This window comes from Anser brachyrhynchus (assembly GCF_964034855.1).
Source record: "Anser brachyrhynchus genome assembly, chromosome: 1".
In the NCBI taxonomy this organism is placed as follows: Eukaryota; Metazoa; Chordata; class Aves; order Anseriformes; family Anatidae; genus Anser; species Anser brachyrhynchus.
This window is the reverse complement of record NC_137694.1, coordinates 50,306,228-50,378,316: the sequence shown is the minus strand read 5'-3', so window position 1 is coordinate 50,378,316 and position 72,089 is coordinate 50,306,228. Positions and strand designations below refer to the sequence as shown.

Below are 72,089 nucleotides of genomic sequence, written 5' to 3'. Positions count from 1 at the left end.
TAATATTAAAAAGGTGAATAGACAAGGAAGGGGAGTTCAATACCTTAAACAATTCTCCATATTAGCCACTTTTGTGTAGCATTACATATGCTTATTAAAGCTGGGGAAAACAGCTAAGCTGACTGAAACTTTACTTTTTGTTTTTTTTTGATCATTTCTGCTTTTTCAACCTCCTATTATAGTCTTCAGCGTCTTTAGCTTTGTTCTTGCACAACCCCATTATCAGTGGCAGATCTACAGCAATGGAGAAGGGTGGAAGGAGGAGTTGGGCCTACAAATTTTCATTGGCACCATGAGACACACCCATTTTAATGCATATATTTTAGAATATCTGTTAGTATTGCTCTAAAAATGATTATTTGGATATATGAATTAAATATGGAATATATATCATATAGTCTTCTACACACCAATGTTCTGCATATGGAGTAGTTTTCATAAATTACCTAATTTCTGTACGGCATAATTTAAAAAAAAAAATCATTTTGGGTATTAATATTTTTAACCTATTGCTTCAACACTAACATTATTTTTTGTATCACTTACTGTAAGTATGCAGAGAATGTCAAGGGAACAGTACAGAACCCTGTCCTAGGACAAAAGGTAGTTCTGGTTTACCCACCAGTGAAGAACAGTAGTGAAGAAAAGGCACTGCACACTAATATAAGTAAATATGTCTTTTGTGCTCTAATGATTATCAAGCTGGAGCCTCCTGACCTGTCAAAATGAGTTAGTTTCAGCAAGAAAATATACTACTTGAGAGGTCAGGTCATAGACAATTCAGATGGAGAATAAGTAACAAGTGAACCTAAACAGCCATCAGATCCCAGCAAGTTGTCAGGGTAAAGGTTATCAGTCAAAGCACGAAAATACACCATTGGCTTAGAATGAAACTTTAACAAATGACTTTTCCATTCTAAATGTTTTCTTAATTGTGCAGCAGTAATTACTCAGGGGGATGTTAAGACTGGAAAATATGACAACAGCAATTGAAAAGTATATGGAAGAATGAGAGAAGGGCATAAAAAACTTTTTCAAAGAGACATTCTTTCCTTCCTTACCAGCAAAGTAGAGCAAGGATTCATATTTAACTCCTTAAATGAATACACCAAATTTGGCAAGAGAAATAGCTATGAGCATTAACTCATTTCTAAGCCTGAAAGGAGGTAGAGATATTCATTTCAGTGTTGACAGAGTTCTTTCTATGAATTTTTAGCCACGTGTTTTAGATTATGTGAGGAATTTAAGTGATTTCAATAATAAACTCTCCATTGGCTCAGTGGAGAGCTAAGGTTTAGATCCAGCTCAGCTCAAGTCAGGCAATGGAATTACCTGTAAGTAGTCATGCACCTGAGAGTGCAGTCACTGTGTGTGTTCAGGAATCAATCAAGAATGAGTGATCCTGCAAGGTATATCTTCCACTACAACATTGCCTTAGCCTCTCTCTCTCTCTCTCTCTCCCTCTCTCTCCCTCTCTCTCTCTCTCTCTCTCTCTCTCTGTCTCTCTCTCTCTTTCTTTCTTTCTTTCTCTGATTCTAAGGACTGTAGGAGGCAACCTGGACTCCTACCATAGGCATCTGAATTAGGAGGAGAAAGTATTTACTTAGGCCTCCAGTTTTGGTGCCTGAATTGGACTGGTGAGACGAAGTAGCATAAATCAGTACATATGAGTATCCTGCACTTTCTCTAAGTTATGTAGGATTTGTCCTTTTAAATGCTAAATACTTAGGCAAAATATTAATGGTATACCCACATTGCAGGGGAGGAACTCATTCAAAAAAATTGAGGGGCTGATCAGAGACTGAGGAGAATTTCTCCCCTCTTCTTCTGAGGATTCCAAAGATTTTCTTGCCCTTGTCAATCAAATCCATAGATCAGAAGGAGAAGTCTGAAGCACAAACCTGTGACTTTCCCACCTTGTTCGTGAAGCAAAACATCAAACTTTAAACTGGTGAGGGCACGGCAGAAATTCTGCAATATCAACTTTCTTACAGTGCTGGTAACTTTATATTTTCTATTTGCAGTGGAGTATTTTAATCATAGTGCAAGGACTATGGCCATAATTCTTCCTATTATAATCTGTTAAACAAAAGATATTGTTGTTGCTGATGTGAGTGAAAAGCAGTTACTATGAAAAGCTATTACTTCATCATCAATAATGTAAAAGTAATTCTATCTTCAATATTTATATGAACATAATTGAAGTAAATTACTGATCATGCTTAATTGAAAATTGCTTGATTTATAATGCTGATTTATATTTATATGCATATAAAAGGAACTAAACTTCCACCTATAATTGTTTTTATTTGTCAGTAAAGGATTAATCTGCATTAATTTTATATCCAAGAAATAACCAAGAGAACTGGGCTTCATTCTGGGGGATGTTTCCAGTAGCATTAAAGTTTATGAGAACAATAATTTTCAAGTAGGCCCCCTATCAGGATAATATTATATTTTATTTTCTCTTGAGAACAATCTATTTGTACAAACCATCTTTTTATAGAGGCGCATGATACGTCCAGTTCCTCTAGCTGTAGGTCACTGTCTTGAAGGGAAAAAAAAAAAAAGAAAAAAAAAAGTGAGTAATGTAACTCCAGTAGGAACAGAGAAAACATACCTTCCCAACTAGTTGTAAGACTTGAGAAGTATAGTCTGACCACATTTGGATGTCCAAACTGCAACCATAGTTTTATTTTTCTTGAAGAGGGAGACACAAAAAATACAAGGAAAGTGGCCTTGCCTTTAGTTCAGGATTTTTTTATTTTTTTTTTTCCATTAAGCAATGAGTAATATACCAGCCAGATATACCAGCAGGATTAAGTTAATGTTTCATTTCAGACTAAAAGCTGTTAAGAATCCCGTATCTACATGGTGTTGTTAGGGCTCATTTGTATATCCTGAGAACTGGGCTGTATTAGCTGGCACTTCAGACTGCTTCATGTTAGAGTTGTGTGAACTGCAATTCTTGTTTCCTCATTGATGGTGTGGAAGCTACTGCTCCCTGTTTGCAATGTTCATACCTGCTGTAATCACACTAATGACAGTTCTGCTGTGCCTGACTTTGGTTGGAACAAACCATGTTGCATCTTCCCAAAAAAATGTTTATTTACAGATTCCTTGGTTACTGGAGTGTGTAACATCAAGTTCCTGTTTAAGATTTCTGAAAGAAAGACAGCCTTAAAATGTAATTCTAGTAAAAACCTTCAATCTCCTTTTGTTACAGTGGTTAATTTTTTGAGCAATCATTGTGGGTATTTATTTATTTGTATATTTATTATTTATTTATCATATGTGGAAGAGCAAATTCTGCCTCTTCTTTAGGTGAAAGAAGAGATTTACTGCAGTTTTATCAATAGGCAGATTTTCTATCCATATTCATCTCAGTATGAACTACTGAGAGCAAACTAAAATTTCTGGACTACAGTATCTGAAATGTTAAAAAGTGTTTTATTTGTTGTTCCTGGAACACAACCTATCTACTCTCAATGCCTGTAGAATCAATTTCCTTTTAAAGAATATGTAATCACTGAGTCCAAAAGTCCAGATACCCTTCCAGCTATGCAGGACTTTGAATACGAGGAAGTCCTAAATCCCAAGGAGAATATGCTAAATGATCATTGCATAACATCATTGTGTGTTAACCCCGAAGTATAAAATTAGAGGTAGAGCTAGGTCTGCAAAAGGACCTGGGTCGTCTTCTGCTTTTAAGCACAGAATATTTATCCACAAAAGCCCAATTTGTTGCTGGCTGAACCATGGAAGCAGTCACATTCTGCAGGCACATGTTTCTACTAGTGTTTTTCTGGAGTGCTTATGTTCTCAAAAGAGCCTTGAATATCACAGTACAGACTGTTTCTAAGTCTTAATAACTGGTTATCTAATGGATTTACATCATCCACGTTAGGCACCTGCTTTCCTTGCATAGTGTGTGAGTCAAGTTGCAGAGCAGAGGATGTCTAAACTACTCCCATACAAAAGATGCTTTGCTCACCACGGGATTTAGGGGCCTCATGTAAGTAAGATTTAGTGGTTAAATAGAATTTATCAATTTATCAATACAGATACACGGAATTCAGATATCATTTCAGACTTTTGCACAAAGCATTGCCTACAGCAGGGGCTAGAAACTAGGTATTGCTTTTTCCCAGCAAGTGTCCTAACACAGGTGTTTGCTTTCATTCTTGTATCTGATAAAAACATTATTTCATTCAAACTAGTAAACCATCAAGGGAAGGAATGCACTCCATGACACTGCATAGCCTGTTGTTTGGACTGTCCTCTAAGGTAAAAATATGTTCATATCACTGCAAGAAATGATTGAACTGGTTCTCCCCCCAGGGAAGGTATGTTGATTAGTTAGCAGTTGACTAAAAGGAGGTGTTTTTTTTTTTTTTCTTTTTTCTGCATTTTAAGCCATTTCTTGACAGAAAAGATAAGAGAGAATTTAGGAGCAAGAATCCTGATTAGGGAGAGGTATATTCCTTATATTCCTTTAGCCCGTCAAACAAACAGAGAAAAATGAAGTTTTCTTGCTATTCTTCATGCTTGCTGTTGGACAGATAAGGTGATACCCTACCTGGCTTGTTGCCTTCTTACATATAAGCATCTTCTCTTTGTTCTAGGGGCAATCCACGGCCACACTAAGTAGTGTGGGAGCTAGTGGGGTGCAGATGCTGTGGGTGATCCAGGGGTGCTTCAGTGCTCTCCCTGGGGACACCATTGATCTTTCACAGCTTCCTTCACCTTAAATCAAGTTCACTGGCCTCAGAAAAAAATGCCATGGCTGAGTGAGGGTGTGCAACTGTCCCTTGAAATTAACAACACTCAACAGTAAGCCTTCTTCCCCCCACCCCCATTTCCCCGCCCCCCTTCATTCTCTGCCAGATAAAATATTTCTGTGCAGCATGCTTTTCCTGAGTTCACAAATTTCTTATACTGTCTCCACTTTCTGATGGGCAAAGGCAGCAGGGACCTCTCCATGGAGCTCTCTAACCCTGGCATAGCCTTCTGAACTGTGTCATGACTGGGATATGCCTGAGGCTTTCTCTTTTGCTTTGTGAATAGTACCAGTCTTTGTTGCCCTATTGGCTTGTGCTTGAATGAATCTTTTGGGTGAATGACGTATTCTGTGACATTATCATTGTTGCCTCCACAGAGAAGGATATTAAAATGACCTAGCCATATTATCCATGTGATAGTTACTGATAAAACCCCTGTATTTACTAAATCCTATCAGACTATGATACATGACAGCCCACATTTATTACAAGATATCTGTTGGATTTTAGAAAATGCTTTCCCTTTCAAATAGCAGAGATTTACAGGGAATACACAAATTTGTCTTTGCAGTTCTAACAGCCAAAACTGGATAGAACAAAAAAGCAAAGGGTAGTTAACACAGGAATGGAGTATTGTTGGAAAGACAAAGTCTAGCTAGAAAGAAGCATAAATAAACTGTCTTTTGCACATCTTAATGTTTAAAATCAAATTACTTGTGTATTATAAATTATCACACACACTAAAATGCTACTTTCCTCCGATAACTAGTAGTTTGTGTCATAAGGAATAAACAGTAGACTGTTTAACTGGCATGGTATTGATGCATCTGGCATTTCTTACTCAATCTTAATAGTCAGTAAAGGTATTATTTTAATGTAATAATTTACATAATTTACATGATTTAATGTAATAATGTAATAATTTTAGGAAGAATAATTTTAGGAATAGGAAGTTGCATAACTTCCTATTTTTATAAAAGGGAAAACTGAAGAAATCACAAATATTGTCTTATTGATAATGGGATGGTTCAGCAGGAGATTTGTAATCAGTACATCTTACATAAATATTTTGCCATTTGGGCAAAGCAGTACTACAATGTACTTATGATTACTTACGCTCTCTCATATCATAGAATCATAGAATCATTCAGCTAGGAAAAGACCTCTAAGGTCATCTAGTCCAACCATTAACCTAGTACTAAGTCCACCACTAAACCATGCTACTAAGTTTTACATCTACATGTTTCTTGAAGACCTCCAGGGATTGTGTCAACCACTTCCCTGGGCAACCTGTTTCAATGCTGCACAACTCTTTCAGTGAAGAAATTTCACCTAAAATACAACCTAAACCTCCACTGGAGCAACTTGAGGCCATTACCCCTTGAGTTAGCACAGGATGCTTAGGAGAAGAGACCAAACTCCACCTCGCTACAACCTCCTTTAAGGTAATTGTAAAATACCATAAAGTCTCCCCTGAACATTCTTTTCTCTAGGCTAAACAATCCCAGCTCCCTGAGCTGCTCCTCATAAGACTTGTTTCTAGATCCTTCACCAGCTTCATTGCATTTCTTTGGACATGCTCCAGCACCTTGATGTCCTTCATACAGCACTATATTTAATGAAGAGATAGTTCTTTAGACAAATCTGTGTCTAGTAGAATACATTCATATAAACCCCTTCTGTGACAGAGCTACAGCATTGGTGGATAAGTGAAGAGCAACTGATGTCGTCTACTTGGACTTGTGCAAAGCATTTAACATTGTCCTGCACTCCCGCACCACACCTTTGTCTCATGGATCAGTGGATAAGGAATTGGCTGCATTGTCTCACTCAAAGAGCTGCAGTCAATAGCTCAATATCTAGCTGGAAACCAATGAGGAGCAGCGTTCATCAGGGGTTAGTACTGCGACTGGCGCTGTTTAATGTCTTTGTTGGTGATTTTGACAATGAGATTGAGTGCACCCTCAGCAAGTTTGTCAACAACACCAAGCTGTGTTGTGGTCAACACGTTGGAGGGAAGGGATGCCATCCAAAGGGACCTGGACAGGCGTGAGAAGTGGGCTTGTGTCAATCTCATAATGACAAACAAGGCCTAGAGCAAGGTCCTGCACCTGGAGCAGGGCAATCCCAAGCACAAATACAAGCTGGGCAGAGAAAGGTTTGAGAGCAGCCCTGAGGAAAAGGACCTGGGGGTGTTTGTTGATGAGAAACTCATGTGCGTTTGCAGCCCAGAAAGCCAACTGTATCCTGGGCTGCATCAAAAGAAGTGTGGCCAGCAGGGCAAGGGAGGTGATTCTTTCCCTCTACTCTGCTTTCATAAGACCCAACCTGGAGTACTGTGTTCAGCTCTGGGGCCCCTGGCACAAGAGGGATATGGATGTATTAGAATGAGTCCAGGGGAGGGACATGAGGATGATCAAAGGGCTGGAGCACCTCTCTTATGAAGACAGTCGGGTTGAGTTGGGGTTTTTCAGCCTAGAGAAGGCTCCAGGGTGACCTTAGCAGTCTTTCAGTGCTTATATGGGGCCAACAGCAAAGATGGGCAGGTATTCTTTATCAGGAAGTGTAATGATAAGACAAGCAGTAATGACTTAAAACTAAAAGATATTTAGATCCCATTTAGGTTAGATATGAGGAAGAAATTCTATGCTATGAGGGAGGTGAGGCACTGGAACAGATTGCCCAGAGCAACCCATCCCTGCAAGGGTTCAAGGCCAGACTGGATGGGGCTTTGGGCAACCTTGTCTAGTGGATGTTGTCCCTAAGATCCCTTCCTACCCAAACCATTCCATGATTCTATGATTCTATGATACAGAAAGCAAAGTGCCCCTGGCAGACATGACCTTTCTCATAGAAGTCAAAAGGAAAGTGTAGAGTTTTCAGTATGAATAGGATATGTGTGTTCTAGTTCTTTTACCTGCCTTTGAGAAATGCCAGACTATGTGGCTTCCTTTTAAGAGGGAGAAGATAAGAACATTCTGAGGGAAATTATTTCTCATAATGAACTGAAAGTCTGGGTCCATATCATAATTTTAGTCATTACCAACAATCAATTTATCTATAAAATTCATGTTATAACTCTAGATTAACTGCAGAATTATGTAACCAGAGTACTATAATGTAGTGGCACAGACATATATTCTGAAGTTTAAAACAAATAATTCATGATAAAGCTTTCCTAAGATATTTTTCTTACTACATTCAGGCAAAAATGAACCGATCTGCTAGTGAATATTTAGGTATGTAAATAATGTTATGCAAGGAGGTATTACGGAAACAGTGTGACTCCTAGGAATGGCCATCCACTTAAATACTAATGCTTATTTTAAGGTTAAAAAAAAAAAAAAAGTCAACATTATGCCCCGTGACATAAGCAGAAGTATAGAGCCGTGAGCTCAGTTAGAAGCTGATATGCAGGCCTGATATTTCTTTATAACCTCTTTGTTTTTATTTACAATGGCAACTTATTGACCTACCAGTAAAGCCCAGCTGAGTTATCTGAACAATCTTCTAATCATTTAAAATAATTATTTAATAACAGTGTAAATTTATCCAGGATGTCAATTTCCTAACTAACTAACCCAATAATCAGATGGTAGCACAATACAACGACACTTAAGTTATAGACTTCATCTGCTATCTCCAGAAAAAGAAAGGATTTGTGAAAATTATAGCAAAAAAAGTGACTTATCTGAAAACTGAGAGAAACCGAAATGGCTCAATCTGTTTAGCTTTTAAATACTATTAAACAGTGATTTGTTTTTAGAATTTAAATGTCCTAGCTGTGAGAAAAAATAGAATGGAAAAGATTTTTTATCCTAACAGATAGATAAACACTCATGAAAAGAAGTTAAATAGAAGTGAATTTATTATGGAAGCTGACTTTGGTTTTAATAGTGATTAGACATTTTCTGTCATTTCCCATCTTAGACTCAAGAGTGGATTACTTTTGGGGCATTTGAGATGCAGTGGTAGCTTCAGTTTTAATTCATACAAATTTATACATGGGTTCTCTATGCAGACATTGCTAATGATGTTATGAGGCTGATATTTTGCTTGTGGATCTCACTGATATTTTCTGACAGCGGGACTGACTCTGTAAGGTAAGGCTCTGCTGAAGATTATGGAACAGGTTAAGTTTTAATTAGCACTGACTCTTATAATTGTTGACTTTGATTCTTTCCCTCTTCAGTGCATCCCTTTCCCCATCCATTCCTTACAACATGTTTTGTCTCAGTCTCTGTTCTTCAGCTATTTCAGTTCTGTCAGTCATCTTGCTGAGCTGACCTTCACCTCACTATCCAGCATATCTGGTCCACTTTTCTACTTCTATCCTCTTCATCTCAGCTTTCTAAAGCAACTTGTCCAGTGACCCTCCCACATCCCAGCTCTTTGATGAGCTTATCTCTCCACTCTTTACCCCACGTGTTTTCCAAGCAGTGGTTTCTAATTTTATGTTAATAAGCAACCAAGTGTATCTATTTCTCTCTCTCCTATTTGTTCAGCCAGAACCATTGACTTTCATTTCCTCTACTGCATTCCAGGCCCAGATGCAGTTCTCAATCTCAACACTCTTTGTATTTTATTTCTTCTTCTGTCTGTGAAAAAAAAGATTTTTCAGTCCTCATAGGATAGTTTCTGTCTATTTGCCATGGCATCAGTGGCTTAAGCTTCCTGCTGTCAGCTCCTGTGCTTGTCTCCATCCTCTGCACCTCTCAGCCATGGGTTGTGTACATTTGGTCATTCTGGAGAGATGGCGCAAATGCAGACTTGTCACATGCAAGCCCCAAGGTGGTGAAATATGATAAACTGCTCTTTGATGATGGAACATGAACTTTCTGACCAGCATTAGCAACATCAGAGGAATGGGAATGTGCCTTATAAGTATGGAGATCTTATCTTTTAAAATTAAGGTCTCTACCGACATTATGCAAACTCAAGGTCTTTTAGCTCAATAAAATTTGGGAGACCAAGGAAAAGAACCATAGCTTTAGAAAGCTTTTGAAGGTGGGGAATGAAGTCACAGCTGCCTCTCCATTTTTCTAATGAGTGCAAATTACAGGTGAGACTTTCAGGCAACATGAAATTATGCCAAATGCTAAAAGCTCCTAATGGGCCACTTGGATAGAGTCTGAATATAATGTAGTTCAATCACGTTCACTTTCATAGTCAGGCCATATGAAAATGGGCACAAGGTTTTGAGAGGTCTTTTCCTGCTGGGTGTATTATCAGTTTTGAGGAAATCCCTCTCTGTTTAACTCTTTTACAGAATGCAAATAGGTAACAGACTGTCCCAATATTGCAAGATCATTTTCAGCTAAATATTAACACAATCATTTTTTCCCTTTTGTTTTATGACTTTTTTTTTTTTTTTTAATTCATCCCTGTGTACAAGCTATTTCCTTCTCTAACTTGGCACCACACCAAAACCACTTTCTTCGTGGTTGATTCTTCTAAACATCTTAATGGCTGTGTCAGCTTCCTGTAATTGTTCCACCAGTATAGGATTTCCTTTATCCCCTCCTACTAGCTCAGGCAATGTTGTTCTGGTTTATGCTTTAAAATGCTTGGACATTAGACACAGACAAAAAGAAGAGTTCAGTACATATTAAATGCAAATAGTCTGAAAAACAAATAGGAAAAGCAGAGACCTGAGCTGTTCTTGTACTTACCAGGCTTGCTCAGGATCTGTGAGCAATCTGTTGCCTTTAAACAGTTGTCTTATAATGACGTCTCAGGAAAAGGAAAAGGAAGCATGAGGACATTGATGAGTAACTACACATAAGATAGCGATGTAAAGAATAACAAGACTAATTAGACTATAGCTACTTTCATTATTATCATTTAGGCAGCTTTTTTTCAAACATTAATTGACTTACAACCTTCAAAACAACTCTCACGGTGAGAAACAAAATCTTCATTATATAGTGGAGGAAATATAAAAACTAATGAATGTCTGTCATCTTAGTTCCAATCATGTCAACAACTTTGACTCAAAAACTAAAAGTGCTTGGTTAAAGCACTACAAAGTGTATACAGCAAAGTAGAAATTCTTCAGATCCCAGCCTATATTCTGATCTCTGTGTCCACCTTTCTTGAGGATTTCACAGCAGATTTACATTTTGTTTTGTGAAAGAAACTGGTCCTCAGGAGGGATATAGATCATACAAAAACATTGCAACACCCTGGAAAAGTGATGAATGCAGAAAATTAAAAAAAAAAAGTGAAAGTGAAAAAAAAAAAAAGTGAAGAACATCTAAGTGAATTACATTTCCCCAGTATACAGGCTTTCAAAACAGTTACACAAATGATTAGTTCAACAGGAAAGAGCTAGCAACTCACACAGTGGCCTTCATGTGCTAAGTGGGGAGCCATATTTTACAGACCGATCCCATCTCTTTGCCCAGGAATACTACTTGCTGACTGGTCTCCTTTGCTGATGATGACTTTCGTTGTTCATAGAGGGAGGGGAAAAAAAATAAGAAACTACCTTCCAGCACATTCACATATCCCAGCAATTCGCTAGGACTCAGTACTCATATAAATGTCACTCTGTTGTGTGTACAGGTGCTTAAGAGAAACACTTCCAATTCCAAAACCTCTACTAAAATGACCTCTGGATCTGAAAACTCCCAAAGCATAAAGTGCTTAAACTTTCCTCAGTAAATTCCCTGCACATTGAAAGTATTTTTTGACAATTGGTTTGTTGACAATGATAGACAGTAGGTATCTGAGCTTTTCTGAGCCCCATGAATTACATTTTTTTCAATGTACCCACCTATCTGCCCAAATAATGTGCATTTTCTCTAAAAAGGACTCTCTGGACAGGCCTCACACAAGCACTGGAAAGAACAGTGAGGTTGCATGCTCCCTGCCTCCTCATCGAGTAACCAGGTGATTAGAAAGCTCCCCTTGTGGGAGGCTTGAAATCACCTCCTTCGTCTGCCTGAGGGAATGTAAATGTACAAGTTCAACCAGTAAGACCAGTGTTCCAGCCACCTGGCCAGGATGTCCTAGAAAGCAGGACAAGGGCTTATGCAATGTCCTTCAGTAAAGTTTTTCTGTCTCACAGTGAATAAATGGAATAAGAGAGAGCAATTAGAGGTAAAGGTGCAACTGACAATGGTCTCTATGGATCTTAACTGGTTTGTCTAAGTACTTTATTCCTATGTTTTGTTTTGTTTTGTTTTTCTACCAGTGCTTTTCTTCTATGAATATAAGCACATCTTCACACACACAAATTCTAATGTCAGGTGAGTCAGGTCTCACTTGCATGCATGGAAACAAAAGAATGAATATCAGTTGTGTGAATTTGTCTAACTACAGAGTACAGCAAAAAGTGAAGTAATTAAAAAGACAAACTAGTTGATTTCACGTTTAAAAGCACATGATAAGTTAATACATGAAGTTGTTGAATGATAACTCCTGAGTTTACTTTACAGAGAAAAAAATGATACAACATGAGCCTCACGTTATATGTTTTATTCTTATGATTTTAGCTCTGAATGGAAGACAGAAATTGCTGATGGATCATGATCTGGTGATCTTCTGTTGACCACACAGATATAACGTTTAGAGGAGAAGGAAACAGCCTACTTAAGAACATAAGTGGTGAAACAAACTCATAAACAGAGAATTTTACCTGAAAATGTATAAGTGAAATCTGCCTGGAGGATGAGAAATTCAGGTGTGAAATGGGTGCGGCTACAGTTGCAAATTTAATAAGACATGAATTTGTTTTTTCCTTCAGTGTGTAGTATTGACATGCCTGTGGCTGCAGGCATATAAGAGAATTAATGTAATTGATGTACTGGCATCAGACAGAAAATTGTACTATATTAAATATTTCTTTGTAATTAATACACCTGATTATACTTTTTTTTTTTTTTTTCATTACAAATACTTCCCATGCCATCAGCAAACTCAGCACCTTCAGTAGTGTAACATGGAATGTGACACACTCTGTCAGACACAGATTGTCTTCTCCTGGATAGGGGAAGAATTCTGTTTTCCATGCAGTGTTTAGTTTTTGATGGTTTGGTCTGTTGTTTCCTTGGTCTGTTTTTAAAAATATGCAATGGTCTGAAATTCACTTGTAAGTATGACCCACTATCATGATTTATGCTCAACAGGTCAGCTGAAGTTGTAGATGGTACCTAATACTGTTCATCAGTAAGGCTTTTAGCTGTGCTAGCACAAACTGTCTGAGTGCCTTGCATAGAAGGACTTGAGGTTAGGTCTACAAAAGGATGGAGATATCTAAACCTGAAATCTGAAATTCCTACTCCGCTGTCAGCTAATACAGGAGACAGAAATATACTGTCACGTTGAGAAGTGACAACTGTGTTAAAAAGGGCAGATTTCATCCTCCACAATTGGCTTTCTGTTGACTGGGTGTTTCTTGTTGTATTTCTGTGAATTTTTATCAAAAATTCATCTGAATGAAAATCTCAGTTCCTGAATTGCCTAGGTAAAAATGAGCTATATATACAGCCTCAATTTTTTGTTATTCAGTGGGTGAGCCTTTCCCTTGATCTCTGGTCTTCCAGTTTGTATTTTTACCTTATTGTTTGTCAAGGGTAGGAACACACACTTTTTGTGTAACTGCTTTTATTAACATGTAAAAGGTCTGCCCCTCTATCACTCAAACATATTCAGGGATTCTACAAAGAATAGATAATGAAGCATTGGTCAGAAATCCCCTAAAACCCTGTGGACAGAACCTTTGGTAGTGCGTCAGAAAAGAGGTGTTCAAATCTCTATTCACGTACGTGACTACAGAGGGAAATCTCATTTGCAACACTGTGCTGAGGGGAGGCAAAGACCTGGCAGGCTTTGGCAGGGTATCTCAGGAGTCACAGCTGTGATTTTTTAAAAACAGAAATTTGCCTCTCTCCCCATGCCTTGGTGAGGGTGAGTACAAGAGTCTCTCTTGCACTTTTCCCACTAGCTCATTTTGACAATGCTTTGCTCAGTACACTTGGTTATCTTGATCCCCATTGACAGACATATAGCACTGAAAGAACTGGGAGTGTATGAGCTGCAGATGCTGGTTCTACACAGAAGAAATTCAGCAAGGTAGGTATTGCAATGAGGAGCTGGGCACCCTTGTTAAGAAAGCCTAAACATTGAACTTCAACTTTACTTAATAGTTCCAGGGAGGCTAGCACAGAGAGCAATACATCTTGTTTCTGTACCTTGTGTTTATATTGCTGCTGTATACACAGCCTTTATATAGTATTCACTACTGGCAATGGTCAGATCTAGGGTTTTTATGCACAGAAACTGTAATTGAAAATGTATTTTTATCAACTCTGTTATCAGGTAACTTCTGCACCAGTAAATTCAAGTAAGCATACTGAAGAGAACCACTGTGTACGGTGTTGCCTTGGACACTCACATCCCATGAGTATGCAAAATTAAACAGTCCTCCAAAAAGTCCTTTAAAAAAGACAAGTTGAGTTATTCTCAAGGAAGAAGAAATCACAACTTTCATTCATGGTCCATTTACCTTTCCTTTCACTCCTTTTGTGACTGAATACTTTCACAGAGTTCCTCTGAGGAAATGAGGTTTAAGAGCCCTTCTCCAATGTCATCTCTGTATAGTAGTAGATGGCTCATTAGCTTCTGTCCCAACCAGGAGACATGAACTCCACGATCCCATTTACTTCGATTTGCAGCCTCAGGTATTCTTTGAATAACCTGATCTCAAGACTCAAGGCTTGCTATTTGTAAGAAACTACTGACTTGAGAAGGGAGGAGAAAGAGACCGGAAAGGAGAACTGAGAACTCAAGTAGTGGGCAGATATTGGTGGCATCTCAGTAACCTTAATATAATGACAACAGATCCCACTATTCATACTTAGCAAATAAAATTCCCACCTTCTTGTCACTTCCGTATGATCTCTATATAAGAGCAAAAAGCATGCAAGTTCTTCAGGTAGTTGGTGATTTTGTAAGGACGGGAGGAAAAGGTTTCTATGAGTAATGTCAGAACTAAATCCATTTTGCTGGATGACAAAAGAAAGAACTTCTTTAATGAGAAGCACTGAAAAAGAGTCATTAATGAAACCATACTGTGCTCTTTATAACCCTTTATGAAGTATCTGATAGGAACAGGTGTCTTTAGTTCATTCTTCTTCCTGTCTTATATTCTCTGTCAAACTGAATGCATTTTTTTTTCAATTAGGCATGATTCTGTCCTATATGGAGGAAAGAGTAAATAGCGCAGATGATAGCAATGACATTAATCACCTACTTAGACTAGGTGTGTCAATCCTTGTTACTTAACTTGCGGTTGGAATCTTGAAAGCTTGTGACTGCAGGTTCTTCAAAGTAAGAAATATATTTTGCTATTTATTTATGTAGTAGAGGTATTTATGATATAATGGGTCCCAACTTCTTTTGGCACCTCTAATTACTATTGTAATATAAACCTTAATTGTAATTATGAACTTCTGGGACAGAAGCCGAAGGATTTCTTTGTGTGTGTCTGCACGTGCCCAAGTGTACTGGTCCCTAATTCTAACTGTGGTCTTTGAACTCTTTTGAGGTGCAGCTGAAAGTCAGAATAGCAAGAGTATTACTAATAATAGCAGTGCAAGTCCATAGCATGGTAGGATAGAGAGCACATAGAGGGCTGCATAGGTTTAGATCTCTGTTATGATAATGAAGCCTGGGTGCCAAGAGCTATGATTTTTACTCATATACCAAGTTTCAGCCAAGTCAGAGTTCTAGGGAAAATGAACTCTTGCTAGAAATTTCAAGTATTTTAGGTATCAGACCATACATAATGTGTTGTTGTTCATTTCTTTTTTATTTGTTAAAGAAGAAATTAGAATCTTTGGTCCATTATGGAAGTCTTTGGGGGAAATAAAATTAGGGCAGTGCAGGTGAGAAGTCTGGGGATGCACAACATTTGACAATATGGACATTCAGGAGCAGCATGTGTGGCATATTTTTAATATACTTGTTATTCATGTTTATTTTTGTTCTTTAGAAAATTACACCTCAGTCTAAGTTAAGGCCATCTCAATTTTAAGGTATTACAGTAGATATATAGAAACCATAGTGCTGGCAGGATCGCTAGAGGAACATGCTCATCTTCTGTTGCTTACTCCATCTGTTCAAACAGAAGTGAGAGAGCTGTCAGTGCACTGACCTGCACACGCTGCCTGCAGGTGTCTGTGGAGTAATGAAAAACAGCTCTGGCTTGTATCTTTTCCTTGAGCTTACCAGTATTTTGTAGATAAAATCACGGTGCTGCTATTGTGGCAAAAATGGAAGAGAATTCATTTTGCTATGTCTTCTTTTATGACAAAATTCAGCTCCAGTTTAGCATTTTTTTTAATTGTCAGAAGGCTATGTGGAACTGCTGAACTTTCTGCAGTGGTGCAAACTGTATGTGTCTGTTGATAAATGAAGATGTTAATAATTTTCTGACCTTGATAGAAAATGGACCAGCCCCGGTTACAATACATAGTGTTTGATCTCATCTAACCCTTGAAAGGTGTCCTTCCAGGGCTGAAAAATAATCACAAAACATACATGTATTTCCCCTCCCCCATCCCACCAGTACGAAGAACCTGCATTAACCGGGGAATTATGCTGGATTCTCATAAGAATGATGTTTTCATACATGAAGTGAAGGTTATGCATTGCTTGCTCTAGGGTAGATGTCAGAGAGACAAACTGGGGATAATGCTGGAAGACTGAGGCCGGCAGGAACAAAACCTGGTGCCATGGTATCTATGCTACCTATTAGAATTGATCCCCATATGGGCTATCCTTCTAGCCAGGCCTAGGCACCACTTCCCAGAAAACTGGCATAAGCAAAAGCAGCGTGGGAGCATGCTAGTAATTAAACTATGTGGATGATCACCAGGCTAGTGCTCAAGCTTGTTTCTTGTCCTTGTTTTATTTAGCTGCAAGGAAAAAGATGAAATATCCACACACCCTAGGATTAGGTTGCTAGGGGAACAGCAAACATTGGGCTTAATTGACTGGGACACTTGACAGTACATTGTTTTAATGTTATTAGGCAATACTGTTTTTCACTAAATCTAGGGGTCAGTCTTTGTATGTGGGGGTGGGTTAATATGAAGAGCTTGGAGGGCACATTGAAGCCATAAATATCCAGGTTTTTGGCTAAGTACAAGCAGACTTCCCTTTCAGTCGTTTGCTCAAATAAATGCCTTGCTCTTCTCAAGCAAGGTCACCTTATCTCTTTTACTCCCTTGATTCAGGAGCCAGCCTGTCTTTGGTGAAGCTTTATTGCTGTTTCTGTTAACTCTTTCAAACGGTAAAGCTTGCGCTTTTTTTTTTTTTTTTTTTTTTTAAGCAGTCAGGATGGGTAAAAAGAGAAAATCTTGGCTTGCTGCCATACTCTGTGTTTATGGAGGCTAATATGTTACAGAGCCTGGAAACTGTGGGACAAAGAGCTGTGATCTTATACTTGTCAAGTCTTGTCCTTGGCATTCTGTGCTGACCCTGCAGAATTACCAGTGTGGTCTCTCTTCAGTTTCTCAACATGTGAGGTACTTCTGTACCCCATGTGTTTTTTTTTCTGTCCTTTTTTTCCCTATCAAACTCCTAAGGGGTAACTGAGTGCAAAAGCATAAAAGGATTCTGACCTCAACTGATGCTTAAAATGTGTGCATATGCAGGAATTATGTACATGCCTTTCTGCCTACATGAGTCAAGTTGGCCTGTCCTTCCTGACTCTGCCCATATTTTCAGCATTCCTGTCTAAGTAAATTTAATTTTAAAATCTCTCTTAGCTGAGATCATGTGATCCTGCTGTACTTCTATGTGATTATCAGTTTCTGATCCTCTCCATACCTAACCTTTTATCCTGGTTTGGGGCAGAGGGAGTGGTTCAAATGGTTAATATGGCCTGAAGCACTTTTTCCTCATTCACATCCCTTCGAACCCTATGTATCTGTCATCCAAGTGTATTACAAAAGTAGAATAAATTTAGTAAATCTTTTTTTTTCTTTTTTTTAGAAACAAACTCTCCCAATTCCCAACAGTTTAAATTTAAACCAAAGATGTTTGCCCAATGTACAAAAACTTTATTTTGTTTTGTTATAGCTGTTTTTCTGTATTTATGAGTGGTATGAGCAATTTCAATTGAAGCACCTCTTCTTAGGAGGTGAATGAGACACATTTAACAGATGGATGGGGAAGAATATGATTGCTCATGCTTCTCAAGCTTTACAATAGAAGGATGGGAACATTTGGTATATGTGCCCTTCTATGCCCACATACTAGCAATGCAGCATGGGAATGCTGACAACATCTCTCTTTTTTTTTCTTTCTGCTGTTTTTAATGAACTTTAACCCACCTGGAACACTCTAAAGCACAAGAAGGAACCTCAGACTGAAGAATGGCAGAGGGAGAAATCAGCAAGTAAAGCTTGATCCTCCCTCTGGATGTATCTGTAACAAAATTTCAAAACCTTTGACAAGACCTACAATTTAGCTGCAGGATTTAATACTAGAAGATTGACGTGTTTACTGAAATGGCAGTAAATTGACTATCCAGAAAGAGCTGTATATCTTTGCAGCACAGAAAGTGTCTGTGTCTGAGGGAGATGGAGGCAAATTTTATCTAAATGCAGATAATCAAGCTAAAACGATTACACTAGAACCATAAGAAATAATTAGAGAAATAGATTGCAAAGAAAGAGAGAAGGAAATACAGACACTACTTTAGGCCTCTCCACTTTTGTTTATATTGACCTGAAATTGAGTCTAATTTTAGAAAACGACATTATTGTCTTGAGCTTGGAGAAGACTCCAAGAGAATGATTTTTCTTGCTACAGGCTTTTACTAAGTGGAAAAATCTGTTAGCAACAAGTAATGTGATTTGGGGGGGGGGGGGGGGGTGAAGAGTATCTCAGAAGCTTCTGCTACAAATTGCCTTTAATTTGAACTAGAAAATTCTGACAATTCGAGGGGTAACAATTCACACATCACTGAGTTTCTTTTCCATCTTTATCTGTAGACATCATGCAAGATGAGACAGTTACTGATTTTTACATGTGGTTATTGGCAATTCTTGTACAGATTTGTACATACATTGCAGATAGTGGCATTTGGGGAAATTTAGAAAACCAGATTGGGGGAAGAAAGGGGAGAGAGACTTCTGCTCCTCTTGTCCCTCTTTCCCCCCAATTATATGCAATACAGAAGCCTAGAGGAAGAGAATGGTGCATGAAACTTATGTTACTCAGTGCTCTTCTAAGGCATCTGCTATGTACATTCCTTGCTGTGTGATATTTTCAAAGCTGCTATGAAGAAAGCTGCTTGCCAAAGGGAGAATACCAGAAAGTGAAATATTTCTGCCTCTTGCGCAATCCCAAAGAAGTGACCTTGGACAGGAATTGGAATGAACTTTCTGTGGGCAGCACATGTGTGTGGTATTACCAAGCCACTCTGAACGCAGAAGTTATTCCTTATCTACTGGGGTCAGCTGTTCTGTCATTTCAAATGTCTTCTTTTCTCACTTGCGCAGTACTTTTAATTGTTTGGTAATTATGTCTTTGGGCATCAGTCTTTCTGCATTTCTCTGGTCCACACTCTTCTCCCTCTACGGCTTCCTCTGAGATTTTTTTATTTATTTTTAACTTCTCTAGGTACTATTCAGTGTCTTTAGCAGCTATGTTATAACTGATGTAACTTTACAAGCTTTGTAGAAGAAGAATCCTCTTCTGCTCTTCAGGTTAAGTTCTGTGTTGTAGATGCAGAATCCTATCACGCAGTTTTCAGTCTTTAATGATGAAGAAAGTGTTCATGTTTTTTTGTTCATGTTTTTTTGTTTGTTTTTCTACAGAACCTTCACCTTCTTGCTCCTGTCCTCCTTGTCCTTTTTACACAGTAAGACAAAGAAGGAAGTAGAGGATCTATTGAGAAGGTACACAATCAAAGAGAAGTCATTTCTTTCTGTCTTACATCCATCAATTACTTTGTCATGTTTCTGTAAGAATATTTCAGCAAAACCAAAATGATGGGACTGTAATAGTAACCATCACCCCATTTGATAGTAGGCTTCCCATAGACTCAACTGGCAGTTTGACAGTCCTCTGCCATAGTTACTACACCCTGCTGATTAAACTGCTGTTACCACAAATTGATCTTGACAAAAACAAATTCATTTCTATTCTGAATTTCAAATTTGACCTTGGTAGGTTTACAAGCTTAACCACCATACTGGATACAGAATATGTAGCAATAAAACCTTACATAATAATAATAGTAAAAAATCTCTTTTACTGTCTGTTTATTCTCTCTATTGCATGACAAACTTTTGTGGTATGGCTAAAAGTCAAATTGAAAATTTTTTTCTAAAACATACAAAAATTACCCACTACTGTTTATAAGAGGGATTTGCCTGGGCACAGAATCTCTGTCATTAGCCAACTTGTGACTGACACATCTTAGCCCCTATCAATAGTAGTATGAGAAACTGTCATTTTACTTGCATCATCTTCCAAGGTTTGGAATGATGAGGGGGAAAAACAGAGGAAAAAGGTAATAGATAAGTCTCACTATAAAATCCTGCCAAAACAGATTAATATACTGTAAACACTATGTAAATATACTGCATCAATGCAATTGTGAGCACAGGGCTGCACTGGGATTATTATATGAAAACCAACAGTTTTGATAAATTTTTCAGCATATCTGTAAGTTTTACTCAAATTTTGGGCTTGAGGAGAAAGACAGTGGAAATTATCTCCAGAAAACCTCATTTGGTGGCAACAACCTATTTCTTGGAATTAGCTATTATTAAGTATGTAGATTAAACATAGTATTGCAGAGAGGAACAAACAACTGGAAAAACTACTTCCCATGTTTGGGAAACTCCACTGCTATCTAAATTGTGTGGCAACAAAGTTATTCAATGTGGAGAGGTCCACACCTTCGACCCTTTCTGAAACTCCCATGATTGTAAAGCTAGGTCTGAAGAACACAGTACTTCTTCTTGTGGGCTTAGACCAGCAGGGTCTATTATTTGATTTTAGGACTTGATACTGAGAAGTAGGAAACATTAGCTTGAATTCCTCAAAAGACAGAATTAAACATGGGCCTCCCACATCGTGATTAGTCTTCTACTTTTTTTTTCTCTTTTTGCTTGAATTCTGAGAACACCTTGAGTATTTCAGAAGGAAGGGGCATATACCTCTCTATTTTGTGAGATCCTGACTGCTAAACATGTACTGAAAAACAGATTGCCTCTCTTAGAACTCACCATTGGGTTTAAGTACCAGTGAGGTGTTAATCTGCAGAGCTTCAAGTCTGAAAAAACGGAAAAAGCAACAAGTTAAGACATCCTCAACTTTCTGTGACAGCTGAGAAGTCTTCAACAGTACACTTTTGGACATAGATACTTATGTTCTCTGGTATAAAAAATTCTATAAGAGAATTAAATTTATTTCCTAATTCAGTCCTGATGCCAGGGCTGTGTTTACCTGCATATCTGGGATTTTTAGTTCACCTAAAATGTCTACTAAAGAGCCCTCAGTTTCGGGGCAGCAGAGCAATCAGAGAGCTGGAAGGCAGAGGCAGTGCCCGCTGGTAAGTGCAAGAATGGTGTTGTGGTTGCTGTTTTTTTGTTTGTTTGTTTTGTTATTGTTGTTTAATCCTAGGAGAAGAAATAATGGGAAGGAGGTTACAGTTTCCATCTAGAGACAGAAACTGGGTGGGCTATAGAAAACAGAAGAGAATACAAGTAGCAACACAGGCAGAATACAGAAGAAAAACAAAACACTTACTGAAAGGTGTCTGGGAGAGAATAAGAAGCATAGAATAACATGAGAGAAGTGGACAGGGAGAGTGTCTATTCTCAGTGGAGTTTCAGGTGATTCAGTGGACCTATAGGTGACGCAGGCAGGATAAAATGAAGGGAGACCCACATTTCTAGTGAACAGAAAAGAGAAGGGGCAGTGCCTGGAAGAAGGACCTTGAACATGGGGGACATTTCAAAAGAGATGCCAGTCCAGGAGGAGTCTCTCCAAGTGCTCAGGGGTTGTTTCCAAGTTGACTGAGCATGTGTCATTTCCCTTAGTACTGCTGGAAACCTTCCAAGCTCAAATTCATGATGTCAAAAGGAAAATCCCTGATTTACTTTGCAATAACAATATCCTCTCCAACTTTCAGTGTCGAGTATTAATGAACAATTCTGCAGGATCTGAGCTGTAGCAATATGATGGCACTCTAAACTATAAACTTTCTGCTTTTGTTCAAGTCCTGTCTGTTAGAGCTCTGTTTTGTCAGTTATTAAGGTGTGCTGTCCGGTGTATATATTGCATAGGTAACTGCAGAAGGCAAAATGATTAGTGGGGGACAGGTGGGGAGTCAAGCTCATTGTGGGTGGGTTTGTGTGTAAGAACATCTGTGATTTCTGAGGACTAGTCTGCAGCATTTATTTGTTGACTTATAGCTCAGGTGCTTAGGGTTCTGGAGCAGCTTTTTAATGTTTGTTCCAATTGAAGGGGGGAGGAAAAAAAAAAAAGAAATAAAAGAACCTCAGATAATTACGGTAATTCTGTTGAATGCAGAAATAAAGATGTTTGATTGCAATGTTGAGATTAAAATCATTTTGGCTGGATATATACAGGCAAAGTCAGAATCTTGACTTAATGTCCACATTAATAAGTTACTTTGCTCAGTCTGAGAATAAAGAATGTGTGAGGGTACACCACTGCCATTTTGTCACAACTTTAAGAAGGATGACATAAGTTTAAAAAATACTACAGATTTTTAGATCCAACAGTATTACTTGAGAAGATCAGAGTCACAGTCAGTTTAGGTTTCCTTTCTGACAATGGCTTATGTCACAGGATAAAGTATTTGTCATTTGCTGTGGGAAAGCCAAAAATAGAACTTTGGTAAGACTCGGGTCAGAAAAGGACTTTCTTCTTTAACTGTTCTGACTGTTCCGTCCTTTTTTCTCCTCCCTTGTGAGGGTTGAAATCATGGGTTATATTCTTAAAAATATTAATGGACCAGCAGAATTATCTGGTATGGTGGTGTGGTTTTTTTGTTGTTTTTTTATTCCTTTTTTTTAAAGAATGTTTACTTATACCTATTTGCATAAGAGTGTGAAGGAGGAGATTATATTATTATACTTGTATTTAGTTTAGGCATGTTTGTGATGCTCTTCATATTAGCATATATCTCATTCCATAAATCACCAACTACCTCAAAAAAGTGGTTTCATCATTCACTCTTCCTTTCAACTAGTTTCTTGCAGATAAAAGTGCTTCTAGTTCATTCCTTCTGTATCAGGGATCTCTTTGTGCAAATGCTTTGTTTAAACAGATGTTAAATAAGATTACAAACATATTGTATGTCTACAAACCAGTCCTGCCAGGTCATAAACACTGATCGTTCCCACTGAAGTGAGAGGATACTTGGGGAAACTTTGAAGACACCCATCAGATCCTCAAGAGCTTACCCATGTCCTTGGGCATCCTTTGCAACCTCCACTCATGCAGATAAATTTCACTGAGGTTACACTAATAACATACTTAAGGCTATAGCTTGAGCTGCGGTGTTCTCCTTTTTATCAGTATTGGTGCACAGTTTTCTTTGATCTGCACTTATGCATTGGCTTCCATCTCAAGATCTCAGAAAGCTTTTCAAATGTTAATGGATTCTACCCATTCTACCCTAGAGAAACTGAGGTGATGAGAAATTACAGGAGATACTTAGGTTCACAAACACAACCTACAACTAAGCTGAGAACAACCCACTGAGGTTACGTATTCCCATACCATACAGGTCATACAGGTATCTGTTGTTAGAATGTCCTTAGCCATCAAAATGCTTCCCTGGTGAACAGAGATGTCTGGTGCTGATGGGAGGGGAAATTTTGTGCTCCTGGTGCTTTCATGGAACATGGAGCCCATAACTACTGCGGAGAGGGGTTGGTAATCTTTCAAGAATGATGAGCCAGACCATAGTTTTAATTCTCAAATTAGTGGTTCAGTATGACAACTGAAATCCAGCAGGAGCTGTAGGGGGATGATCTTCACAGAAGCAGCTTCCAAAGACTTTGAAATTCAGGAAAGCTGGGAGTACCTGCCTCACATAGACACTGATTTGGGGGTACCTTGTCTTCCAGGGCCCAGATCTGCTCAAAAACCTGTTCAAGCTCTGGTGCCCACTCTATAAATATCCAACACTGGTATGGATAGCTCGAAAAGAGACCTCCAGCTGTGGAAGTAGTGGGTGCTCATTTGGTTGAAGGGAAAAACAAAAACAAAAAACAAAACAACAAAAAAAAACACTAAGTAGAATGCATTCATCATACTTCATCTGGATGTTTTCAGGAAAATAGAAGAACATGCTTATTTGGTTAAATGTTCTGAAAGAAAAATATCTACTGCAATAGCCTCTTGTTGTATCTGAGTCTAAATGTTGTCCTGTAGATGTGTAATGCATGAAGAGTGCTTACATTGTAAAATAGGTGATGAATGAATATGGAGCAGTTGGTTTATGTAGATTTCTATGTGGGAGAAAATAATTTTAAATTATAGTTTCACTTAGTTGAATCATTGGTGTTAGCTGCTTTCACATACATCAGAAAGAATTGGACAGTTCTTTTATCACTGGATTTAGGTTGAAGTGGCAAAACCAAAGTAATGTAAATTATTTTCACATGACTATCTGGCTTAACTTCAATGGACATTAAAGAGTTACTTTAAGTTCACAGCACAGATTTTCAAGTGGCTACTCGTTTTTTAAAAAATATCTGTTTGTAAAACTAGTTTCTGGATGAAAGGAAAGCAGTGTGTGACTGCATGTTTTGTGAACAAATAAATCTACAAAATTTATTCACTGATCTGTAAACTAACTGGAGAAAAATCATAATGGCTTTGCTGTAGCAGCTTTCATAGTGTAAGGAGGCCTTCTGGTGGTGAGAACAAAGAATGTTTCTTCCAGTGATTAGCATTTATCCGAACGCATATGAAAATCTACTCAAATTTACATGCATAGAAGCTAAAATTCACCTGCTGTATAGAAGGCTACTTTAAATATTTAAGTCATGATTGTTTTAGACCCTGAGCTTTTGTTGTAACTGTATACCTTTTGACCTTCTTAAGTCAATATAACAGGAACAAAGAATTTATCATGAATAAGTTTTCCAAAACTTTGCTTAAGTGAGACCATATGATATGCTGATATCAACCATTAACACTTTGTTTTATCTGAACAAATAAATGTTAAAAGAACGTACAACTTGCAAAATAACTTCCAAGCCATCATTCTTAATAACAACTTAAACCTCAATATTCATTATCTGAACACAGTTACATTTCAAGTTCTTAAAGTACTCCTTTTTTACTTTTTTTTTTTCTTTTCCAGCATAGTATGCTTTCCTTCTGAGCAGTATAGCCAGTTACACAGTAATATATCCATTTTGCTATATTTTATTTAAAATGAAGGTATTTTCTAGTATTCAAACCAAAAAGTATTTAACTCTAAAATACTTAAGTTCTTCCTTAAATTATGATATTACATCAGAAAGTTCTTCAATGCCAGAGCTTCTGTTAGAATAAGTATTCCCAGTTTAACGCACTCCTTGAAATGTACAGGAGGAATTTCTTGAGTTTGAGAATGTTTTCCAATGTGGTGCTGCTAGAAGATGCAGTTGGATGAACCAAGATATTCTTCCTAGTCTCCAGTCCTATTTGTATTGTGCACTGAACTGTGAAGAGAGATCTTCATTGAGAGTGGATGTTTGTTGCTGGTTTCTCAGTTGGTTTGCTAAACAATGAGCATTAGATTTTAACAATAACTGGCCATCTCATAAGAATTTTATATCAGTTTCTTCAAAACCAAACTTCTTGCTTCAAACTTGGAAGAAAACAATTGTCTACCTCTAGAATATCCCTACTCTCTGTTAAAAGGGCTGCTTCTAGCTCCTTGCAACTCAGGAAGGGGAAGTGCAGAGCCATCAGCTGTTGCCCTTTGTGTTTAAGCAGCTGGGCCTGAACAGGGCAGGTCTTCATAATATCGAGGTTTGCTATCTCTCCTGCTCTTAGCTGAGACCACATGCTGTTCTGCATACGAGAGACCTTCTTCAACAGGTCAATGATGGGTCTCTGGTAGCAAGAGAAAATTGTGCTCATTTTCGTGGGGGGTGGGGGGGGGGGGTGGGGGAGGAGGGTCAGACATGCGTGAGTTTTATGAATCCTAGAAAATCCACCTTAAATTCACAGCAGTTCTGTAGACCAACACTGGAATTTTCTAGACATAGTTCCCTGCAGTGGGGAAAAAAATATAGCAGTGTTGTATGAGGCCATATGTGTGATTTTTGACTCTTTTTTTTGTGTGTGTGTGTGTGTACTTCAGCATTATTAACTACAGCCATCAGGTGGCAGTCCCTAGTTAAGTACAAAACATATTTCCAGCATCTAGGTGGATTTACATGGAGAAAAATTTGCTCTCAATCTTTCTCTGTGATGTAAAGAAAGAGAACATTTCAAGATTTTTTTCCTTGTTTGTCTGATTGTTTTTGCAGTCCTTGCTAGCCACTGAAATCTGTCTCTTCTTTATCTTCTAAACTTGAATTGCAGCCTCACTATAACTCACAAACACATCCTATGAGTGAATGGGTTTTCCCTCCAAGTTTACTAGAAGTTCTAGTTCTCTGACCTGTAATTCTGTTGAAAATGTGATTAGAAAACAAAAATATCCTTTACTCTTTTAATAAGGATCTATTTAAAACAAAAAAGAGGTGTTGATGTAGAGAAATCAAGTTCATTGTTATAGAAAACTGATAACATTATACTGTGTCTGAGTGCAAAAGCATTAATGTTGTCTTCTGGTGTGCAATTTTAGTAATCATTCTCATTGTTCTTTAGAAACTCCTTCTAAAGTAAAGGAGATTTGTATACATATTATTTAAACTTTTAGAAGGCTGGTGTCAAATCTGTGTATAAGCTTTCTCCTTGATTTCTTCATGGTTTTGGAGCCTTTCTCTGGGAGAAATTTGTTCTCTTAGGAACAACTCTAAAGTTTCAACTTAGGCTACCATTAGAAACACTCCGTGCCTTTTTGGAATAATAGTACTGATTTTTGAGAAAGTTAGTGGTAGATCTTACTTTAAAAATTCTGGTAAAAATAGGTTCCTGGAACTTTGTGGTGGTTGTTCCAGGGATGTTCTTTGTTCCTGTTTGTGTACAACAAAAGAGCTGGAACAGGGTTTAATGCTTCTCCTATGTTGTTGGGGAAAAGCACTGATTTGCAGTCATTTCTGCTCTATGTGCAAAACACAGTGGACAGGCTGAGAAGACATTTCCTGTGAAACCATGAGAGGGAGTTAAAAGATGCACTGATTTCCAGTGTGTCCCAAAGATGCTATCGGTCAGTGATGGATAAGAAAAAAATGAGAATAGGAAATATTTTGCATTTTGATCCAGGGAAGAAGGAAAAAAAAGACATCTGAGATCCATTCCAGCCTTTTTCTCACATTAGGTTCTGTAGCATTTTACATATATTTCTCTTCCAGTCTTCCTGATCCCCAGCTATGCTGGCAGCTCAGACAAAATTTATTAGGGATGTGAATATTTTGTTGGTTGGGGTGTTCAGAGTATGCCTTGTCTTTAGTTTATCCTCCCATGCATCTTCTTTTCCAGCCAAAATCTCCCATAACTTTATACAAAATGTCTGTTGCAAACCCAAGTGTAACCTTCCTCTATGTTATGACTTGGCTTCTGGCTGGAAGCCAAACTGAGACTTGATTCTCAGAAACACAGATTATTTTAATGCACACTAGAAAAGACCCAGACTAGCCAGCTCTCTGAACTGGGAGATTTACCAGCTGGTGCAAATAGACAGTGGGAATTTACTGATACCCAACTGCGTAATGTACTGGTCTACTTATTTTCTCTAAAAGATTATGCTTTTCCATGAATTCGATTAGCATGTAGTCAGCAGTTATTTCTCCATAATTACCCAACCCAAAGTTGGGTAGTAACTCCATTTTGTTGAAGGATCTTTCTATCAGTCAGAAAATGTTTTTACCTTTTAAAAAACTTCATGTAATTAGCTTTGACTGGGACAATAGCAAAAATACGATAACTTTTGTGCTAGGCGTAGCTCCAAAAGCCTCATTAATAGAGGTTACATAAAACAGGAAGACTGAGGAGACACTGGCCTTAACACTAGGCTTATTCAAACAAGATATCACTCATATCCAGTCATGGTCTGTCTTGAGACACGGATTTTCAGACCTGTGTAGGTGTTAGACTCAGTTTAATCTTAATAATAATGCAGTCAACTTACATATCCCAGGTCAGAGTAAGGTCTATATCGACAGGTCCTTCGAGACCTTCTGTAGAGTTTTCAGGTCCCTGTTTCTGATGCTCATTGAGCAGTCACACGAAAGCACCTGTATCTTTGACAAAATACCGCAATTTTAGGAGGTAGAAGTCTTTTGGTAATGTTGTGTGACAGTCTCCACTTACCTCTGTATTTGCAGGTCCTTTATTTGTGATTCATCAAGACTGTGTGTGTATGTCTACGTAAATAAATTTTCAAAATAAGGGGGGAGGGGGGGTGGAACTAACCATAGAGTAGCTGAACATCTTCAGGGTATGCTTTTCATGTGTCTGTAATCACCAGTTCATTCCACTTTATTGCTGTTTTGGTATTCTGGGCTTAGAAACCTTTATGGCCTTGCACACGTACACATTTTCAGCTCTAGTGAGCACATGGTAGACCAAGAAGCTCTGATTGCAAAAGCACAAAATGTCTGCACACAAAGGACAAGGTTTGCAGAAGACATCCTGAAGAACTCAGATTGCTGTACAGATGAGATTATTTCTCCTCATAATTACTCATGTATGAGTAAAGAGATTCCATTCAGGCATAAGTGTTTTTATTAGAGAGTTTGATTTGACAATGTCTGTGCAAGTAAAATAAGGTAACTTGTAATTACACTGAAGGGAAGCTTGTATTTTTTTAATCTGACTAGTTAACCATGAACAAGTGTCCTGTTCAAAAACTGAACTACTTCCACAAAGAAATAATGAAAAATGGTGCTATATTAATGCTGCTACTTGAAGTTGACACACAAAATCATATGAAATCACAGTTAGATCATTCATGAAGGTGAGTCAAACTACTATTTTCAGTTTCTTAGCAGATTTTAAGATGACACAATCTTAACTGTATTTTTCCTCAGTAAACTGCCTTTGCCTACTTTAAAGAATCTGGGTTTTAGTATATTAAGACAGTTGAAAGAAATCTGATTTTCCTTATTCTGATGTCCAGCCAGAAGCCAAGCAATACCACACAAATATAGATGTGTGCTTATCTGGAAATTATTCTGTATATGTTGCCATTAGTTACATCCATTAGTAAGTCATGAGGATTGTTCAGAGAATAAGTAGTCACTAATAGATTGTCTGGATACATGTTTAAAAGCTATATTCCTCCCCTGGAGTTTACTTTCTCTTTTGACTTTTACTATCCAAACACATTTGGTTTCTGGACATAAAGAAAAATATTTCTTTGTTAAGGTTATCTGAGGTGGAAGTGGAAATAGAAGGTAGAGTTCTGTGTTTATTATAGCAGTTTTGCTAGAGGGTGTTTTTCAAGAGCAAAACAAACTGAACACTGGATGACATTTGCATGTTTGGTTATTGTTGCAAAATGGAATAAAGAATCATTCATAAACTGAAACAAGTAAATATGCTGAGTAATTGAGCATCCTTACATAGTCTTATTTCAACTAGGGAAAGTATTTCTGTGGCATAATGTTGCTGCCTCATAGAGTCACTAAGGTTGGAGAAGACCTCCAAGATCATCTGGTCCAACCATCCCCCTACCACCAATATCACCCACTAAACCATGTCCCTAAGCACCACATCCAACCTTTCATTAAACACCCCCAGGAGCGGTGACTCCAGCACTTTCCTGGGCAACCCGTCCCAATGCCTGACTACTCTTTCTGAGAAGAAATGTCTCCTAATTTCCAACCTGAACCTCCCATGGTGCAACTTGAGGCCATTCCCTCTAGTCCTATCACTAGTTATCTGTGAGAAGATGCCAACCCCCAGCACCCCACAACTTCTTTTCAGGTAGTTGTAGAGAACAGTGAGGTCTCCCCTGAGCCTCCTCTTCTCCAGACTAAACAACCCCAGTTTCATCAGCCGTTCCTCATAAGACCTGTGTTCCAGGCCCTTCCCAAGGCTAGTCCTTCTCTGGATATGTTCCAAGGCCTCAATGTTTTACTTGTAGTGAAGGGCCTGAAACTGAACATAGTACTTGATGTGTGGCCTCAACAGAGGAACAGAGGTGTGTGTGTGTGTGTGTGTGGGTGATCACCTCCCTGGTCCTGCTGACTACACTATTTCTGATGCACATCTCACACAAGAGACACCTGCAGGTTGCTTATGAATTGTCTGTGTGCAGCTATGTGGAGCTTCTGTGTAGAAAATGAGAAGTAAAGGTTTGGGACTATATTTTATCTAAAACAAGATCCACTATATATTACATGGAAAGTTTTTCATTCTGTAGAAACAAACAAAAATCTCTGAAAGTACACCACCTATTTATTAATACAATTTGATACAAGAAAAATCCATTTCTCCTTGTTGTTCTCTCATCTTCTCCCAGTATAGTATGTACGTATTTTTGGCATCCAGTGATATGTGCCAGAAATTCTGTATTCTTGACAGTTCTGATATACTTTTAGTAACATACAATGATGAAAAGAGACGGGCATGTGCTATCTATGCTGTCACACACTGGATGCTAAAGAGATGACATTTGCAGGGTAATTCTTTGCATGGCTATAAACCTGTCCATGCTTTTATAAAGACCCAAAGTCAGCTGTCTGACTAAGTTGTGAGAGGGCAGTAGGCCATCTGAACAGGTGGCCATAAGCACTGACACAGAAAGATGCTCCTCACGTGTGCTTGCCAAGGGCACAGTTTCCTGCTGGACTGTACTGAGCTCATGCACAGTTAGAGGGATGTGCACTCATTAATCCAGCTCTGAGCTGTATTAACTTTAAAAATAGCTTTTGTGACAGCATGGTGAGAGTTTCTGACCCATTTAAATTTAGCAGGACAGCGTATAAGCAACAGAGATTTCTGGTAAGCCTTCAGTGTTCAGCAGAACAGATAAGAGAAGTGCAGACTAATTTAGTCCAGCTAGAACAGAGGCAGTCACTACTGCTCCAGAGGGAAGAGGAGAAAGATCAGAAAGATTTGAAAGCAATATTGATACTCCAGCAGACAAAGGTCTTCTCTGAATGGGCTTATACCTTTGTGCAAGGAACAGTGTATTATTAACATGGAACACCATCCTGTAAATCCAAATACAGTTAAGATGATAAAGGGGTAAAAAAATTTGCTAAAGAACAAGAATGCATTTTAGTTGGCGTTTCACATCCATAGGTTCTACATAGGTTCTAGCATCTAAGGTTCTATTTTTAGTATATTAAGACACTATAGGTTCTAGTGTCTAAGTTTGTATGTTGCTGCCTCATATATTTCTGTAATCTGGCTATGAGTAATAATGTAAATCAATGTAGCTCTGTTAACTGAAACAGAGACACACCAGTTTACATCCTTGGTAGCAACAGGAGCAGGATGTATGTATTACAGTTTGACTGTATTGCAGAAATTTAGTTGCCTCTTCTTGCCAATTACCTTAGTCACAAATAATCTATGAGCAAATGAGAGGACTCTGTGAAGGTCATTTCAAATTGTGTCAAGACACGGAAAGCATACTCAGTCATTTTTGCTATACAGTCCCAATTGCAATAGGCTTGGTTGCACCAGGGGACACCCATCCCAAGCTAAGTGGAGCAGCTCCAGAGAGACCACCATTTCACAGAGACAGCTGCACCAAAAATTTCCAAAAATATTAACGTATGTAACTGAATAAAAAGTCACTGGTACCAGAGAAGATATCTACTTTGGAAACATTTTTCCTCTTGAAATCACGACTCATGTACATGTACCACTGATCTCGTCCTTACACTTTCTTTATACAGTGTGTGGCTTTTCACAGATGTTTCTCACCAAAGGCATCTTGACATTTCAGCACTTGTTATAATAATAGTAAGTGTCTGTGAGCTAATAACTATTCAATTTCACTCAGCCCTTTTACAAGACCTTTTCTTGGTTGAAGCTATTCTAAACACAAGCCACTAGAAGGCAAACAAGCAACATCAGGTTTTCCAGGGTAGGAGCTGAGACTGCTGTAGCAACGATGTGTGAATAGTCAGTCCTGTCAGCACTGCTCCCATGCAGACTGCTCTCTCTCTCTTTACAAAGGGGACTCACTAATATTCAGTTACTTCTAAAAAAAAAATATATATATATATACTTTAAACTGTATGCATTTTCACTTGAAAGTATTGTATTTCATATAAGGGCAATGTTTAACAGCACTGTGTAAACAGTTTAACAAGATCTAACTCATCACACAGAAATTCCAACACAGAAGCTGTCAATATAGTTGAACATCTCTTGCTATTAGAACCATATACACTTGCATTTATCTTGTATCACTAATTCTGGAATTGGTAACAGAAAATTCACCAGTGTTAAGGTTTTAAAGGATTTTTGTAATCAGGTCTGCACCACAATATAGATAGGGTACAGGGTACTGGCTCATTTCAGCACCTGATTTCTATAACTGCAGTTAAAATAGAGAAATATATTTTACAAATTGGTTCACTAGTGATTTAAAAATGTGAAAAATGAGAATCCACTCTAAAGATTTTGCCACTGCTTAAACACCTTAAAGTTTTTAAATTGTATTTTATTTGTAGACAAGATTTCTCTAACCTTACCTTCCATTACAAGGTGTTACACATTTGTAGGACAGATCAAAGAGCTAATGTTTCTTTTGTAGGTATTTATACGCAACATACCTGTACCTTTCTCTCTCTCTCTTTCTTTTTTTTCTTTTTTTTTCTTTTTTTCTTTTTAAATTAAGTTAAATAGACTGAGCTTCTTGAGCTTTCTATTATACAAATTCTTTACCGTTCTCATGGGTCTTTACAAATTTTTTATCACTTCTCTGGAATGCAGATACTGGAACAAGACAGAGATGGCCCACAGAAGGAGTGCTATTATTTGGAGGAGAGAAGGTAAGGAAGGAAGAAGAGGGTGGCTGTTTGTGGTTTTTTGTTTGTTTATTTGTTGTTTTTTGTTTTTTTTTTTTTAATTTGTTCCTAAGTCTGTGCAAATTTCATCATATTTTTCACTATTCTTTTCACATATGTTTTTCACTATGAGCTGAGCCTTCACTGATTTCCTAGAATGATCCCAATTCTTTTCCAAAGTCAGAAAGGTGGAGTTTCTGAAACTTGAAATGTGTTTAGAAGAGTTGAACACTTTAACTGCAAGCTGAGCATTGACAGCAACTCTTTATTCACCTTCATCCCCTGATGGATTTTAATCTCTAGGCAGAGTTAAATCTGGACAGAAATGGTAATGATCAATGTTAAGGACAAAGTCAGTGATGTAGGCCTGCAAAAGAAAGACATCAAGAAAACTGCCATTGTTGTATGCTAAATGTAAACTGAGCCTGTGGTCTATGTTTTAAAAGGCATAACTTCTTGTTGGCTGCAGGACACCTCCTATTTTATTGCTGCCAAGTTAATGAGAAATTCAAGTCACTCGGTACCCACTAGTCCAACTTCTTTATTTTATACCATTTCAGCATTCTTCATACTGCTGAAATTTTCGGTGATGATTTTATGTTTTCTAGGTCAATAAGAAAAATATTAATGGAAGAAGGCTAAAACTCCTATGTAGAATAGAATACGGAACAGCATAATTCAGTTGGAAGGGACCTTCAAAGATCACCTAGTCCAACTACCTGACCAATTCAGGGCTAACCAAAAATTAAAGTGTATTGATGAGGGCATTGCCCATATACCTCTTGAACACTGACAGAAAAGGGGCATCAACTGCCTCTCTAGGAAACCTGTTCGAGTGTTTGACCACCCTCACAGTAAATATTTTTTTTCCTAATGTCCAGTCTGAACCTCCCGTGGTGCAGCTTTGTGCTGTTCCTGTGAGTCCTGTCATCAGTTACCAGGGAGAAGAGACTGGTACCTTTTCCCCTGCTCAGGAAGTTGTAGAAAGCAATGAGGTCACCTCTCAGTCTTTTCTTCTCCAGACTAGACAACCCAAGTGTCCTCAGACTCTCCTCATAGGACGTGCACGTTCTGCATGCTGGAAGGTTTATGAATGGGCTCTGCAGAAGTCAGCACCCTGATGTTAAAACATTTACTATTCAGTGGGAAGCATGGAGGATAAAGATGTTTAGACCACACCTCCTACTGGTACATGGCGCCTTCCTTCTGGACTGGAAGGCTACTTCTTTTTCTTTCACACATGCAGTCCTTCCTGATTTAGATATTGAAAATGTTTTTTTCTCTAAGCTGAGTAGCACATTATTTTCTATTTATTTATGTCCTGGTTCCAGTTAGGACAGAGTTAATTTTTCCTCATAGTAGCTGGTAGGGTGCTATGTTTTGGATTGGGATGAGAGGAGCGCTGATAACATGCTGATGTTTTGGTTGTTGCAGAGCAGTGTTTACACCAAGCCAAGGACTTTTCGGCTTCTCACTCTGTCCTGCCAGCGAGGCAGGCTGGGGGTGCAGCAGGAGCTGGGAGGGGACAGACCCAGGACAGCTGACCCAAACTGGCCAAAGGGGTATTCCATACCATCTGACGTCATGCTAAACAATATATAGGGGTGGCTAGCCGGGGTGGGGGGCCGGCTGCTCGGGGATAGGCTGGGCATCGGTCAGCGGGTGGTGAGCAATTGCATTGTGCATCACTTGTTTCTTACACATTATTATTATTAATACTATTATCATTATCACTATTATTATTATTATTGTTATTATTATATTCCTGTCTTAATAAACTGTCTTTATCTCAACTCACTGGCTTAATAAACTGTCTTTATCTCAACTCACCGGCTTCACTTTCCCGTTTCTCTCCCCCATCCCAGAGAGGGAGGGGGGAGGGTGAGAGAACGGCTGTGTGGTGTTTAGCTGCCAGCCGGGTTAAACCACAACAATTTATTTATTTATTTTTCCTTTCTGGAGGCCACAGGCCTCTATCATAAAGCTCGTTTTCAGGTCACTCATTTTTGTGCCATGTGTGTTCATTTTCTTCTTCTGACTAATGGAATCTAAAGTTACATCTCCCACATGTTCAGGTTGTTCAATATGCATTTAAGAATGTATACTGGGCTGTACATGTGTGTATTTATACAACTAATCAGAGTTCTTTGTGCAGAAATCATTCTAGATTGCACAGATGAACAAAGTATTCAATGGACCATCTATTACAAGCAAGAGTCATCTGACACTATAGTCTTTTGCTTGGGCACTCACCTACAAGAAAAAAAAATCTGAGTGCCAGTTCTTTCCACAGTGAACATTCAGGATACAAAACCACACACATTTCATTTCCTACTACATATATGACAAGCATTATCCTTTCTACTGATGTTGGAACTGAAATGCAGGTCTTTTTTCCTCTAGTGAGAGCCTATCTGCTAAGTACAGTGTGGATGTCATGCACTGCATAACATGCTCAGAAGCAGAACTCCAAGTCCTGGGAAACTTCAATGATAAAATTTAAGCTCATTTGACACAAATAGATAACATCTGAATGAGGATTTTCAGGCTGTGTATTTTGGACTGTGAAATATAAAATGATAATTAATCATCTCAACTTTAAATGTACATCTAGTCTCAAGCCATCCATCAGCCACAGAGCTTTTTAGACTATGTTGAACCTTTTCTTCCAAAAATGGATTTATCTTCTCTTTCAGCACCAGCACTAGGAAAAGCTGTTTACTCAGAGCCTTTTAACTTCATCTGAATCTCTACTTACCAATGAGGAATTCAGAGGCATGGAAGTTTAGTAGAGAAATTAATGGCACTGTTGAATTCTGCAGTCTTTTCAAGGATAAGGTGGTGAATATACAGTGGAGAAAATGGAAAAAGGAGTTCAGACGTGACACACCAAACATTCCCATGAAAGAGGAATACCTGAATGGATGTGTTGCATGGTCCCAGAGAGGAGTGGCATGGAGATCACACTGGATGAGACTCCTGCAAGTGACTCAGGACCTGGGTTTTTCCATCCAGACTCAGTAACAGTTTGTGTCATGCAAGGCCCAGAGACCTTGTTCTGGCATCTGCACTACCCAGCCTACTCTGACCGTAGTGACCACTGTCAACATTTCTTAGGCTTCTTTATCCAGTTTCTTGTCAGAAAAAATATAAGGAAAAGGGAAAAGGATAAATTCTAGTGAATATCAACACAGTAAAATCGCAAGGCAAGGCAGGAGGTAAATGCAAATATTTACTTTGCTTCAGGATGAGACAGCTTTTGAAAGCCCTGGTACTGGAAACATTGTTTTCTACATAATACCTGATTTCAAAAGTTTTGTCTGTTTTATCTTCACAGAATCACAGAATACTTTTAGTTGGCAAGGACTTCAGGAGACCGTCTAATTTACATCCTATGTCCAAGCAAGGTCAACTAGAGCAACTTGCCCAGGACTATATCCATTCAAGTTCTGAACACCTCCAAGGATGAAGATTCCATAACCTCTCTGAGTAACCTGGTCTGGTGTTTGACCACCTGCACAGTAAAAAAAAAAAAAAAAAATAAAAATAAATAAATAAATAAAGTGTTTTCTTTTGTTCAAATGGCATTTAATGTATTTCAATTTGTGCCTGTTTCTTATTGTCCATGGGCAATACTGAGAAAAGTCTTCGTTCACTTCCATGAAGTGTATGGGACATGGGTGGGACATACACATGGATATGATTCCCCTGAGCCTTCTTTTCTCCAGGCTGAATAATTACATCCCTCTCAATGTCTCCTCGTATGAAGGATGATTCAGTGCCTTAATCATCTTTGTGGCTCTGCACTGGACTTGCTCCAGTAAGTTCATATCTTTCTTTTACTGGGAAGTTCAGAACTGGACACAGTAGTACAGATGAGGACTCACCTGTGCTGAGCAGAGAGGAAGAATCACCTCTTTTATCTGGCTGGTAATGCTTTGCCTACTGCAGCCCAGGAGGCTGTCCTCCTTCTTTGCTGGGAGGGCTCGTTGCTGGCTCATGGTCAACATGTTTACCACAGCCCCAAAGGTCTTTCTCTGCAGATGTGTTTTCCAGATGATCGGCCCTCAGTGTTTGCCAGTGAATGAGATTGTTCTTCACCAGGTGCGGGACTTTACATTTCCCTTTGTTGAACACCATGAGGTTCCTGTTGGCCCATTTCTTCAGCCTGATCAGGTCCTTCTAAATGGCAGCACTACCCTTTGGTTTATCAGTCACTGTTCCCAGTCTTGTGCCATCTGTAAACTTGCTGAGGGTGTTCTCTGTCCCATTGTCTAGGTCATTAGAGTTTAACAACTTGGCCCAAGTATCAACCCCTGGGGTTCACCACCAGTTACTTCTAGCTGGACTTTGTGCCACTGGTCACAAGCCTCCAGGCCTGGCTCTTCAGTCATTTTTCAGTCCACATCATTGTCGACTTATTTAAGCCATACTTTGTCAGCTTGTCTATGAGGTTATAGAAGACACTGTCAAAAGCCTTACTGAAGTTGAGGCAAACAGCACTCACTACTCACCCCTTATTTCCCAACCTACTCACCTAATTGTAGAAGGCTACCTGGTTGGTTAAGCATAATTTCCCAATCATAAATCTATGCTAACTAAACCCAGTACATTCTTGTCTTTCATGTGTTTGTAAATGCTTCCCAGGAGGAGTTGCACCATCACTTTCCCAGGTACTGAGGTGAGGTTGCATGGCTTGTAGGTCCCTAGATCTTCCTTCTTGTCACTCTCGAAGACAGGAGTTACAGTTGTGCTTTTCTGGTCTTTAGGCACCTCTCTTCCTATTACCATCGCTTTTCAAAGATAACAGAGTGGCTTTGCAGTGACATCAGCAAGTTTCTTCAGCCTTCATAGGTGCAACCAGTCAGGCCCCATGGACTTCAGAATGTCGAGTCTGCTTAAGTGATCCTTAATCTGGTCTACCTCAACTGAGGGTATGTCTTCCTTCATTTAGACTTTCTTTCCTGCATCACCCAAGAAAATACTTAATTCACATGTATTCACAACTTAATTCACACTATAAAAGCTTTGCATTACATATATGAATAAATATAAGTAACATTCTAAAGGCTTGTCACAGGAGATATGACAAACAATTACAATGATGCCAGAGAATTAGGCTCTGCGTAGTCCTAACCACACTCTGTAGGCAGAGAAATGGAGAAAACCTCTCCATTCTCATGACTTGTTTTCTTATTTCAAGGTAAGGAAAGCTGTCAGCAAATAGTTTCAACCCGCTTCAGATTTTGAGAAAAATTCAAGTCATATATGCATTCAGCTGCTCTCTGGGAATAGTCGTGCTGAAGCCAATGAGACCACAGCAATTTTTAGAATATTTTGTGTCAGGAACTCAGTTTAGCACAGTAAAATTATTCCATTTTGTTTTATAGTTCCCCTGAAACTCTGTTCTGTTGTCACAAGACATACCATCAAGTTCTACACCTAATAAATTTAACAACTTCTAAAACATTTAATTTATCCTTTATTTTGTAGGTATGGTATACATTTTAAGCGTCTCACTGTGCCTGCTCTCTGTTCACGATAGCTTGTAATGGATGAACATTGAGCAGCAAATATTTCTAGCAAGCCAACAGTCAGTTTCATTCACAGTAATTGTAGGAAGAGATTGAAAACCACCTAATTTGAGTAAATGACTAGAAAGACACAACAGATATAAGTATCTATAATTTTAAAAACACCATGAAAAACTTCTTCTTGATCATGTCTCCTGGTTCTGTTTGTGTTTGCTGAACAGTCCCCATGTCACATTACTGCTACATCCCCCTCCAGCCCTCTGGCGACACCTGTGCTGAGCAGGTAGCTAGCAGACACTGCCGGCTCCACTGGAGAGAAATTGTCATTCTTCGGTGGAAAAAAACTATGTGGTGTCAATCATGTGTGACCATGTGACCATGAAAAGGTGGAGTTTAGGATTCTGAGGGCAGGAAGGAAGGCACATTACAAGCTCATAATGCTGGACTTTAGGTGAGCAGACTTTGGTCTCTTCAGGGATCTGCTTGGTAGAGTACCATGGGAAAAAGCCCTGGAGGGAAGAGGGACTCAAGAAACTGGTTAACATTCAAGCATCACCTCCTCCAAGCTCAGGAACGTTACATCCCAACAAAGAGGAAGTTGGGCAAAAACACCAGGAGGCTAGCATGGATGAACAAGGAGGTCCTGGCCAAACTCAAACAGAAAAAGGAGGCCTACAGAGGGTGGAAACAAGAACAGGTAGCCCAGAAGGAATACAGAGAAATTATCAGAGCAGCCAGGGATCAGGTTAGGAAAGCTAAAGCACAGATAGAATTAAATCTGGCTAGGGGCATCAAGGTCAATAAGAAAGGCTTATACTGGTAAGTCAGTGTTAAAAGAAAGTCTGGGGAAATTGTGGGTCTTCTACAGAAGGAAATAGGAGACCCAGCCTCCCAGGGTATGGAGAAGGCTGAGGTACTCAATAACTTTTGCCTCAGTCTTCACTGGCAAGAACTCTAGCCACACAGTCCAAGTCACAGAAGGCAAAGGCAAGGACTGAGAAAATGAAGAACTGCCCACTGTAGGAAAAGATCCGGTTCAAGACCTTCTAAGGAACTTGAAGGTGCACAAGTCCATGGGACTGGATGAGGGTCCTGAGGTCTGTAGGTCCTGAGGGAACAGCTCAATGAAATTGCTAAGACACTATCTATCTTACTTAGAAGTTGTGGTTTTCTGGTGAAGTTCCTACTGACTGGACGAGGGGAAACATAACCACCATTTTCAAAAAGGGAGAAAGGAAGACCCAGGGAACTACAGGACAATCAGTCTCACCTCTGTGCCTGGCAAGATCATGGAGCAGATCCTCCTGGAAATTATGCCAAGGCACATGGAAAATAAGGAGGTGACTGGTGACAACCAACATGGCTTCACTAAGGGCATATTGTGCCTGACAGATTTGGTGGCCTTCTATGACAGGGCTACAGCAGTGGTGGATAGGGGAAGAACGACTGACATCAGCTGCCTGGACTTGTGCAAAGCGTTTGACACTGTCCCTCATGACATCCTTGTCTTTAAATTGGTGAGACATGGATCTGACAATAGACCACTCAGTGGGTAAGGAATTGGCTGGATGGTTGCACACAAAGAGTTGTGGTCAATGTCTCAATGTCCAGCTGGAGACCAGTGATGAGTGGCTTTCCTCAGGGGTTGTTACTGGGACCAGTGTCATTTTACTTCTTTGTCAGTGAGATGGACAGTGGGATTGAGTCCTCAGCAACTTTGTCAGTGACACCAAACTCTGTGGTACAGTCCTTACACCACAAACAACACCCTGTCTTGTTGATGCAGAAGTGATGGCACATTCCCTCCTGAAAGTTCTTCCTCCTCCTTTCTTTGTAGTCACAGTACTTACAGGAAAGGTATCAGTTTGTGTTTTATACATGATTGGAAAGGTCACAGATTACTCTCAAGGAGAAGGAGTTAGCAATAATTACCAGGCTAGGCAACGTTCTGGGTGAGCCTAGAAGGAGAATCTATTCATTTGTAGCTCAAGATAGAATGCTATTTCCAACCTTTCACCATGTATAATGTGCCTGATTCCACTGGAAAGAGCACTGAGGGAAACACTCTGTCACCCACACAGTGTACTCAGAGGCTGTGCTGCTGATATCCTGTCCAACTCCAGAGCTGCCCAACTGGCCAAGGGTCACCTCACCAGGAGGGAGGACGAACCAGGATGGCACCAGCAGAAGTACCACTCAGTAAGCCTGCCACCAGCCATCACCCACTGGGATGGAGAAGTGCAAGGGTAAACTTTGTGGCCCCCTGGGGTCAGTTCTGTGGTCAGGCGCACCACAGGTGAAGAGCAGTGTGAGTCCTCACCAACATAAGCCAGTCCCCACACAAAATTTATGCTCTATGAATAGGAAAAAGTAAAGTCCCACTGTTACAACAGGGTTTTCTCTGGCAAGCAGTGTTACTCTACTCTGGCAAAATAAAGGCATCTGTCAATGCTGCCTGGGATGCTCAGCTGCCAAGGTGACAAAAACAATTTTTTTAGTTTTTAATGCTTTTCCCTCTGTATTGACAATCTAAAGGGGATGCTGGTGTACAGCAAGCACATTGGTGGGTGTGCACTTGATGCCAGTTACTATCCCCTGAGATTTTGTTTGAAATTAACCAGTAATTACGTGGAATTCCCTTTTATCTGCTACTGGCAGAAAGTGGGTTTGAATCAAAATTTAAAAACAAACGTCTCTCTCTTATTACTAAGCTTCTGGGAATATTTTCGCTTATTTCTTACTAATTTGAAAAAAAAAAAAAAAGATGTAACATAGTAACAACAAAGCCTTCTAGCTTCTTTTTGAGAAGAACACCAGTAATCTCTGCACTTTAGCATATAACTTTGACAGCAGTATTAAAATGAAGGTCTTTCTAAAGGTGTTTGGTAACTCATCCATCTCCCAGCAATGTTATAAGAATTAATTAGCTAATGCCAGGACAGCATTACATATATGCCAAGAATTATTGTTGACACATTAAAGTTGTCTGTGCAGAGTGGCAACATGAGCTTTTTCACTGCCAGTTGGCTCCACCACCAGGCAGAAGAGATCAGCTCTCAGAAAAGACATGGGAAATCACTCTTCTGACTTTTCAGTCTTCCTCTCTCATAGAATTGCTAAATATGGCACGAGTCATACCGTTGATTTTGTTTTTGTTTTGTGACACCAGTCTAAGATGAATTTGCAATGAGCTACAAATCAATTAGGTAGATGTTTCTTCTGCTCTTAATTGAATTGTAAAGCAATATCCCATGGAGAGAAGTGTCAAGTCCTGTTTGTCTGACATTCTGAAGCCAGAAACAGTGCAATCTAGGATAAATAAATGAAAAGCTGGAAGGGACACAAGGCACAATACTCATTTTTGCTGTACCAGACATAAAGAAACTGATGTATTTTGAGTTCCAGGCCCCAGAAGGAGTCAATGCAAGCAGCTGTAATTGTATGTTCAGCTCATGTTCCAGTTACACAGACAGCTCCCTTCAATCTTAAATGACTACTTTTAGCTATGACTGTTTAACTACTCCAAAGAGCTACTCTCCAGTGTGTTTGTATCTTTATATTCTAGAAAGTACTATTCCAGAGATGATTTTGTTTAATTTCTATTATTTTAGTAAAAATAATCAACAGAAGTGATGAACTGGTTAGAGAGAAAATTAAAGAGGTTAGAATCTGCAATAAATTGAAGGCAGTCTCATACACATAAGTTATGGGCAGTTTCTCTCTCTCCCTTTTTCTCTTGTTCCAACATATACAATGTATTAAACCATAATTATGTAATAACTTCTTAACTCCCATTCAGGAAAAAAAATGAGGCTGAGCATCTCATAGAATTGAAACATGGGAAACTGCAATCACCTTCAATATAGGCAGCTGTCTCCCTCATCTCTTTTTAAATGTCTTAATTTTATATATTTTCCATGTCTTCCTCTATGTAATATTGCCTCTTTGCCAAGGACCAAAAAAAATGATAATGTGAAACACACCAGTGTATGCTCACAAAAGAGCAATCAGGTTTTAATTTTTCACCTGAAAAGACTCTTGGGGAAAAAAAATACATGAGCAAACCCAGTGTGTAGTACTTGATTTTACTAAAATGCCCACTTTTTGCTAGCTCTCTGTCACAACCAAAAAGTGAAAATAAAGCTTGTCAGTCTATGTGAAAGAAAATACAGGAGATCAGAATAAATTCTGAAATGTGAATTAAAAGTATGCATCAGGCACTATCCTTATGATTAGTACCTGGTAGACTGCTCATAAAGGGGAACTCAGAGAAGAAAACTGCATTAAGAATAAACACACAATAAGTATTTATGTAGAACCGTGATATTAAGGCATCACATGCAATGAATGCAAAACTTCTGATGACTGGAAAAAAAAATACTCAGTAGTATTAGTGTCAAGCCCAATTCAAATGTTAATCTAAAGATACTAAAAATATATAACTAGGTGTTTCCCTTTGAAGCATTTTCCAGGTGATCACCTTCAGTGTTAGAAAAGATTTATATTATTTCTAATTTAATAATGCATGGTTTTAGCTTTCATTCCTGGTTTCTCATTATATTGTTCTCTGCTAGAATAAAAAGTCCTCCAATAGCCACTATTTTCTTCCTACTTATGGTACTTATACTCTGTAATTAAATATTCTGTCGTCTTGTTTTTAATAAGTTAAAATGAATCCTTACTGTTTTTCCATTTTCTTCAGTCCTTGAATTATTTCTGGGGCCCTTCTCTCTGTCTTGCCCTGTCCAGCCTCGCCAATACAGTAGAACAAAGGAAAAGTCCCCTGTCTTCTATACTTTCCTGCTTCCCTGTTTCTACATCCAGTGTTAGAATCCACAGTATCACAGCTAAAATCCACTGACTATTTGCTATGATTCCACCATCTTTTGTAGAGTATGGAAGATTGTTCATGCATAACCTCCAAATGTCTGAAGAAATATATATATATATTTCATTTTTATTTCTTTTTTTTCCCCTATCCCTACAACATCCACTTTTGAAAAACTATGCCTATTTCTTAACCTCTTTTTAAGCTCTGTGATCCTGTGATCCCTCAGGATGCAATAGTTATTTGCTTTTGAGTTCAGTACTGAAAGCCCTATGCACTATGGTATAAATCAGTCCATCACTATTTTCACAGCATGACGTGTATGGCATTGCCTTGCTGTTAGATTAGCTGAGACGTTCTCCACCCTCTTGATCTCCTTCAAGACATTCTCTTTGGACAAGGTGTCTTATCCAAATGTCTGCTTTTAATCTTATATTCTTGGATTACTGCATAGTCTAATAATTATTCATCATGAAATGTAGTCCAGGGTACGGAATTGAGCACTTCCCCTAAGTTGCACAGACAAATCTGTGCCCATGTGGGAGAGACTTGAAGACTCCCAGCCAGAGGAGGCAGCTCAGCCTGGAGGATGTAACCTCAGCACTATCACCAAAGTGAGAAGTGGGAGTGGTGACAGAGAGAGGGATATCGATGCTGTCAGCTCTTTTGGCAGATGCCTTTCAGAAAACTTCAGCCTTATGTGGCCAAGCACAGTTTTAGTTGAGATCTCAACTCTCCACAGCTCAGGCAGAAGAAGTACTTGAGCCCCAGTAAAGACTATGCAGAGTGCTGGTCAGTTTGGTACTGACTGACACGCATTATCATGACACACTTCTGCATGACTGATCATACTGTGGAGTTAGGTCAGTGGACAGCAGAGCAAGCCATGGCTCCTGCTCTTAGTGCTCTGGAAGACCTTGGTGAGGCCAGGGACAAATATATTGAGAGCACTGTTTAATATAGGCTGTAGAGATCCCTTAGCATCTTCTATGCCTCTTCACCTGGTGACTACAAGCAATTGCTACCTCCCTGTAAGCTCTCTCTCTTCTAGCCCTGCTACCATTATACTTCTCTCTAATTTCCACTGACCCATGTCATTGGTTCTTGTGTCTCCTTCACATAGTATGGGCAGATTTTCTTTCTTTTCCTGAAGCCGCTTGATTTTTTTCTTTCTCATCTGCTCATGATTCACCTTAATTCATTCAGACAAAGACTTTTTGTGTCATTTTTTCCTGCAATTTATATGGCACACTGAACACACTAGAATTAATTTAATTTTATGCACTATTTTCTTGAAAGTTGCAGCAAGTGTTGCTATACAGATGACTTCTTTATAGTTGTGTGCAGCACTGTAAAGGCTCACTACCTTTTACTTGGAGACAAGAAGTGTGGGGGCCTCAGTGATACCATGCCAGGGGACGAAGGGTGAATGTTTTCAAGATTAGACGAGGCATGCAATTTGTGGAATACTTCTGTATCACTCACAGTTAGTGTGTAGGCTGCTGCCAAATGCTGGTTATTGTCTTCCTTCCTGAAGCAGTACCGCTTGAACACTGCAGCACAATGCTATTTTCAGCTCCTTGACGAGATGATTACAATGTAAAGTCATGCTGCGTGACCAACATGCCAGGTGTTTGCTGTTCTAACTCCGCTTTTATTACTTTGGGAATGAAAGAATGATGAAGGAAGGGATTGGAGTTACTTAGGAGATTTTCAAACAGCAGGTCAGCTTAGATAGCTTGGCTATTTTTGTTTAAGGCAATGGTATCCTGTATATGTCTTTTGTTGTTGTTGTTGTTTCTTTGTGTTTTTTTTTTTCTTCTGTATTACAAGCGACCTTATCCAGTAGCAATGAAATTATTAAAATAAAGTGCAATCTGTTAAGCATTTTCAAAGCAAAGTTTACACTTCTGAAAGACTATGTGCCAAACAGGTAACTTTTTTCTCTACACAATAGGTATCACAAAGATTATAGCAGAGCAAACTCCCCTTGTAGAATACACACTGTACATGCTTAGTGGCACATGGTGGGGTAGAAGGGAGAGGAGAGGTGCAGTATAGGCACCTTTTCCTTTCACACTTTATGTTCCCTGCCAACTCTATAAAGTGGGAAAATTAAAGACAACCCTTGTGATCATATTTGTTAATCGGTTTTCTTCTGAGTAAGATTCAAAAGACATCAGATACACTACTTCAAAATCAAATAGCCGTAACAATTAGTAACTAACATTTTGTGAATCTGTGATTCAGATATTATAAGCAAAAGACATAATTGCCATTCAGATCTCATAGCAGTAAAATTTTCCAAAGAGTGTATCATAATTAATTGATAAATATAAATATATTTTAATATATTTATTTTAAATTCAAGAAGACTCAAGTCTGACTGTGTTGCTATATCAAGGTGTATTTCAAGATATCTGGCCTATATTAGTATTTTTGCTTTCCAAGAGAAATGGGTCAAGGTCCAGTACGAATTTAGCCTTCATGGGGCAGTAGTGAATTATTTGACTAATTTTTTTTTCAGTCTTAGGAGGTTAAATACATGTAAGTAGCCCCAAGAGAAAGGAAACGCTGATGATATTAGCTAACGAGGACTTCAGATATTCTTTCTAATTAATATGAGGCCAAGATGCCGAATGCCAAAAAAAAAAAAAAAGTCTACAGATATCTGTGGGAAAGGAAAAAAAAAAAGAGAGAGTGAGAAAGAAATGAGTTCCAAAGAAGCCATTTGTGATATAGAAGTATATCAGTATTTTATTATAGTTGAGTCCAAAATTTTTGTTGTTTTTACAAATAAGTTCTTTGGTAGAACTTTGGTAGAATTCTAACTTGTAAAATCCCACTGGTCAGAAAATTGTCATACAACTTAAGAAAAAGCCTTGTGTTGGCAGAAGTGTCAGAGTAGAAATAAGTTTTTTAAAGCTCTGACTACATCATTAAACTACAGCTTAATTAAAAAATAAAAAAACAAACAAACAAACAAAAAATATTAATGACCTACCTTCTCTTGACAGAAAAAAATGTCTTTAAAGCAATTATATGCATTCAGAAGGGAGGACAGTGACCAGACCAGCTCAGCAGCCTCCATGAAGAAACACCTCAAGGTGTTTCAAGTCAAGCCTCAGGCTCAACTCAGCCCAGATTTATGGTCTTCTAATCTTACTTAACCACATATGACAATAAAAGTTTTAAAAAGTGGGAACCATCACTGCAAGGATTGTGAGAACCAAACTTAATTGAATTTGGTTATTTACCTGCACATTCATTAGGATCACTCAGCCACCAGATTTATGCTGCAGCCTATTATAGTGAAGGAGACAATCTGAACTATCCAATGCCTCAGTGCTCACAGCCTCACTGAGCCAGTCACATACATGAAATGAACTTCTCAAGCTTGAAAAAAGCCTATATTCTCAGCAAACAAGTAAACTTTATAAAATACTTCCTATTTTCAATCAACTGTTCTGCCCAAACATTTAGCCACCAGTTACGATCTTGACATGTTGTTTCTTTCAGTAGGAGAAACTGTTGATTTTGGCCAGATGTTTCTCTGATGAAATCCTGTATATTTGCAAAGAATGTACACAAACTCCTGTTTCCCTGAATGCAGTAGGAACAAACAGCAGAAGGTTATTTCCTTGCTCACAAATCCAATTCCTTTTTTTTTTTTTTTTTCAGTAGGTACTCTGTTCAACAGAAGCTTTTTTCTCTTGCCTTTCTCCCTGGGCCACCCACATTGCCTATTTTTTTTTCCCCAGCTTTCTGATTACTTCTAAACACGTAGCTCCTATCAGTTGGTGTCTCAGCCAATGAATATATAATAATTTCATGAGTAAGCTCTTTGTTCTCCACAAATTACCTTCTATGACAAAGTGACGCGCTTGGTGGATGAGGGAAAGGCTGTGGATGTGGTTTACCTTGACCTCAGTAAGGCTTTTGACACCGTTCCCCACAACATTCTCCTCAAGAAACTGGCTGCTCGGGGCTTGGACTGGCGTATGCTTCGCTGGGTTAGAAACTGGCTGGATAGCCGGGCCCAGAGAGTTGTGGTGAATGGAGTCAAATCTGGTTGGAGGCTGGTCACTAGTGGTGTCCCCCAGGGCTCGGTACTGGGGCCGGCCCTTTTTAATATCTTTATCGATGATCTGGATGAGGGCGTCCAGTGCACCCTCAGTAAGTTTGCCGATGACACCAAGCTAAGTGCGTGTGTTGATCTGCTCGAGGGAAGGAAGGCTCTGCAGGAGGATCTGGATAGGCTGGAGCGATGGGCTGAGGCCAACTGTATGAAGTTCAACAAGGCCAAGTGCCGGGTCCTGCACCTGGGGTGCAACAACCCCAAGCAGAGCTACAGGCTGGGAGATGAGTGGCTGGAAAGCTGCCTGGCCGAGAAGGACCTGGGAGTATTGGTTGATAGTCGGCTGAATATGAGCCAGCAGTGTGCTCAGGTGGCCAAGAAGGCCAACAGCATCTTGGCCTGTATAAGAGGCAGTGTGGCCAGCAGGTCTAGGGAAGTGATTGTGCCCCTGTACTCGGCTCTGGTGAGGCCGCACCTCGAGTACTGTGTTCAGTTTTGGGCCCCTCGCTACAGGAAGGACATGGACGTGCTCGAGCGAGTGCAGAGAAGGGCGACCAAGCTGGTGAGGGGTCTGGAGAACAAGTCTTACGAGGAGCGGCTGAGGGAGCTGGGCTTGTTCAGCCTGGAGAAGAGAAGGCTCAGGGGCGACCTTATCGCTCTCTACAGTTACATTAAAGGAGGCTGTAGAGAGGTGGGGGTTGGTCTGTTCTCCCACGTGCCTGGTGACAGGACGAGGGGGAATGGGCGAAAGTTGCGACAGGGGAGTTTTAGGTTGCATGTTAGGAAGTACTTCTTTACCGAAAGAGTTATTAAGCATTGGAACGGGCTGCCCAGGGAGGTGGTGGAGTCACCATCCCTGGAGGTCTTTAAAAGACGTTTAGATGTAGAGCTTAGCGATATGGTTTAGTGGAGTACTTAGTGTTAGGTCGGAGGTTGGACTCGATGATCTTGAGGTCTCTTCCAACCTAGAAATCTGTGATACTGTGAAATTATTTCATGTTTCAGCTTTTCTTCATAGGATAACTGCCTGGGTGGTGGCTTCTACTGTTTTCAGCAATTTTACTTCACACAGGTGCTTAGCTGCTTCTTCTTGTTTAGACTGAATGGAGGGTGCCCACCATAACCAGGGGATTAATGAGGCCTGGAATTTTCTGCATATCAAAGACAAAATTTATGGCAGCTATTAACATCCTCCAGCACAGCAATAACATTCCTGAGAAAAGTCAAAGAAAAGTTGATAACGATCAAGATCCAACATTGGCTAATCACCTGTTTCTCCTGGTTGTAGTATTTCCCTCAGGTTACCATGCAAAGTTATCATTAGGATGGAAAATAATGAGTCAAAAAGAAGAAGAAGATAAAAAGTAATTTTGAAGGTAACAGCAAAAGAAAACTGAAGGACATGAAAATAAGCAAAAAGTAGACCCATGAGGAAAGGAAGAGAAATAGTAGTATTTTACATTTCCATACTTCAGCATTTAAGTGCTCCAATTCACAAGGGTCAATAAATACAAAAAGGCCAGTTGAAGAATGCATATCTCTTTAATCTTTCCTCTGAAAATGATTGCTTCTCTTAGCTCCTAAACTACTGTAGTTTTGAGCCTGGCATACTACAGTCAGAAGGAACTGGCATTGGTCTATCCTTTTACTGTGGGGTGAAACATCCTATCAGCTCAGAAGGTGCATATGAAGAAGTTAAGTCTTCCCCTTTTTAAGGAAAACAACCTCCATCATAAAGATGAAGACCCTACTCAATTAATTATTCAATTTTAACCCTCTAGCATATCTATTGGAGTCTTAAGATAGATAATTCCTAGTAAAAGAGCTATGAATAGAATGATATAATCTATGGAAAAGGAAACAATGATCTCTGTCATTTCCACTGCCTCTGAGTCCTGAAAAGAAATAATCCATCCCTCTTTCACCATCCCTATCCCAAAGAAAACCATAGAAGAACAAAGACTTAAGAGGAAGAAATGTATATTCTCTAGAATTTATTTAGGATGAACTGCACAAGAAGTATAACAGATATTTTCCTAGGTAGATGTCCAAATGATATTCCCCAAATCCTTCTTATTTGTATAAATACAACACCAGAAATGACTGTAGTTATGCTACTGGAAGCACCAGATTTCCCAGACCATATGCACAATAAGTACCTTTCTGCATGCCATGTCCCACGTGCAAGCACAGTATATTTGATAGACTAGACTTGCTCTGCTTGCTCAGAACCAATGTGCCCTGGTGTGGGAAAGGAATTCGCAGGGAGCTTTGTGCTGTTTCACACGTCCCTGAGTTAGAGATAATGAGGAAAACAGAAGTAGAATCAAAAACTTGAGCAAGGTCAAGATAAAGTAAATTGGCTACAGTGTTAAAGATGAGCTTTGGGCAGTGGCCAATTGCTGGTTGGCTCAAGGCGTGTGTCTGAGGGTCTCTAACCAATTGTAAGACAGATTCGGGAGCGTGGACAGCACGTGGGACTACAGAGAAAGTATATGTAGTAGTGAAAAAGGGCAATAAACGTCTCCTGTTCAAGAGCCATCAGGAGTCCGTGTCTTGCATCCCTTTACCCTGGCAGCTGCCTATCAAGTTGTAGCAGCTGGATATTGCACTGGGGGCCAGGGCCTGAGAGCCCCAAATCCACATGTTATGAGCACCAGTGAGAGCAGACAGATAGCTCTAAGGTATTTTGATGAACATGCATGTGCAATCTGTCTTTGAGTACTTCCAGAAAGAATGCTACAGAATCAGAAATAAAGATTTGTTGCCCTGTGATGTAATTCCCGTAAACATTATCTTATCCCGTAAACATTATCTTCTTTTCAGTGGAGATAATACAAAAGAAGTCGTAAGTAGGATCGCTTACCCACAGTTAAACTGGCTACCTTGCTCCTTAGCAAAATTACCTGGGTAGAGCATTGTATTAAAACTGTCCATGCTGACTAGTACTTGGAGTGTCCTTGGAGTGTTCTTGGAGTGTCTTCAGCATGTCTTCCCTTGGCGTTGAGTTCTTTTAAGCAGATGTGTTCTTTGCATTAATATTTGGAAATGCTTAGCAGAAAGTATCTCAGAATGACATTGGGATAAATTCTTTATCCTTTCTGTCTAACCAAGAGAGAAAAACTTAGCCAGTGCTCTAACACTTGGGTTCAAACACTGAATGGTTGCATGAGCAGTTCATTCTTTGAACTCTGTCTATGCTATCTACTCAATACATATGGCTCAGATATTAAACATGCTAACATCATGAAAAAGCAAAATAGAAATGAATTAAGGTACTTAGGTAATGAAGAAAGTGATGTTTCCTAATTTTATGATCATCTCTATCTTCTAGAACAGTTTATTTTGCATAACATAAATAGAATTTGTAAAGTTGCTTCAGAAGAAAATGTAGAGGGATCTATATATGCTCAACTATGACATTCACTATTGTACTGGGATGAACAATTTATTGTTAGTTTGGGCAAAGCACCAAGCTAAGTTATCTCTGACATCTTAATTAACTTGATTATCCATACTTTGTATTCTTGAGATGATATTATTTTAAACCTCATCTTCCAGAAATCCTTTCAAGTACAGATATCAACTCCAGCCATCCTGAGGGTATGGCATCCCAATTTACTACTGCCCTTGGCTCAAAACTCAGTGCAGAAATGATGACTCTTCCACAGCATCCCAGCTGCCTAATTCCACCACTCCACTTCCACCAGTCAAGGGACTGAGATTTACACTTATCATTTCAGTAATTTGTAACAATTTGTAATAATTAAAGCAGGGGACACTTCGTAAAAGCATTTTTAAACCATATGAATCTGATTCACAGCCAAAGTATGAAAGAATAACAAGCACCATCACAGAAGACTTTCTGACACATCCCTCTCCCTGGAATCAGCTGGGATCATTTCAAGAATCCATCACACCAATGTTGTATTCCTCTTATGGTAATTGCTTATACCAACTGATTTTAACAGCTCATCTCTTCCTGTTCTGCTGTTGGGAATTATTCTGCTCTCTGGTCCTGCACAGCATCTAGTGCTCTGCATTTTCAGGATTCATTAGCAAATGAAAAATCTTTGGTTGCTTGTCTATTTTCTTGCTAAAGGCAAAATTACTGAATTGCTCCGCGTGAATAATGACACTCCCACTTCAGGAGCAACTTGTTGGACTCAGGTCCTCATTGTTTGATATCAGAGGGGAAAATGTAGTTGAACATGGCACTGTACAGGGACAGTCACTTCAAAGTATAAGAATGGTTTATAAATAGGACCAACATTAAAATCCTCACATCTCATTTCTTGAATGTTATTCAAACCTTTACTCTGAGTATACGCTTAATAATTTCCTCAAGTCAGAAGATAGGTCATCCTTTGTGCCTGTATTTATTTTCTATGTGAATGCTTCAAAATCATTACTTAACATATTTAGGTAGTCTGTGAGCTGAGGAGATAGGTATCTCCATTTCATGCACGGGAAACAGAAACAAAAAAAATACTTTTTATGAACTCAGAGCGATCAAGCTTTTGAGGTTGTAAGTTTGCACTGCCCTAACTGGACCTAGCAGCTGTATTAGAAAATATCATGCAAATAACTTCATGTAACTCCACTAAGGAAACAAGCAAAACCTGAAGCCTGTTAGAGCCCTTTAGTGAGTAACCTAAGAAAACAGCTATTCAGAGAAAAGTTCTTTACAAGTGCTGGAGAAAAGCTTGCAAAGCCAATACAAATTTGCAGTAAAATATCTCTGGGGCATAGCTGCAATTCACATCTACGCAAGCAATGATTTTCAAATAAATTTCTGATTTATGGGCATACATATATACAACTAACATTTTCTATTGAAAAAAAAAATGTACTAAGTTACTGCAGGTTACTCCTCCTAAACATAGCAGTAATATCTACAGAACAGTTTGTTTTGAAGCAGTAGCACTAGTTTATTAGCCAGGTTAATTATACCAAGCATGTGTGAATCTGTTGTAGCATTGCATTAATACAGTTTCAATTCTGGCATTTGACCTGACAAGACTTGACAATACATACTGCCTAAGCAGTAGGTAAGTTGTAGACACGAGTATGCCAGAAATACATAACTGAACAGGGAATCATTTGCTGACCGGGCATATTAGTGTTGATTCATTCACAGATTGCCATTGGTTTTATAGTCTCCTACGTAGATAGGTGAGTAGCAGTGGGAAATAATGCTGAGTCTTGGGATGAAGGAAAGACATGATAAAACAAGCCCGCATTTTTGTCTGTCTTAGGCAGTAGAACAGCAACACCATGTTCCCAGGCTTATTCATACATCTATGCAAAAATCACTTTTCTTGTAAACATGCAGTTCCATTTGTAGGTACAAGAGAGGAAAGAACACAAAGGACAAGTGACATACTGAATACTAGGCCTGTATGAGGAAAACTGGAAATAAAAGACAATTTTATTTCAGAAAAGTGCCCAGAATACAGCAATACACCTAGGGTTGGAGTGGTAAGAGTAATAGAATAAGTTTTAGAGAAGACACAGAATGATGGTGGCAATCTTCTTTACTGGTTGAACTGCTGAGTAGTCTAGTCTGCCAGAAAGTAGTAAATACAAATTCATTTCTCTCTTTTGCCAGAGGCAATTTCATCTCCCTCAGAACATCTCCAAGAGCAACTGTAATCTCTGGCCTACGTTTGATGACTGACAATTTTAAATATTTCTCATTGTACGTTCCACTACAATACATTCCACTTTGCCTGGGTTGCTTAAATTTTCATTGACTCAGAGAGGGTATGAATGAAATACACTTTGTGGTCGGGTGCATAGGACACTTAAAGGAGGTGAACACTTATCTCGGTCACCATCATCTGAACAGTTATACTTAGTCCCTGGATCCAGAGAAACAATAAAAAATAAAAATATTACACACCTCCAGCTAATGGATTCTGTCCACCCAGGTGGACTTTAAAGCTGGCTGCTGGATAGTTTGGATCATAACCTTAATGATCTAATGCTTGAAGTGTTGTCACTCCCTGCTGTGCAGCACAGAGAAGAGTTTGACTATGTCTACTCAGCAACCTCCTCATGCATTTTGGAAGGCTTCTGTTAGGGACCTTGAAATCTTACCTTTACCAGTTGCTTTGTGAATATATCTTTTAGATTTTTTTTTTTCACAGTAAACCTTTTAGGCAAATTCACACCAACTTGACTAACTGGGACAGAGAAGTCTGTTGATAGTAAGTCCAGCAGTCACCCGGGGAAAAACAAAACAAAACAAAACAAAACAACAATAACAACAAAAAAGGCAAAACAAAACAACAACAACAACAAAAAACACACAAAATTTCCAAACTTCAGTAAGCCCCCACTTTGCACAGGAAACATTTCTCTTTCATGAGAAATGCACCTACAGAAAACAGAGCAAAGAGGTCTATGAGAATATCTACTATAATCATTTTTATTTCTACCATCTGTTTTTATGCAAAGCAATCCTTGACACTTATCAAAATTTTTAAACTTCTGGGGAGAAAAATCATATGGTCAAGTATACATAAAAATCTCTGAAGATGAATTGCTAGTAAAATTATCTGACCTACTTCATTCAAATTTTGCGTATTTATTTATTTATTTTATTTCCACCTCCACTGTTTTTAAGGAGTTGGTGCTACATACCACAAATACACATTTGTTCTGCAGAAGCATATTCCTATCTGTTGTTGTGCTCTTGTCCATGGCAGGTACACACAGGTAATAAGGCCCTACTTCAGCAAGGCAAGGAGTACCCTACATGTCACACTCTATAGTAGTGAGATGTTCAGCTTCAACATGGTGAGAAATTAAAGAATGAAGCAGTAGCTCTGGGAGAGACTTGACAGCAGTTTTGATTTCATTCAGGCCACTCTATCCCATCATTTCTCAGAATATGCAGACTGTATTGTCATTTTCAAGATTATGTGAAGGGCATGAGTCCCATTTTTCCAAAGGACTTTGGGCAATATTCATCTTACCTGTATTTATCTCTTCATTCAAGCATTAAGTTAATTGTTATAAACACATGGGCCCCAGGGATTCAGCTAACAGGTGAATGAAGGTTCCCAGTGTCCAGGTTTTTTAATTCAATGTTTGCTTAATGCTGCAGTTAGACACTCTAGGCACCAAACTTACCTTGTAAAAAAAGTGGTTAAGTTGCTCAGTCTGTAGAAAAGTTTTTTCTATCTGAATATGCTATATATTCTCTTTCACATAGATTTCCTTCGGTCAAAAAGAATCTGAAAGACAGGTAAATATTGAATTATTTAATAACATAATTCTATTAAGACTAATCTGATACTTAGATGTAATGCAATATCAAGTTTGTCATGCACTCAAAATTACTTCAGAAATTCTTTATTGCAGGTTTTTTGTTGTTGTTGTTTGGTTGGTTGTTTTTTTCCAGATGCTTCAGATGAGAGAAGCAGGGGAGTTTACCTCCTGTGTTTAGAGGATACAGATTGTCTTGTTCCAGAGTATATCCCCACAGCCCTGGAGCGACATTTTATTCTCAGAGGAATCTGAAAATCTTGACAGAACCAGTGTTAATTGGATGATGTAGCTGTCTGAGAGGAGGATTAGGTAACAAGAGATCTTGAAATCCCTATGGCTTTAAATCTCTCCTTATGCATATTTAGACAATACAGTAATCCCAGTCACTGCTTAGGAGCAAATTAAACAGAATGGCACATTATAAACACTTGCATAAACCTTCCCCCCTTTTTTCTTGTTTCATTTTTTTAAGGAAATATACTTGAAAGACAAAAACCTACTGGGAAAACAGGAGAGGAAATCCATTTCTGTAAGAGTTAAGCCTAACCAAGTAGTTTATGATTGTTTATTACTTAACTTCTGTCATTACAGTTTCATGAGAGCTGTCTGAAGATGAGAAGGCTGGGTCTTCTACTGTATGGCAGGGAACAGATTGTCGGCACTTGATAGCTAGTAACTAATAATAGTGATAGACAATTAAGTCTTCAGCAAAGCACACCTGCTAGCCAGTAAACATTTAACTGCCAGGTAGCTGACAGATGGACTTGCATATAAGATGTTAAGATACTTGCTTTCTGGGTCTTTTTTTATCCATTTGTTTGCTAGCTGGTGTCACTGCTCACAGGCTTTGTTGGGAAGAATCAGACTCCACAGTGCAGGGTATGGGCTTGCCATTCACATCAGCAAGCAATGAATACCACCAGCAGGAAGCTCAGGGACACTGAGAACCTGTTGCAGCTGAAATCAATACCAGTATGAGGTTAAAGATGCCTGGAAAAAGAATGTTATCCTTTAGCAAAATATTTTCCTTGTTTTAAGCCAATGCAAAAGAGCAGACCAGTACATTCAATCAACAATTCACAAAGAGATGGTGAGAGAGAAGGTTACAACTCTCAGTGTGATCTTTTAAGCAATGCGATGTTTCCTAACAACAGAGAAAAAATCAATTGCAAAGCTGTTTGCTGTATTTCAGTCACACAGCTCTATCCTTCCTTGCTGGCTATAACATACACAGCTGACTTGGGAACAGACAGGTCTGAGGTTCAGAAAGCAGCATGAAAGTCACCAATCTGACATGTTAAAAACTATGCTTCCCATAAGCTGTGTAAAAATAGGACTTCAGTACTTCAATAACAAATTAAGTATTAACTGCTCTTTCTTTTTTTTTTTTTTTTAAATTTATTTATTTGCATGATTTTCAATGCTTATTTGCACCTGTGTGGCCTACTTTGTTGGCTGGATGTATAATATGTCAGGGCTGGGTGTCCTGTGTGCACCTCATGGTGTTCCAGTGCTCACCTGAAGCACCAGAGCCATGTACCTTAGCTATTTCCCTTCATAGGATGTAGTGTATACGGACATATTTCCTATCCACATGCCCCCATCTGAAACCAAGAATTACTTAGGAAAGAGTAGAGCCAAAGAACTGGCTACTGTATCTGTCAAAGCAATTTCTTTATGATAAGACCACCTGTTTTCAACAGCGATGCTGCCAAGGGGTCTCATCAGAGACCAAGATCTCCTTAGACTAAGCACCATACAAGCTGGTGAGAGCAGCCCCGGTATTCAAGTGTTATAAATTTAATTAAAAATAATAAAAGTGGTTAGAGGAAGTTAAAAAGAAAAAATCGAATCTTGACTTTCTGCAGGTCATTTGGATAAGCTGCTCCTCATACCATATTGCTGTATTGCATCAAACTTCATTTTAAATTTGCTGGAAGCTCTGCAGAATATCCCACTCTGCAGCTCTGTTGTGCCACACAGAGCAAGGCTTTGGTCTAGAGTACAAATACAGCACAAAACATATGAGTGGCTAATCACAAATCTGATTCACAAAAATGAGGTAGACTCAAAAGTCTTGAGTTAAAAGGCATGAAAATCTCTGGCTTGCTCAAATTACTCATTTCCTTCTTCAGATAAGTATAAAGAGTCATTATGCTCTCTTTTATTCTAAGGTAAATCCTAAGTGTCTTCACTGAGATCATTGCTGTTGCCAAGCTGCCCTCCTAATATGCAGGAACAGAATAACAGGAACAGAATAATCATTTATTTATTTATTTATTTATTTATTTATTTTAATTTCAAGGGTATTTTCACTCAGCCTAGAACATGGTAACAATTATGACAAAACTCACTGAGCTACCTCAGAAAGTTGTATATGCAATCACACTCTTACAAAAGCCACTCAGTGATATTGATAGCAAGGAAAAAAAGAAAAAAAGAAAAAAAAAAGAAAAAAAAAAGAAAAAAAGAAAAAAAGAAAAAAAGAAAAAAGAAAAAAGAAAAAAGAAAAAAGAAAAAAGAAAAAAGAAAAAAGAAAAAAGAAAAAAAAAAGATGAGAGAAAGTAAGATCCTCTAAAGAACATCTCATAGAGAAAGAATAAGCTCCTGCCTGTGTCAGACCTTCTCTTCTACAAGTGCACAGGAAGCATGCAAAACAGGACGAGGGAGAGGCTGCATGTTCAAGAAATGTGCAGATGGCCTCTGAATATGCTTCTTAAAAAAGTCACCTTGTGATTCTGTTTTACCAATGCTTTTCCCCTCCCAACCGCCCCCCCCCCCCCCCCCCCCAGAAAAAAGCCAACCAAAAACAAAGCATGTATTAGAAACATTTAAACATCACAAGCTTCGCAGTAATAACATCACATTAAAAAACGACACTCGTTCCAGGGTCTCCTATTGCGTGTTGCTGAGCCTATCTGGTATGTCTGTAATGTGGAACACTGTCCGGGAGAAATGATTTCCAGGGAGCCTTAATCTCTAAATCTAAGCTAGGATTTCCTCCCTGAGCAGAGCCAGCTCCATCCATAACGCCACCTCCACCAGTATGCCTTTCGGCAGTGATGCAACCACCAGATGGTGGCATTTCCACTACATAAGGTGCTATTACGGCACTCTGCATTGGCATGTAGTTAACGTGATTCATGCCGCTGGTAGCGGGTGCGCAATCTTTGCTATAAATGGCAGTGGAGTTTTGAAGGATCTATGACTATAAAACAAGGGACAACAGCTTTGAAGGACAGACTCAAAACTGTTCACCCACAGTTTCCACAATACCAAGCAATACTAGGAAGGCAGCAATTTGGTATTATAGAAAACTGGCTTGGAGAATTAACAATGAGAAACAGAGAGGAGTATTTTTTCTTCTGGGTTACCTGTTGATATCTGGGTCTTGTTCCTTCTGCAGATGTCTCACTCTTCCTTAGTAACTGGAGTTTATATCCTGCTCAGGAAGTACTGCTGTTTAGGATGCAAAAACTACAGTTTTGGGGACAGGCAGGGGCAAGGAAGAATATCTATGTCTATATATCTACAGTCTCTGTATATCTCTCTATATAGCCTATATGTCTATATATACGGTCTCTTTTCTATATATCTATTTTCTCTTTCATTTCATTTCTTCTCCCTAAGAAGTCCATCACTGGATATAGCCCATGAATGGGCTTGATGCATACAGACTTCTGCAAAATGCCACAGATTTCCACTTAAATAAATAACACTTCATCTGCTTTGTTTCAAGGTAATCTCCTATGCTGGTCTTGTACATCATGAAGGTCTCAACCACTGTAGCCAGGAGTAACAACACGGAGTGGCATTGTTCACTCTGTTGTTCTCTGGAGCTGAGGCTGCTTGCTATTTGGCACCCAGGGGATGGTACTGTTGACTTTCTAAATTTGTACAATCTCCTGTTGAAACTCCTAAAATATTAGTATGCCAGAAGGATCCTCCTGGGTCATCAAGTGCATTGGTATCCAGTCTTTTACTGTCAATCCCTGAATACTTTAGGAATATTTCTTGTCCCTACCATTTCTCTACTGAGAAGCCATTAAAAAAAAGTTCCTCTAATGGTTAGGACTTTTATTGTTTCCCAGGCTAAATTTGTTCCTGTCCAGTTTGTGCCCATTTGTTCCCATGATTATGTTAGTATTTCAGGTATTTACGTTTCACTTCTCCTCCCACGTCTTTCCCTCCTAAATTACTACATGGGATGATCCAATTCTACCTCAGTACAAAAGATTTATTGGCAGTTGTCTACATGAAGCAAACCTCAGATCTGTAAGAACTCTCAAAGGAAAATTTTCATCACTCTATCTACCATTGCTTCCACTCTTCCACACCTTTTTCTCACACATGCATTTCCTCATAAACATACACTCTGCACATAGTAATATGGAATATATATTTCACATCTTTCATCTCCTTACACCTCTGCCCCAACAGAGCTGCACTATCAGAATTCCCTTATGCAAAAAATGTGCTGTTAGAAAATACTCCTACCCTCGCCTCACTTGTGAGGGGTAGCTTTCTACAGTTCTGCTATTGTGACCTGGCATTTCATGAGAAGTTTTTGCCAGTGGAGTACACCAGTATTCTCATATCAGCAAAGAACTCCTTGTGCAAATATAACCTTGTTCAACATCCTGGCAACCCTGGCACAGAATGAATAGAGCAAACAGCCTGCTTCCTCACACCTGAAAAAGGATCTGAGCACATTAGCTGGTGCTGTTGGGCAGCTGGAACAGGTATTTCTTGCGTGGTACTTCCTGTATCATTAATAGGTGATTTCAATCTCCAGAGCTGTAAACTGGAACAGTGAAAGAATACACAATTAACAATGAATATTTAAATGCAATTTAACTGAGAACCCACCAACATTACTTCTTCTAATTAATTATCTGCATTTGTTGTGCTGTTCCTCCAGTGTCTGCTTCCCTCTGTTATGCTTCCACACTAGGAGACTGTGTGAGCAAGGGCAGGGAGCTGCACCTGAAGTTTACCTGCCTGGACATGGAATGGTGTGGGCAGGCAGAGAGACAAACAAAACTTTCCAGAACAACTCTAGTGAATAAGAAAGGCTGTGGAAATTTTGGGACAATAGGGGCAAACAGTATCCAGTGTCTGTTGTTAGGTTAACATGGAAATGTGGTTAGAGAAAACTGCCTCCCATAAGGCTGGAAATCATAAAAACAGGCATTACTTATCCAATTTAGCAAAACTATTCCTCTCTTTGAGAGCTTTTTCTGACTCACAGGAAATGACTCTGCAAAGTGCAGCTGCTGAACTGTGCAGGAGCTTTTGTGTGGAACAACTACAAGACTGGTCTCCGCTTCTCCATCTCGAGTGAACTTGAGATACAAGAAGAAAATATACCCTGGGGAGTAACCAGCTAACAGTAGATGTTCTCCTGCAGAATTTGTTTTATTGTTTATTTTGTATTGGAACAAAGCACATCCCTCAGAATCTGAAGAACGCTGTTGTATTTTCACACATAAGATCAGAACTCAGGTAAAAGCAAAAAGACCACTCCAGACAAGTTCCAGTGCACTGTGACAGCAGAGTGCATTGGACGCTTAGAACAAGGTAAAACTTTCTTCTCCTCCTTCAGCTAACGTAGAATAGAAAAGTGCTCTTAGAACACACACACACACACACACAAAAAAAAAAAAAAAGTAAAACTTAACCCTTCTGGAATTAAGATTAAAATGAAATTTTATTGCAGTGCAGCCTTATTTTACCTTACGGCTTACAAAATGTCACTACAGTGTGTCATTACTGTCAAGTACTATTCCAGTTATGCCAGGCTTATGTCTGCACTTCAGATTATTTCTGAACCTTCCTCTTCCTGTTCTCACAGACACTTGATATACCTTCCTTACCTCAAATGATAATGACTTCCAATCTTTCTATCACTCATGGAAGCCACCTGTCCTTATCTTTTATATTTCGCCACTTGACCCAGCAAAGCAGTTTATATATGAAAAAGGTCTTGTTTTGCATTGCTTACCCCACTGAACCAGTGGAATGATACTTTAACACCATTCAAAGCACTGGAAATTGTGTCTTTGTCATCAATGGGATGGAATTTCTCTCTAAAATGTTTGGCTTTGGCAGTTATCTAGTCTCCATTTTATTGTAATGAAGTTAGAAATAAGCTGTCCGTTAATTCCCTTCGTTTGAGCAGATTATAATAACAGCTGTCTTATTCCATTTGCTGAAGCCTAAGATGTAAAGTACTCAGGAAAAAGGTTTCTAAAGCAGTCATCGGATTCAGGTTCTGGATCAGATTTCATATCTTTCTGAAATATCACAATCTTCCAGTTATTTATAACTTTCAGAAAAATATAACCTATACCTAACTACAAACAATTATCTCTTAGCTCTTTAAGCAATAAAAATATGTTCAGGACTTAACAAGTCAAACAGCCTGTGACTACACAGATAAAACTCATGAAAAACATGCAAATCATTAAATCATTAACAGAAGTACCAGGATTATAGAATCTCATTTATGTGGACACGTTTACTGACAATAGCTGAGTAGTGACTCTGACAGATGTAGAATTGCAATTTTTTGTCAAACCTAAAAGACCACTTTTTTTTGGTGAAAATGCACTGCAGAATGGGTTAGTTAAAGCTGCAACAACAAAAAAAAAGGGGGGGGGGAACGTCACAGAGATACTCAGTAAGCATCTCAAGGGGGTAGAGGAGCATGCTTTTATGGCAGCTGTGGGATTGTGTTCAGTTTGGCTATCAGAAATGGACAAACAATACAGTAGGTAGCAGAGAGAGTGATGCTCCATGATGTGGTAGAAAGATAAGGAACTTGGACAAAGAGTCTGAAAATCCAAACAAAATTCTGTGGCAAAAACAAAAAATAGATGCAAAAATGCATCTGGGATTTAGCATGTTATTTTTTCCCTCTACATCTGCATGCCTTCCATGCTGGCAAAATTAAAAATAATAATAATTTAAAAAAATAATGTTTAATCTCACATAAAATGTGTGTGTTTGTGCACCTTATGTATGGGCATGCTTCTGAGAAGTGAGACCCCAGGCTCTTAAGCCCCTGCGGGGTAGTGGCACTGGGAAAGTGTGCCTGAGCCCCAGGGGAGATGTCACTGCTTGTGGGGGTGCAGAGCAGTGGGGGTGTCCTCCCTCAGAAGTGAATCCCCACCTCCAGGTTACAGGAAGGAAAGCTGCTTCTCCCTTCCTAAGCACGGTGAATATCATGCAGGTAGGGTGAGGTGACACCTACGTGGCAGGCTGGCAACAGTCCCACTGGGGAGAGCACAGAGGAGATGAAATCCTTACCTAAGGTGATTAGGCAGAGTCCCATTTACTTCAGCAGAGCTATGACATTTCACACGAAGGGAGGATGTGACCCCATTTTCTTCTTCTTTGTTCCGTGTTCTTATTCACGGTCCACATGAAGGCTGAGATTGCGATCATATTACGTCTTGTTCGAGACAAGCAGACCCATACACCTGCTGTTACTCACTGTACACCTTCCTTTCTAGTTCACTGGGTTTTTAATTGTGTTCTTTTCATTTTATGTTTGTGCAGGGACAAACATCTCTCTTTAATTCTACCTATTAACATTGTCCTCTAATCCTACTCTGAAAATAGCAGAACAAAGGCAGTAAGTAAAATCTGTTTTGCTTGAATGAATTCAAAATGTATTTTTGTTAAGGAAAAACGCCAGGCTTTCATTAGCAGAGCAGTGAGTCACCCTATCAACTGTACCAAGAATAAATAAGAACAGCATCCATTGAAATTGAAACTGTGTGCTTTCCCTTAATGGGCAAGTGTCTCTGAGGAGAGCCTGGTGGGATAAAGTGATCCAGCTTTTGGGGATGTCATTCCTTCCTCCTCAACCACATCACTCTGAAACTTTCTGAAATCATTTTTGTGCTCCTAGAAACAAGGCACACAAGGTGTAAATCTATACTCTCTGTTCTTAATTCCAACCATAAGAGGTCTCCATCACAAAAATGATCATATAGAGAATATTCCTAAAGTCATTCCTCATATCATTTATTATCCTTCATTTTATTGCCAGTATTTGTGTGTTTGTGTGTAGTCCCATTGGACTCATATCTGAGGACTTAAATCTTAAAAGCATATCAGAATTTGGTCTAAATTGATCTTTGGATTAAAATAAGATAGTGGAAGACTGCTCTGTATTGACTGGTCCCTGTTGTTTATCAAGGATGAAGCAACCAACAATCATGTCAGTTCTTGAGAACCAGACCTTGGCTGGCTCTTTCTAAAGTTTTCCCTAGTACACAGCTGTGTGTGAGAAGGGTTTGAGTTGTGATTTAACTGAAAGACTTGGAAAAACAATAGGTCTGTGTCATCATCACTTGGCCCTTTAGATCCTTACATGCTTGCTTTGGAAAGGAAGAGAGTGACATTACTTGCAAATTCTATTTAATGTGTTATGCAAAACCTCAGCCAAAACCAAGTACTTAATAATCTATTAGTAACTTTTATTTTTTTTTTCAGTTCATTATAACTACTGCAAAATTAGATACAAATGTACCTGGAATTTTAAGGAGTTTAGGCAAATGTTTTGTTTACATACATTCATAGTTGGTATTACACCTAAAGGATTTTACCTTCACTAGCTACAACTCAGTAGCCTGCCCAGATTAAAATGCAAAAGTTTTCTCTAGCATAGTAACTGTGACTTCATCAAAGAGTGCTGTTTTATGTAATAACTTTATCTCTCTGAGCTTGACAGTTTTTGTACTTGCAAATACGAGGGCCTTATCTGTTTGCTGGCCAGCTGGAATGATTTACCTAAACTCTTGTAAGGTTATTTAAAATTTCCTTCTAGGAAGTCCAGCTGCTTCTGATTTCTACTATTTGTATATGATCTTGCTGTCACAAGAAACCTTGCAGGCTGCCAGCTGCTGTATCAGTTCCTTGCAGCAGCAGACAGGCAAGACAAGATAGAGCAGTCAGAGGATTGCTCTAATTGAAGATGGGACACTGATTTGGCAAATTAATCTCTTAGTTAGCACTTGCTCTGAGTTTGCCACTGCAAAGGAATGACAGCACAGCTGTTAGCAATGGAGGGTCACATAAAAGCCTTATTTTAACACAGAGTTAATCCTACTTGTATATTTCTAGTGTTTTAGTCAGTGTTATAAGCACTCTGTAATTGAGTGATGGCACCTGTATATATTCTGTAGGAAGGTATTCCACTACCTGATGGGTTTTCATTATTAGAGAAGTCACCTTTATTCATCACCGTGTACAATTTAATCCTCCTCTCTATCTAACAAGATTGCTTAGGAAACTCCAACACTTTGGGATCCCCTTTGTGGTCTGAATTACATAGCTACCACGGACACTTCCATGGCTTTTATCAAAAAAAAAAAAAAAAAAAAAAAAGGTCCCTTAACATTGAAATTTCCTTCATTTATAGATAGATAGCACTCTTTTGCTAACAGTTGTGCACAAATCCAGCTCAGGTATGCTAAAACCATCCATCCAACTATTTTTAATGCAACCCTAAATGGATGTCTGTAATAGAAAACATAGTTTTGATTTTTGGAATTACACATTATCAAAACTACAACTGAAAAGGTTGGATGTTCACAAAGTGAGGCAGGGAATATGCATGGATACACTTGAAAATGCAGACTTGCTTCTGTTGTGCTAACAACAAAATTGCTCTGGCAACCATTTCTTCCTCCATCATTTACGATTTTCTCCTCAGCACTGCCTCTGATCTGTTTAGGGTTTGTGGCACAGATGACTGCAAATTTAGTGCAATAGTTAAGTTTCAATAGCAACCAAGAAGGAATCCCTTCAGGCCAAATATTCCCACAGGTATGTATGCTCAAACCCCTCTAATAGCCCTATAAGCCTAAAGGGAGTACTTCAAGTGAAAACAGGAGGGAAGCATTTCTGTTTTGTTCCTTGGAGGATGATTACAGTTATTGTTTGAGGCCTGGAAATTGCAGGGTATACTTTTCCATTTCAAAATAATTATTTCAGATGTTTCATCATAATCTAAATTTCATCAGAAGTGTACTATGGCAGAAGAATTTGATGATGAGATTCATTTTGGGAACTCCATGTTTTGTTTCTAGTTCACAGTCACTTAAGATATTTTTTTAGTGACATTTTGCAACATCTTACCTCATCTGTGACTGCAAGCAAAGACGTGATGTGACTAACAGAGAAGGGAAATCACGCATAATGAGATACAGATAAGTAAGTATAAATACCCACCTTGCTTTGAACAAAAAGGAGTGGAGAGGAGGGAAAAGAAATTCTCTGTGACATATTTTTAGACAGATTCATGAAAAAAAGCCATTTTTGGAATGATTTGGATTACTCATCTTAGTCTTTCAGAGCTTTAAGTACATTGTTACAAGCTGTCTCCATCTGTCAAACCAGCTATGGGCTTTCTTATGTGATGCAGAGATCTATGCAGAGAGAAGAAACAAATACCAGATTTTCACAATGAATAAATAAATAAATAAATAATAATAATAATAATAAAAATTCCCTCTAGGTTGAAAGCAATTTTAAAAAATTAAGGCCCTTCCCTTCCCTTCCCTTCCCTCCCCTCCCCTCCCCTCCCCTCCCCTCCCCTCCCCTCTCCTCCCCTCTCCTCTCCTCTCCTCTCCTCTCCTCTCCTATTTTTATATTTTTATTTTTATTTTTATTTTTATTTTCTGCTAGCCACTGGTAGCACAGTTACATTTTCCTGTATACGTAATACAGAAAGAAAAATGGTCCTGGAGAATCTTTATATTATAAACAAATCACCTGTGTTTGCTTGCCTTGCCTAACTACTTTATGCTTTCAAAAAATCGGAAGTCCTTTGTTGCTAAAAAAAAAAAAAAAAGTTTTAAAAATGATGGCAGAGGTGATTACTGGGGTCATTCCAGGTTGGAGATGATAAATGTGTGAAATGTTTCCATATATAGTTCCTCAGTTTTTGTTTGTTTGTTTTTGTTTTGTTTTCTTTGTGTGTGTTTGTGCATGTGTGTTTTAAGATCAATAAATCAGAAATTTAGAACTAGATATATTTTTTCTAAGCATTATTAAATTTTCTGCTATCTGCTTTTAAGCATTCTGCTCTGATGTTGATTTCTGACAGTCTGCATATGTAAGAGATATATGCACATATCTGAAAGAGTTAGTTGACAGGAGAAAGCAATGCCAGAAATGGTGGGATCCCTGACTCCCACCCCCATTTCTATGCAATAGCTGCTGAATGCATTTGCAGATTTCTGTTGCATCTCATAGCATAACAAAATAAGCTCAAAAAAAACCCTAAATTTTTGAAACACCCTCAACAAGCCACTGCTGTGTTTTTGCATTCTTTGATTAGCATCAACAACATTAGTAGAAAAACAGCTTCTAAAAATAGGTGGATGAGGTCATGCTACTGAAATGTTTAACTTGAATCTGAAAACATGAAATATACAGTACCATGCGCTGATATTCTTCCCTTACCATTTAAAAGCCCAAGGCTATCACTGCTGCCTGCTGCTTGGTAACTGCTTCCTTCTCCTTTCCTTTTCTGCTTCAAAGTCACAGAAGAATCTCATATTCTGCCTTGCTCTCCCTGAACTATGACTGCAAGAAATGTAAGCAGTTGATCCCAATCCATTCAGTATCTTCAGTCCTCCAGCACTAACCATGTAAACAATACTTTCCAACCACATAAAACTCAATGGATTTGTTAATGAGACCATCTATTCATTCAAAGAAAATAGTATGAGTACCAATGGAGAAAACAGAATGAATCTCAGTGGATGAAGTCTGTGTAATTCTAACAACAAGGAAAGTCAAGTCCTTTCTACTGGTCCTCTAAGTAGTTTTGTGCCTTTAAATGTCCACTGAAATCTGATACTCAGCAAATGGCAAGAAAAAGTTTCTAAATGATAAATTAGAAAAATATTTTTATATGTATGACGAATATAAAAATATTTTTGTATTCAAAAAATATAAAAAATAACAGACAGGATGTCAAATCATGAAAGACAAATTATTTCTGCATATTAGTTATCAAGGTTTTTTGCATGAAAGTCTTTTTCATATACCAAGATTAATATCAATTGCATGTCTCTTTCATATACCAAGATTAATATCAATTGCATGTGACTTCCTCTGTCTCAATAAATGGCTTTGAAACTGCTGCTATTCCTCAACTGCATTTAAACCACTTGATAAGAAGCCTTTTGTTATATACCAATATAAAATTTATGCAGCTGAAATGTGCCTTAACACAAATCAGAAGTGAAGAGATCAAACAGATCTCTACTATAATTACAGGGCTTCCAAGTGAGCTACAGTAAAACGGATTTGACTCAAGGCTGTATATTTATCCTGAAAACAGCCAGCCTGGACAGTCTGAATCGGACAGACCCGACACACGTGCGAGAGCTACAGCTGCCACCGGGATGCAGATGCTAATAATTCTGCAGCTTTATTATGCATGCGCTGTGTAATGGTTCGGATTAAAGAGTTAAACAAAGTGCTTCTCCCTCCCCTCTTGGCGGAAAGATAATTCAAACACATCTGATATTCGTAGACAGTTGGACAGCAGCTGAGGTTTCATTAGGAATCCCACGTATGGCCAGAAGCAACATACACCTCGGTGTTTCCGGGAGCCGCAGGCAGCCAGAACAGATGGTAGAAATCATCATCCCCAGACAGTCATCAGGGGAACCTCAGGCCACATGCTTGGATTTTTCTCAATGAACCACACACAAGGCAGGCATTCGATCCATGTGACTGCAGCTGCTGGCTCCTGGGGGAGCGGGAGGCGGTGGATCGGAGGAAGTCTCTTGCAGGTTATTAACAGGTCAAGCTGTGACATTAGCAGTCCGGAAACATTGCCTCTCCCGGGAGGCTAAAACAAAAGCAAGAGAGAGGTTCCTCATCATTCAAACACAGTTCAATGCTTACAGATTACGGCACTTAATCTGCTTGGCAACAGCACAGCACACAGAGACACTCTGCTATCTGATTCCCTCCTTTCTTCTAGCTGTTTCCATTGGAAATGTCAGAAGGAATCCTTGAAGCAGTAAATGTCCTATGCAAATCTCAGGGGAAGAGGATGACAGCTTCCCTGCAATTTTCAGAATGAGACCTGGCGGCAGGAGTGACTGTGACAGCTGAGCTCCCTCATTCAGACGTCCCCAACCTTTTTGTTCTGTTCGTGACATGTTGGGCGCTGCTTTGCTTATTGATCATCTCCGTCTGTCTGAATCACTGAGCTCCTTCTGTGAGCACAGACGCTGACTGCAACTGTCTGCCTCATTAGAGGAAACTTTCATTGGTGATATTCTGCAGGTAGCAAGGTATCTGCAGGAACCGAGTCTGAAAACATTGCGTTTGACAATATGGATGGTTTTAAAAATCACCACCCTGTCCCTACAACTGTCCACCACTTCACTCTCAGTTTTTCAGCTTTTCCAACACTATCCAGGGCTTGCCAGACCCTTGCTTAGCACATCAAAGCTCACTCCACTGTCCTAAGGATCCTTCCCAGTATATCCATTCTGAGGATTGTACTGGAAAATCATGAGTGCAAACTGTGCAGTGTCTGATCCACCGGGGTTTTCCAGGACCCATTGCGTGTGAACTTCCCAAATTGCCTGGCCAAGCAGCAAAAACCTGGATTTGCTGTGCAAATGTCGACTTGCAGGAAGGAGCCAGGAAGGCTGGCTGGAGAAGGAGGTAAGGAAGTGAAGCTGTGCTTGGTACTGTGAGTTGGTTACAGCACTCAACAATCATATTTGCCTATTAATCTCCTTTGGAAACATTTACTCATGCCTGCAATATGGGATGAAAACTTGGAGCCTGAAATTACTTAGTCGCTCTGCTAAAGACTAGCTAGCAAACAAGAGCTGAGCTGTTCGTACTGCCAGAGGAGTGGGGCACAGCCTGTCCATCCCCTCTGTGCATTCAGCAGACATCCCAGCAGGTCCCCCTTGGATTCTTCACATCTTCTAGAAACAGGCAGTGTCCCAAAATACTCTCTAAATGTGACCAAGAGGCAATTCAAAAAGGGGTATGTGACATCAGGTTTGGTATACTGGACACTTACAGTGAGCTGGTGTCTAAAGAGCAACTCTTGGCCAGAGCCTGTGTTGGTCTGCAGGGAGAAGCAACATCTTTCATAGGGCAGCTGTCAAAACCAGAAAAATGAGCCAGCTTTCATGCTTGTAGGACCCTCTTCAGGCCTGAAGCCACAGCAGGAACTTCATGTGTGGGAACAATTAGCTGTTAACAACAGTTCTTAATTTTCGCGACCACTAAGATCTGTGAAATTGGAAATGACGATGCATTGCATCCGTATGCCAAAGTCTCATACCTGACATCCTTTCAAATCCTCTTATTGTCTGTTTGCCTGTAAAATATCTCAGCTCTTACATACTGGAGCTCATGCTTACTTGTCATAGTTCTAAAAAACACTCTTCCATTAGCATTTTTTTAGAATATGTGATAGAAACAATAAGGAACCTTGTCAGGACAGCAAATTAACAGGAATGAAAGTGAGAAGTACTTTTTTTTTTTTTTTTTTTTTTCCCCTGGGGATGCAAGAAGTGTGCAAAGTTCAACCATCACAAAACATAACTGAAGAAAATGTTCCTTTTCTTGTTAAAGACAGTTCTATTAAAAATACTTTTTCCTTTTAACACAAAAATTACTTTTATCCTAGCAAGAATTATCTACAGTACTAAGCCTATACACATTCTTCTTTATTAGAGAATATTTTCATATGAGCCACTTTCAAAAAAAGCCTTTTATGTTCCCCCAGCTGATGAGTGCTAATGTCAGTGCAAAGAACAAGATTTAAAAAGAAAAAGTTAATGATCTGGGATGAAATTTGCATTTGTGAAAGAAGTCAAGTTGACAGTTCCCCATGAACCTTATGTTCACCTACTGGGATTAAGCCCTAATGGGATGTTACATCCTATCCTTCTCCCAATCCTAAATGCCATTTGGTGATGTATGTGTTTTCCAGCCCAAAGTCCTCAGTGACTACCTGAAACAACATTTCCCCTTGTCCAGCCACATTTACATTGCAGCTGCATCTGCTCTGGCCCAGGTAAGCCCAGAGCTTTTACCCACTGACGCACGGACACAGCAATTACCCAGTTACTTCAGATGTGGTACATCAAGTCTGATAGACCATCCAACAGTAATCAATAGTAAAGGTCTCAGAGGTGAGTGCAAAATCAACAAATATACAACAGCAAGCATTTAGACATGTCTGTGGTAATTCTAACACAATTAATTTATTAATTTATCTTAATTTATCTTTAAATTTGTATTGACCATGGTGCCTGAAAGGTTTGTCTTTTTTTTTTTTTTTTTTTTAAGCAAGGGTTATACTAGCCATTCTCAACTTATTCTTGATAAAAATCTCCAGTGCAGTGAAGTTTCACTTTTTTTTTCTTTTTTTTTCCCCACTGCAACTCTATACCAACTTTAAACTTGTTACCTTTAATGTTACAGTTCTTATACCACTGTGAGTAGGAATGCTATCCGACTTCAGGTCATTCCATCAATGACCTTCAATTTTTATTCCACCACCATGTATCCATTGCCTTCCTAAAATAGTTTTGTGGGGGTGTTTGTGTTGTTTTTCTTCTTATTTATATATATAGAAAGCCTTTAAATGGAATCATCATTTTAGAAAGCATTTCCAGAATCATAAATATTTTTTATTGTTCCTTTCCAGACTTGAAGTTTTGCTTTTTTAATGAGGAAAACAGAAATTAACACTCTTTTCAATGGGAGACCACACCACTTATTTTTTCAAGGTGCGAAGCATTTATAACGCTTTCATTTTTCTATTTCCATTCTCTGATTCAAGCTGACAGCTCAGCTACATGCCCATTCACTTCCTACAGGCAACCAAGGCACTATTTGTGAAAAACATATCAATCGGAAATGGGCAAGGGTGTTCAGCTCATTTCCACCATATGTCACTCAGCCTCCCAGACACAGCATCACGACATCACATCTTTCCTACTAATATCAGCTGAACGTCCAAGTTTTATCTGAGAAAGGCTGATACAAAATCAATAAATACATGGGGGAAAACACTTAGCTTTTTAAACAATACCTGCATGAGGAACTGAGCCTCACAGAATGGTAAGGAAAACCGTAACAACAGGGCTGAGACGCTGGATCACAACAAAAGTTTGTGGTTGCCTTTCAAAATTATGTCAGTCCTGTGGAATAAGCACAACATCCTGAGGCAGAGCCACGATCAGCGCATTCCCTTGGGTTCATTCTGTTGAAGTAAGAGGACAGTGCTTCAACCAAAGTATATAGGCTAATTTGCAGATAAAGCAGAGAGGATATTAGGGTTTCTGGCAAAGCAATGAACTATGCAAGGCCAAGAAGGAGCAAACAAGATCTCAGTAGGGAATGAACTTATCTCAGAGCAAGCTTATGCTGTTTTCCTATCCTGACACAGTAGTTCAACAAATCCTCAGAGTGTCAGAAAGATGCAGGCTGAGAAAGGTGACAGGAGGATACCAGGGATGCATTAATTCAGTGCGATCAGTGACTCAGTCACTGTATTACTGATTGCTAAACATAACCCTGCACCTTCAGAGAATATGAACACACAGAAAGCTTTAAGAAAAGCAAAGGTACATTAAAAACATGCATGAGAAAGGCAAACACTGAGAAAATAGGAAGGACAGAAAATGGCAAACACAGAAAAGGAAGCAACAGAGATAAAGGCAAACTGGCACAGAATGAGCAATGGGCAGAGAGAAAGGCAAATACAGAAGCAAAAATTAGTGACTAAAAGAAAGGTTATTCTATAAATCTTTGTGGAGTTTTTTTTTTTTAACTTCTGAAGAAATAAATTAGTTGTAGCAATAATTTCACAACACAAAGACAGAACGGAAATTAAAACCTGATTTAATTAATAGCTTTACAAAATCTATAATTATAAAATCATAGACTTTTCTCTTTACATGGTTTGTCTTTCACAGTTGCAGGAAAAATAATTCCAGAGATGCAAATGACAAAGGGTCAAATCTCTGTAGTAAATGGAAAAAAAAGCAGAAAAAGATAAGGTGATTTTTATTTTATTTTATTTTATTTTATTTTATTTTATTTTATTTTATTTTATTTTATTTTATTTTATTATTTTATTTTATTTTATTTTATTTTATTTTATTTTATTTTATGAACTTTGGATATTTGGAAGAGCAAAAATACTATAACCTTGTTTTGTTATCACTGTATTAACTATATCAGCTTTTCTCACTCCTTTAAAGTATACTTCTGGCTCAGAAAGGCTGGACTAAGGTCAAGATTTAGTACAGCATGATTTCTTTTTAGAAAATTTTGAAATTTGCACCAATTCAATGCTTCTAGTAGCCTTTGGAACACATTTCAGATAGAATAACCTAACAGACAAGACAAATGAGTTTCTGT

General features: G+C 38.9%; 1 long non-coding RNA gene across 3 annotated transcripts; it reads left to right on the top strand.

The window, feature by feature from the left end:
* Positions 1-24,157: 24,157 nt before the first annotated feature.
* Positions 24,158-36,792, top strand: LOC308192011. 3 transcript variants are annotated; one of them, XR_013948467.1, is made up of 5 exons: positions 24,158-25,883; positions 32,853-32,911; positions 34,361-34,591; positions 35,623-36,144; positions 36,264-36,792. It is a non-coding gene; the product is annotated as an uncharacterized lncRNA (long non-coding RNA). The 3 variants fall into 3 exon arrangements; XR_013948466.1 differs by lacking the exons at positions 34,361-34,591; positions 35,623-36,144; XR_013948468.1 differs by lacking the exons at positions 35,623-36,144; positions 36,264-36,792 and having other exon boundaries at positions 34,361-35,581.
* The last annotated feature ends 35,297 nt before the right edge of the window (positions 36,793-72,089 follow it).